At 37.4% G+C, this 69,427-nt stretch overlaps 1 protein-coding gene across 1 annotated transcript; it reads right to left on the reverse strand.

The window, feature by feature from the left end:
* Positions 1–22,489: 22,489 nt before the first annotated feature.
* TXNL1 (thioredoxin like 1) lies at positions 22,490–59,831 on the reverse strand. The gene is made up of 8 exons (XM_025365510.1): positions 59,472–59,831; positions 46,218–46,314; positions 44,161–44,334; positions 37,868–37,990; positions 36,117–36,186; positions 34,302–34,474; positions 30,909–31,013; positions 22,490–22,985 (listed from the first exon to the last, which is right to left on the reverse strand). The coding sequence occupies exons 1-8, from the start codon at positions 59,567–59,569 to the stop codon at positions 22,956–22,958; spliced, it is 870 nt and encodes a 289-aa protein (XP_025221295.1). The 5' UTR covers positions 59,570–59,831; the 3' UTR covers positions 22,490–22,955.
* Positions 59,832–69,427: the final 9,596 nt, after the last annotated feature.

Genomic DNA, 69,427 nt, shown 5'->3' on the forward strand with positions numbered 1-69,427 from the left:
TACACAAAATGCTCAATTAAAACCACAAAAGGAAGCAAAAGTGTGGAAGACAAAAATGAGAACAAAGAACAAGGCAACAAACAGAAAACAGTAACAAATATGGTAAGCATTAATCCAACTATACTAATAATCACTTTAAATATCAATGGTCTAAATCTATCAATTAAAAGACAGATATTACCAGAGTGGACATATTATATAAGCTGTATCCAGTCATTGAAGAATACACATTCTTTTCAAGTATACTTTCAAAAACCACATTTACAAAACATTTATGGAAATGTGTTATATAGGGCCATGAATCAAATTCCAACAGATTTCAACAGTTAAATCAGAGAAATGTTTTCTGACCTCAATGCAATTAATCTAGAAATTAAAGACAAACATATCTAGAAAATATCCATCTGTTTGGAAATTAATACATGTATTTCTGAATAGCTAATGGGACAAAGAAAAGACTAGAAAACATTTGGTCTTCTACACCACAGTAAACAGGCCTTGTGTATGGTAGTTAAGCCAGTTCCCCTAGAAGTAAATATGCCTTAAAGCATATATTTAAATGAGTAAGTCTCCACTACAAGTAGAAAAAAAGAATAAACTATTAATGCATGCAACAACATAGATGGATGGATTTAAAAATAATTAGATTGGCCGGGCGCGGTGGCTCAAGCCTGTAATCCCAGCACTTTGGGAGGCCGAGGCGGGTGGATCACGAGGTCAGGAGATCGAGACCATCCTGGCTAACATGGTGAAACCCCGTCTCTACTAAAAAAAAAAAATACAAAAACTAGCCAGGCGTGGTGGCGGGCGCCTGTAGTCCCAGCTACTCGGAGGCTGAGGCGGGAGAACGGCGTGAACCCGGGAGGCGGAGCTTGCGGTGAGCCGAGATCGCGCCACTACACTCCAGCCTTGGTGACACAGCGAGACTCCGTCTCAAAAAATAAAAATAAAAATAAAAAAATAAAAATAAAAATAATTAGATTGAATAAGTCAGAAAAAAGGAATTCATACTGTATAATTTTACTTATATAAAATTCTAAAACATATTTGGAAAATATCCTTTGGAAAAAAATTCCAAAAAATGCAAACTAATCCATAGTGACAGAAAGCTGATCAGTGGGTGCCTGAGAAGGAAGACAACAGGGCTTATGAAGGGCACAGGAAATACTGGGTGTGAGGGATATGTTCACTTTCCTCACTGTTGTCATGGTACCACAGATGAATACATAGCGTAAAATATATCAAATTGTACACTAATTTTGTATAATTAATTGTGTCAATTATATCTAAATTGTTTTTTAAAAGATGATTAAAAAGATCAAAAACATGAATAAAAATGAAAAGAAAAAACAGTCCATAGAAATAGACTCAAAAGGACTCAAATAATTGAATATTCAGACAAAAACTTTAAAATAGCTGTATTTAGACTGCTTTATCCAGCTATGACAAAGTAATTTCTGGCAAACCAATGTGCCCAAGAAGGTAAAAAACTAGATAAAATGTGATTGCATCCACATTGGAGCCCTCTTGAGGCAACCAAAATTTAATGGGCTGATTTCACAGAGGAAGGAACTGTTGAAAGTTAGTTAACCTTGTGCAGGTACATTTTTCTCTCATTGGATACAGCTGAAAGTCTGGACAAAGGATGCAGGCAAAAGGCCACTACTGGGAAGCAGAGAAACCAGAGAGCCTTTGGCCATCTCCCAGATCTAGACAGACAGAAGTCAGAGACTTGAGGATCCAAAATCTCAGCAAGAAGAGAGAAGTAGAGAACAAATCTTGACACATGGCTGATTTTTCCCTCAAGACATTTGCCAAATAATGAAACTGTATCAGATTAGAGGTAAGAAATCTAGAAAACTCTGAAAAATGAGTATTCCTCAGTCTCACAGCGTCAAGGAGAAACAATTGAAGTTCAGTCTTACAGGGAAGGGGCCTCAGTACCTATCAGGTTGGCACAAAAGTAATTTCAGTGTTTGCTATTACTTTTAAACTGAAATTCCTTTTTCACCAACCTGACACATTAGGCTGCCTGGACTCAGCTTAGTTACTCATTGGATAAGGTAACCTGCCCCACTATGCCCACCGTAAATCCATTCTGTAGGAAGATAATATTACCCAGACCCTTTACAATTGTTCATATGCAATGTCTGAAATGCAATAGATATTAAATAAATACTAATAAAATATATTAGGCATGACAAGAGATAGAACTAAATGACCAAAGTCCAAGAGAAAAAAAAACAGAAAGTAGAAACAATCCCAAAACTGATTCAGATATTGGAGTTAGCAGAAAAGGACTTTAAAATAAGTACAATTGCTATGTGGAAATGGACATGGGAAAATTTTTTAATTATATAAAAAGATGGAGAATATCATTAGAGAATTGGAATCTATTGAAAAGAATCCAATAAAAATTCTAGCAATGAAAAGTGTAAATACTGAAATTAAGAACTTGATAGATAAATTTAACAGATTAGAACACCAACAGATGATGATAAGAGAACTGAAAGATGTATCATTAGAAAATATGTAGACTGCAATGCAAAAAAGTAAAAGGATAGAAAACACAGAAGAAATGGTAAGACACAGTAAAAAGGATTGGTATACATTTAATTGGAATTAAGGAAAGAAGAGAGAAAATGGAACAGAAAATGGGCAAATGATTTTTCACACTGTTAAAAGACTTAAGTAAAAATTATAATACTATATTGTGGAGTTTATAACATTTAAATTATATGTGATAATATTAGCACAATTGATGAAGGCTAAGTAAAACCATAAAGTTACAAGTTTCCTATATTTTATGTAAAGTAGCCTAATATATTAAATCTAAGTGATACATTAAAGATACATGATGCATTCCCTTGAGCAATCATAAAAAAGAGAAATTTAAAGGGAATTATGATAAATTCTGATTAACACATAAGGACACAGGTGAAAAAGAACAGAAAAACTAAACACAGATGGGAAACTAGAAAACAAATAGCAAAATGGTTGACCTAAATAAATCATATCAATAAGTACTCTAAATGTAAATAGAATAATTCCAATTTTAAAAAGCAGAGATTTTTTACACTAGATTAACAAAGAAAGACCCATCTAATTGCTTTCCACAAGAGACATATTTGAAATACAGAGATACAGATACACGGAAAGTAAACAAATGGAAAAAGCAATGCCATGAAAACAATCGGAATAAAGATAGAAGGACTATATTAACTTCGGACAAAATAAACATCACGACAAGGAGTATTACCAGAGATACAGAGAGACATTTATGATTAGAAAGTCAATCCATCAGAAACACATAAGGTATATATGCTTAAGTCAAATGTACAATCATAGTTGGAGTTATTACACTGCTGTCTCAAAATTTAACAGAATAGGCTGGGCCAGTGGCTCACACCCATAATCCCAGCACTTTGGGAGGCCAGGGCAGCTGATAGTTTGAGCCCAGGAGTGCAAGACTAGCCTGGGCAACATGGCAAGACTCCATCTCTACAAAAAAATTAAAAATTAGCCAGGTGTGGTGGTGTGCACCTGTACTCCAGCTATTTGTGGGGGCTGAGGCAGGAGGATCACTTGAGCCTGAGGGATCGAGGATACAGTGAGCCGGGATCACATCACTGCACTCTAGCATGGGTGACAGAGTGAGACTCTGTCTCAGAAAAATGGAGGTGGGGCTGGGCGTGGTGGCCCACACCTGTAATCTCAGCACTTTGGGAGGCCGAGGCGGGCAGATCACGAGGTCAGGAGTTTGAGAGCAGCCTGGCCGACCTGGCAAAACCCCATCTCTATTAAAAATACAACAAGTAGCTGGGTGTGGTGGTGTGCGCCTGTAATCCCAGCTACTCGGGAGGCTGAGGCAGGAGAATCGCTTGAATCTTGGAGGTAGAGGTTGCAGGGAGCCGAGATCATGCCATTGCACTCCAGTCTGGGTGACAGAACAAGACTTCATCTCAAAAAAAAAAAAAAAAAAAAAAAGGAAAAAATAAAAAGAAAAAAAGGAGGTGGGAGGATTTCATAGAATAACAAATACTAAAGTAAGGACATCATCATCAACCATCTTGATCTCATTGATAATTTATAAAGTACTCAACAACTGCAGAATATACATTCTTTTGAAGTGCACATAGAACATTCATCAAGATAAACTGTTATGCTGGGACATAAAACGAGTCTCAAAAATTTCTAAAACATCAAAATTTTAGAGTATGTTCTCTTACAAAAATGGAATTAAATCAAAAATCAACAAAAAAGATATCTGGAAAATTCCAAAGTATTTGGAAATTAAACAATAGATTTCAAAATTACCCATGAATCAAAGAATAAATTATGAGAGAAATTAGAAAATATTTTCAATTAAGTAATGATTTAAAAACATCCAAAATTTTTATATGCAACTGAAGCTTAGCTCAGTAGCAAGCATAGCTTAGTAGGAAGTTTATCATTTTAAATGCTTATATTAGAAAAGAAGAAAAATTACTATTTATGATCAAAGTTTTTACATTAAGATAGAAAAAGAAAAGCAAATTTAAGTAGAAACAAGAAAATAATAAAGAGAAGTACGTATGTAAATCAATAAAATTTTAAAATGACAAAACAATTGAGAAGATTAATAAAATTGATAACTCCATTTACCAGCTTACTTTACAAAGAGAGAGAAAGAGAGAAAAAGATAAATTACCAAAAATGGGAATGAAAAGCCGGTCAGCACTATAGATCTTTCAGACATTCAAGGATAATAAGGGATTATTATTTAAAACCTTATGCTAATAAATTTGACAAATGAAAGACAAATCTCTTGGAAAATAAAATTTACAATTTTAATTACAACAAGAAAGTTAAACTCAAAGTCATATAGAAAATCTCAATAACCCTAATAGCTATCAAATATATAAAATAGGTATTTTTATATGTACACATATTTAAAGATGTACTTCTAAATATTTATATATTTAAAGATGTATTTTTAAATACATATATATTTTAAAAGCTTCTCACCAAAACCTGGTGAGTTCTATGTAACATTTAAAGTATAACCAGAAAAACCCTGATATCAAAACCCAGTAAAGAAATATAGTTAATAACCATAGACACAAAAGATCCCTATTATACTATTAGCTAATTTAATTGACCAATATATGAAAATAATATTTCATCAAGACCAAAAGTAGTTAATCCAAGGAATGCAAGGTTGGTCTAATATTTTAAAAATTGATTTACATTATTCACCATATTGACAAAACAAAGAAACACATAATCTCAATAGATGCAGAAAAAGTGCTCAGCAAAATTAATCACCAATTCATGATTCTTTTTTAACTTCAAGAAAATTTGAAATAGAAAGAAACTTCTTTAATTTGATAAAGGACTTTTTAAAAAAACTTATAATTAACAACTTCTAATAGTGAAACACTGAATGCTATCCCCCTAAGATCAAGAATAAAGCAGGATTATCTGCTTTGTCTACTTTTATTTAATATTGCACTGAAATTCCTAGGCATTGCAATAAGGCCAATAAAGGAAATCAAAGGTACAAACTTAGGCAAACTTAGGAAAGGAATATTTAAAACTATTTGCATATGACATGATTGTTTACATAGAAAATAATAAGAAGTGTATAAAAACCATTAAAACTAATAAAAGTGTTTATTAAGATGACAGACTAAAGGTCAATATATAAATATGAACAATATTAGTATATACCTGCAACAAACAATTGAAAAATGAAATGTTAAGTCTAATAAATGAAAGGCCTCCATGCTGAAAACTGTGAAACAATGCATTTAGAAATTAAAGATCTAAATAAATGGAAATAATTACACTAATATGTATTCATCTACATATAGATATATAGATATATCTTATAGATACCTATATTAATACACATATCTATATACTTATATCTACCTATGTATATGGGTAGATATAGATACATACCTAGTATATACATAGATTGGAAGACTCAATATAGTTAAGTTGTCATATTCAAGTTAATCCAACTAGAAAGCTTTTTTTAAAAGAACTTGATGAGCTGATTCTAAAATGAAATGCAAAGGGCCTAGAATAACTAAAACAATCTCAAGAAGAAAATTACAGTAAGTAGCCAGGAGTGGTGGTTCATACCTGTAAACCCAGAACTTTGAGAGCCGAAGCTGGTGTATCACTTGAGGTCAGGAGTTTGAGACCAGCCTGGCCAACATGGTGAAACCTCAGATCTACTAAAACTACAAAAATTAGCTGGGTGTGGTGGCAGGTACCTGTAATCCCAGCTAATTGGTAGGCTGAGGCAGAAGAATCACTTGAACCTGGGAGGCAGAGGTTGCAGTGAGCTGAGATGGTGCCATTGCATTCTAGCTTGGGCAACAAAGCGAGACTCAGTTTCGGAAAAAAAAAAAAGAAAGAAAAAAAAAGAAAAAAAATTACAGGAATTATATTACCTGATTTCAAGACACACTACAAAGCTACAGTAATCAAGACAGTGTGCTAGTCACATAATGGTGGACAAATAAATCTATGAAACAGAATAGAGAGTCCAGAAACACATTTATATAGTCAATTATTTTTTATTAAGTTGCAAAAGCAATTTAATGAAGAAAGGAAAGTTTTTCTAACATTCTACAAAACTTGATAGTCTTGTGGATAAAAAAATGAACCTTTACCTACTTGACACCACATACAAAAATTAATTTCAGATGGACCATAGACATTGAAACAGTTAGGCTTTCTGTCCCCACCCAAATCTCATTTTGAATCTAATCCCCATAATACTCATAATCCTCACATGTCAAGGAAGAGACCAGGTGGAGGTAATTAATCACGGGGATGTTTTCCCCAGCTGTTCTCATGATAGTGAATGAGTTCTCATAAGATCTGATGATTTTATAAGGGGCTCTTCCTCTTTCGCTGGGCACTTCTCCTTCCTAAGAAGATGCCTTGATTCCCCTTTGCCTTCCGTCATGATTGTAAGTTTCCTGAGTCCTCCCCAGCCATGCTGAACTGTGAGTCAATTAAACCTCTTTCCTTTATAAATTACCCAGTCTCAGGAAGTTCTTTACAGCGGTATGAAAATAGACTAATACAGGCATAAAAAATGAAAGTTCACAGCTTTCAGAAGAATACATACAAGAATATGTTTGTGAATTGTGAGTAACCAAAGATTTCCTAGACAGGATCTAGAAAGTTGTAACTATAAAAGAAAAATATGTATAAATTAAATGCCATCAAAATAAAAAATTCTGTCTATTCAAAATTTTTGTCTATTCATTAAGGAAATGAATAGGCAAGCCATTGGAAGAGGATATTCACAAAACTATCATCTAATACAGTATATGTATTCAGAATACAGATGGTCTCTGACTTACGGTAGTTTCACTTAATGATTTTCCAACTTGATGATGGGCTTATGGGGGTATTAAATGCATTTTCAACTTAGCTTTATCCGTATATACCCTCTTTATAGGTCAAGGAGCATCTGTACATAAAGAAATCCTATAATGTGATAATAAAAAGACAAACTACCCAATAAAAAAATCAATTTTACAAAAGTACAGCTAAGTAGAAGAAATAAGTTCTAGTGTTCTATAGCACTACTGGGTGACTATAATTAACTTTTTTTTTTTTTTTTTTTTTTGAGACAGAATTTCACTCTGTCACCCAGACTAGAGTGCAGTGGTTCAATCTTGGCTCACTGCAGCCTCGACACCTCAGCCTCACAATCAGTTAGGACTACAGGCATGTGCCACCATGCCCAGCTAATTTTTGAATTGTTTGTAGAGACAGGGTTTCACCATGTTGTCCAGACTGGTCTCAAACTCCTGGACTAAAGCGATCCTCAGGTCGCAGCCTCCCAAAGTGCTGGGATTACAGGTGTGAGCCACCACGCCCAGCCATATAATTAACAATTTATCATATATTTTCAAATATCTAGAACAAATCTTGAATGCTCCACACAATAAATGATAAATGTTTGAGATGATGAATATGCCAATTATGCATGGTATACACATGTATCAAAATATCACTGTGTCTCATAAATATGTACAATTATTATGACAATTAAAACTCACAATAAAAGCAAAAAAATCCAATCAACACATGAAGAGATACTTGGCATCATTAGTCATCAGAAAAATGCAGATTAAAACCATAATGAAACTCCTGCATATACCCCTTAGAATGGCTAAAGTTAAAAAGACTGAAACACCAAACACTGGCAAGGATATAAAGCAATTAAACCTCTCATACAATATTGGCTGGAGTGTAAAATGGGCCATTTACTCTTGGAAAAGATGTGGCAGTTTGTTTTTAAAGTTAAACATTCGCCTATCCTTTAATCCAGTAATTCTACAGATATTAGCCAAGAAAAACAAAAGCCTACATCCTCAAAAAGACTTGTAAAAGATAGTTCATAGAAGCGTTATTAGTAATAGACCAAAGCTGGAAACAACCTAAATGTCCTTCACTGGGTGAATGTATAAATAAATTGGCATGTTCATACATACAATGAAACACTACTAAGCAATAAAAAAAAAAAAAAAAAAACTACTGAAACACGCAACACCATGGATAATCTCACATACATTTGCTAAGGAAAGATGTTGGATACAGAAGAATACATGTTTTATGATTTCATTAATATGAAGTTCTAGAACAAGCAAAACAAATCTATGGTGAAAATATCAAAAAGAGTGGTTGGTTTTAAGGTTGGGAGGACTAATGGGGAAAGAATATAATTAACTGGACGTTTGATGCATATGATAATTTGTGCATTTCAAGGTACATAAATTTTACTTTTATAAAACACTACATAAATAAACTCTAGTTAGTAGGTTTCAATTTTCTGGGGTACATATTAGCAACTTTCAAACTATTTCCTGTATTCTTGGCTTGAGCAAATGTGTCAATATACTGAGGATAATGGTAGCCAGTTTTTCATATGAGAAATTGACTTGCAAATACAGACAGGAAGTCTAGAATGTTCTCTGTGCTGTTGGATTGGACTTGAAGGAAGGCATCAGTATGAAGTTGTTTTTTAAAAACAGGATATTGAAATAAATAAAAATGTGTTTGTTTACATATGTGTGTAGATATTTCACCCTATTCTATTCCATTTCCTATCTCTGCCCATTAAGAGGGCCTAGAAGCAAAGACATACAAGTGGGAATAAACACAGCTAACACTCAGATCTTGGTTTCTCAGCATCATTCTCCACTAAAAGGAACTGAATACATCATTGATTCCAGGCTTGGGTTAGGGGCAGGAGATGGGGGTGGCAGGGAGTAGAGAAAGAACTTGGAAAACTTCATGCCACAAAGTTTAAAAATTACTCAAAGGATCTTGGGGACGTGTCAAACCAACATGAGTGCCAACTGGCAGAGGCTCTCACAGAACAAATCTGGGACAATATAAGCATCAAAAAAAAAAATGATATAACCCATTAAAAAATTAGAATCCATAAGCCTGTGCTGATATAAATATTAAGTGAATAAATCAATAAACAGGGGAAAAGGAAAAGGTCTTCCATATGGTAAACTATCAGTGGAAAGATGGAAGAATGGAGTTAGAAAATCATTAATGGATGCTAAAATTAGCAAGTGAAATGTTGATAAGGAACAGGATATCCACTTATCTCAAAATAGCTTTCAAGATAAATACTTTTTTTTTTTTCTTTTAGATGGAGCCTCACTCTGTAGCCCAGGCTAGAGTGCAGTGGCATGATCTCAGCTCACTGCAGCCTCTGCCTGCCGGGTTCAAGCAATTCTCCTGCCTCAGCCTCCCAAATAGCTGAGATTACAGGTGCGTGCCATCACGCCCAGCTAATTTTTTGTATTTTTAGTAGAGTCAGGCTGGTCTCAAACTCCTGACCTCAGGTGATCTGCCCACCTCAGCCTCCCAAAGTACTTATTAATTACAAAGGGAAAACTGGCAGACTCCACTTTTACCAAGTCATCGAATCTAACATCACCAATATTGAAACAGACACCATGTGCGTCCTGAAAAGACGTGCAGAGAAAGGCACAACATCACTTTGGTAGTATTTCCGAAAACATGTATAACCCGGATCTTATCACAAGGAAGTATCAGAAAACCCCAAACTGCGGGTAATTCTCCAGAATCAGTGTCAGGTTAAAATGTGTAAGTACCTAGTTTTTTTTGGAAAACTTTTTTAAAAAATGCCTTTTTAAGTTACAGGCACATTATGGTGGATCAACAATATTTCCTTGCTTTGAGATTTTTAAATGTGAAAGGATATTTATAGGCAGATAACCCAAAGCTGAGAGGTAATATCATAGAAGAGTGAACATTTTTAAAAATAATAGGGCCAACAGCATGAGTTGAAGATAAAATTTTATAAGATATTATTTTACATTGGCATGGAAATAATATTCCTACTGCTCTCCCTGGTTAAACAACACTAATTGAGGTACACTTGGAAACTAGAAGGTATCTGGGGATATAGTTCAGTGTGCAGAGTGAGAGTTCTACTTCATCTCGAATGTCAGTTTTAATTCTATCATTTCAATATTCAGTGAAAGTATATGAAAAATTAAAGAAGGATTCAGCTTCAAGAAGTTTACACACAACTACATTTTTTCTCTTTATTTTTTTAAAAACAGAGTCTCACTCTATTGCCCAGGCTGGAGTGCAGTGGCACTATCTCAACTCACTGCAACCTCTCCGCCTTCCAGGTTCAAGTGATTCTCGTGCCTCAGCCCCTCGAGCAGCTGGGATTATAGACACACGCCACCACTCCCGGCTAATTCACAACTACATTTTGAAGGGGTAGCCAGGGGACAGCATAGAAAATTAGACTTCCATACCAGTCCAAGGAAGATCATAAGACCAGAAGTCCATTGAGGAGGCAATTTCATGCAGGGAGAAAATTATCAACACCACATATATTTACATAATATAAAAACTGTGATTACTGTTGCCTTTTTCTTAGGGGTATATGTGTGCATGTGTGACTGTCTAGATTCAGTGCTAGTTTATAACATTGACCAAAGACCAAAGACCATAGATAAAGCCTTTATCTAAAGCACTATCGAATGAAAAAAACTTTATTTAAAGTATTCAATCACTTAATTTTAAGTTATATAGATATTTAGAATCTCTTGTGATAAAGCTCCTGACAGATAATTTTCTTATGACATTAGATTGAAAACAAATTCAGATCTAGTTCAAGAAAGGAACTTAGATGTTGATTTGTAACATGCCCATGTTATGATTTGTAATTTTAAAAAACATTATTTGTAATGTAGTCTTGTACTTATCTTCAAAAATGCCATGTTAAAAACTGTATTAAATCATAAGTCTGTAGGTCAGGTTCTCAGACTCTTTTTGCCAACCTTTCTTCCTTTGAGCAAAGTCTTATTTAACAAATTCTGATTCTTGAAGTTCCTGTCTTGAAATCATTAGTTTTTGTTTTTTGTTTTTTGTTTTTGTTTTTGTTTGGTTTGTTTGTTTTTGGTTTTTGGTAAAATTTGGTGCCCAAAAATCCTTAAAAATGGGCAGCAGGAATTTGAACTACTTCAGCTCTGAAATTAAATTATGTGGATATAAGACTCTATTCTTAGGAGAATCAGCAATCTTTCTCACATCTGGCATGAGAAATATAGTATTTTAAGCCATTGGTGCTACATCTGTCAAAGCCATTTGCTTTTCCTAATTGTGGTAAGGAATAAGTAGTAATAATTGCATATAAATTCCACTCCCACCCCCCAGTTTTTGTTGCTTCTCGTTTCTTTACTTTTTAACTCTGAAGAAAATAATGTTTCTAATTTTAAGGTGTAGGAATCTTAAGGTATTGTTTTAGCTTTTGAAGTAGAGTTAGTAGGTGATTTCTAATGATGAATGAAAATCAATTAAGCAGTTAGACCAACTAGGGAGATTAAGAAAACTTACTTTTACTTGGTTAAGGTGGAGTCTGCCTATTTTTCACATGAAATTAAGTTATTTGGCGAGGTGTATTTTGAGATGTGTAAATATCATGTTTTTCCTCAAACTTTCATTCACTAGGTTTAGCATCCGTGAATGATTTTCTAACTACATCATTCCTTACACATTTACTGGCTGACAGCCCACTTTAAGGACTGAGGTCTTTATTCTCCAGAAGGCATGAGCTAATCTTTATTATTTTATAGGTAAGACCAGCCTATCGGGAGAATGGTGACTGCATTAAATAAGCTAAAGATTTTGGAAAACTAAGCATTGAAATAACTTCCTACCTGTAAATGTATTCTCCAAGTGAAAGATTAAAATATTCATTTGGCATGTGAAAGTTTTTAGTTCAAGAATTATAAATACTGAGCTGTGAAAATATTCTATGGATATGAACATTTATAAAAGTACAACTGAATCACAAATTTCCCTGGGTTCAAATTAATCTCTTTTTTTTCCCTAATATCCCTTTCTCTTCTTTAATGCCCTTTAAAAGCAAAAGGGGCAAGGAATCTCCTGTATTTCATTGATTCTGAGATTCTATAGACTGCAAGAAGTCTCTTTAGAAATAACAGTCAATTAACTGTGATGACAAAAAATTGAAAGATGCATATGAACTTTAAAAATGTTTTTAAAAAGGGGGAGAAGTTTCATCTTAAAACAGATGTCAATTTTAAATGGCTTCAGAGACTGAGCTAAAATGTAAACAGCAAAGTACTGCGATGTTCATTGATAAGCTAGTAACTAGTACTCCTTGAAAGGATAGAGAGAAAAAAAACCAAAGGGCAGAAAAGGCCCTAAACCCCTTTCTTTATCTAAATTATTATTTACAGAATTTATAAAACATTTAAAAGTTTTCATTGAATTAAAATTTTTCATGAAAAATCAAAGAGTCATAAAATAAAAGGGCAAATTAAACATGGCAGAATTTCAGATTTTGGTTTATAGATGATGCCTTTTATCCATGTGGGGTGTGTGTGTTTGTATATGTCATCACAAAAGTAAATTGCAAGTAGTTTGCCATTCATTCATGTAAGTTTTATTGCATAAACATTATACTTTAAACATTTCTTATATTTGCCTTATAATTAAAAAAAAACCTCAAGTATGTAAAAGTATAAATTCAGTGTACAATGTACAAGTGAACTTGTATAGGTTTTTTTCTTAGTTCAGATAACATTGCAAATATGAAGACCTCTGTATTATTCCATTCTCACAATGCTATAAAGAACTAACTCAGGCTGGGTAATTTACAAAGAAAAGAGGTTTAATTGACTCACAGTTCCACAGAAGTCATGGCTGAGGAGGCCTCAGGAAACTTACGATCATGGTGGAAGGGTGAAGGGGGAGAAGGTACGTCTTCATGTGGCAGCAGTGAAGAGAGAGTGGGCAAGGGGGAAAGTGCTACACACTTAAAAAAAAAAAGATCTCATGAGAGCTCTATCACAAGACAGCAAAGGGGAGGTTTGCCCTCATGATCTGATCACCTCCCGCCAGGCCCCTCCTCCAATTTGACATGAGATTTGGGTGGAGACACAAACCCAAACTATATCAATCTCTAAACTGAGGGTCACATTCAGATGAAATCTTTCTCTTCCTAATTTACTACTATGCTAATCATGTATATTTGCATTATTTTTATTTTTATTTCCTTTTTGATAGGCTTATTGAGGTATAATTCACATATCTTACAGTCCCTCCATTTAAAGTGTAGAATTCAATGGTTTTTAGTATATTCAGATATGCACACAATCACAAAAATTTTAAAACATTTCTACCACATTTAAAAGAAGTCCCAGGCCAGGCACAGTGGCTCACATCTGTAATTCCAGCACTTTGGAAGGCTGAGGCGGGCGGATCATCTGAGGTCAGGAGTTCGAGACCAGCCTGGCCAACATGGATGGATACACCATGTTGTGTTTATTCATTTGTCCATTGATGAACATTTGGGTTGTTTCCACTTTGGGGTTATTATGAATAACGCTGCTATAAACATTCAGGTACAGGTATTTGTGTGGACATATTTTTTTTTTCCTCTTAGGCATATAACTAGAAATGGAATGATTGGGTCATATGGTAAATCTATGTTTCATCATATAAAGAATTGTCAAACTGTTTTGCAAAGGAGCTAAACCATTTTACATCCCAACAGTAGTGTAGGAGGGTTGAGACTGCTCCACATCCTCACCAACACTTGTTGTTGTATGAATTTTCAATTCTAGCTTCCCTGTGGATATGATAGGGTCTCACTGTGTTGCCAGGCTAGAGTGCAGTGGCACGATCAGGTATATTTAGTAGTATGTGGATATGCAGTACTATCTCATTGTGGTTTTGAATTGCATTTTTTTCTGATGACTAAGGCTGTCTAGAATCTTTTCAATTCATATTGCCTGTTTTTAAAATTGGGTTGTTCTTGGCCAGGCATGGTGGCTCATGCCTGTAATCCCAGCACTTTGGGAGGCTGAGGAGGATGGATTGCCTGAGGTCAGGAGTTCAAGAACAGCTTGGCCAACATGGTGAAACCCCATCTCTACCAAAAGCAAAAAAATTAGCCAGGTGTGGTAGTGGGCATCTGGAATCCCAGTTACTCAGGAGGCTGAGGCAGGAGAATCCCTTGAACCCAGGGGACAGAATTTGCCGTGAGCCGAGACCACGCCATTGCACTTCAGCCTGGGCAACAAGAAAAAGACAACAAACCAAAAAGAAAATATTAAAAAAAAAAAAAAAAAAAAAAAGAACACTGGCTTGTTGTTATTATTGAGTTGTAAGAGTTCTTTACGTAGCCAAAATACCAGTCCTTTTTCAGAGATACGATGTCTAAATATTTTCTTACATTCTGTAGGTTGTCTTTTCACTTTCTTGATGGTGTCCTTTGAAGCACAAAAGGTTTCAATTTTTATGAAACTTCAATTTACCTACTTTTTGTTTGTTTGTTCATACTTTTGGTCGTACCTAAGAATCCTTTGCCAAATCCAAGGTCATGAAGATTTACCTCTATGTTTTCTTATAAGAGTTTAATAGTTCCAGTGTGACACTGTCTTGATTGTTAGTTTTTAACAAATTTTTAAATCAGGTAGTGTGAGTCCTCCTTTGTACTTCTTTTCAGGATTGTTCTGGATATTCTAGATTCTTTGAAATTTTATATTAGATTCAGTTTGTCAATTTCAATATAGAAGTCAGCTAGAATTCCAATAGAGATTGCATTGAATCTGTAGATCAGTTTGGGGAGGATTGCCATGTTAATAAAGTTTTCTGATTCGTGACCACAGGATGTTTTCATTTACTTATATCTTAATTTCTTTCAACAATGTTTTGTAATTTTCAGAGTATAAGTTTTACACATCTTTTTATTCCTAGTTTATTCTTTTGATACTATGATGAATTGTTTGCTTAATTTCATTTTCAGATTGTTCATTGTGTGTAGAAAAATGATTTATTATTTTTTTATATATAGGCCCTTTATCCTGAAACCTTGTTGAACTCATATTAGTGCTAGGTGGATTCCTTTAGTATTTTCTACATACAATATTACGTCTTCTGTGAATAGTTTTACTCCTTCTCTTCTGATCTGGATGCTTATTTCTTTTTCTTGACGTATTAACCTGACTAGAACCTCCAACACAATGTTGACTATAAGCAGTGACAGCAGACATCTTTTTTTAAAATCCTAATCTTAGCAGAAAGTACCCAGTCTCTTACCATAAAGTGTGATATTAGCCGTGGGCTTTTGGTAAATGCCGTTATCAAGTTAAGAATGTTCTATTCCTCGTTTGCTGAGTGTTTTATCATGAAAGGAGTTTGGATTTCTAGCGTGTGTGTGCACGTGTGTGTGTGTACACATGCACGTATATATGGCTTAAATAACTTTGGATTAATATTATACTAAGGTAATCAATAATCTATGTTTTATCTAAATATACCTGATCGTGCCACTGCACTCTAGCCTGGCAACACAGTGAGACCCTATCTCCAAAAATGAAATAAAATAGTAAAATTAATTTGAGATACTGTTCTGGGTGAGAACTGCTATACATAACAAATGGCTTGTAAATCTTCTAAAGAAGCTTATCTCATTCCATAAAATAAGTTACTAGCATTATGATAAAGTTATATGTACATAAAACAGCTAATTCCTGAAATGGCATACATTTATTAAAGAGAATCGTAGTAACAATTGCTTAGAGCACTCTGTAAAGCAAGTACATTGGACCAAAATGAGGAAGTAATGAAGCAATTCTATAAAATGCAGGTTAATATTTTTATACTAGGTTTTTTTTTTGTTTGTTTTTTAAGACAGAGTCCCACTCTGTAACCCAGGCTGGAGTGCAATGGCATGATCTCGGCTCACTGCAACCTCCACTTCCCAGGTTCAAGCGATTCTCCTGCCTCAGCCTCCTGACTAGCTGGGATTAAAGGCACCCACCACCGCGCCTGGCTAATTTTTGTATTTTTAGTAGAGATGAGGTTTTGCCAGGTTGGCCAGGCTGGTTTTGAATTCCTGACCTCAGGCGATCCACCCGCCACAGCCTCCCAAAGTGCTGGGATTACAAGCCTGAGCCACTGCACCACGCCGAAAATTTTTTAAAGGTAAAAATTGAAACCTAAATGTAAACACCCAAATATCTTTCCCTTACGGTTCCTGGATTCAAATAAAAAAATTTTTTTTTTTTTGAGACGGAGTTTGGCTCAGTCTGAAGTGTGATGGCACCATCTTGGCTCACTTTAACCTCCACCTCCCAGGTTCAAGCCATTCTCCTGCCTCAGCCTCCTGGGTAGCTGGGATTACAGGCACACACCACTACACCTGGCTAATTTTTGTATTTTTAGTAGAGACACGGTTTCACCATGTTGGCCTGGCTGGTCTCGAACTCCTGGCCTCAAGTGATCTGCCTGCCTTGGCCTCCCTAAATGCTGGGATTACAGGTGTGAGCTACCACGCCTGGCCAAGGAGGAATTTTTAATGGACATCTATTCACCTCTGTACAAGCCTATCCCAGTGGTTCCAGTTGACCTATGCATTTATGCCCAGGCTCCCTGCCGTTGTCTGTTTTGAGTTAAATATCCACTTTTAAAAGTAAAAGTCACCTGCAGTCAAGGCTAAACTCAAGCAGCAGCGTCCTTAATACTGTCAATGTGTCAATTCCTTTGAGATAATTAGGTGGCCACGGAAATGAAACTGTGATACTATTTCTACTATACTTTGTCACAGGGAGATTACAGGGATCTAATGAAGGAGTTCCTTTTTACTGGAAACCCCAGAAGAGCAGGTATTAACAATATATTTGATACTGCCCCCCAAAATTAGAACCCTTATTACTAAGGCATCTCAATGACCCATTCAGGACTCTGACAGGAATCATCTTTGTGAAATTAGAAACTTTTAAGAGAACAAAAGCAATCAAGAAAAACAGTACTAGGATGACAGATAGGACAAAAGCTATAAACAAAATACAAGAGAAAAAGCACCTGATTATAAGATCCTTTAATGACAACTTTAATGATCCTTTAATGACAAAGCAGTGTTTCATATTCTTTTACAAAATAGTGCTATCCATCTCCAAGCCTTGCTAAGTGTCATGTAAAACTGTGCAACGGTAGACTATAAAAGCGTCTACATTTCTTTGCCAGAAGGGTTTCAGAATAATTCTGTCTGCTGATGCTTCTTTCAACTGAAAAGTGTATTAATATAATCAATGATTCCTATAATTAAGCATGAGAAAGACTGTTTCTACAATTTAATGGATTAAACAACTGGACATCCCACCTAATTTCAGTATCACATTTGAAGACGATGACTGCTCCCTCTTGGATTCATTAACACTACTTTATTACCACTTCCTGTTTTTCCTCCCTTTCCTGTTTACTACTCTACCTTCCAAGTTCCTCTTCTGCAAATTCTTTAATATTTCTTAGGATTCCCTAACATTTGCTCCTCAGTTTCATTCTCTTCCTTTATGTTCTAAAAATTCCCATTCATATACCTATTTAAGTTTTCATCATCTAAACAACTCCTAGTTCCCTGCTTCTAGCTCTAAGCTCTAAAATCACATTCCTGGCTTTTTACTTACTAGACATCACCACCCAAATACCAAAAATGCATTTTAAGGCAATGTACCCCAAACCATATTCATCTTCCCCTCTGAATGTTCTGCTTCTATATTCAATTGTAGAACTGAATGTAAGAGCTACTTCTATATTCAATTGTAGAACTGAATGTAAGAGCTACTTCTATATTCAATTGTAGAACTGAATATAAGAGCTACTTCTATATTCAATTGTAAAAGTGAGAAACTTGTGAGACATCATGGACTTCTCTATGCTCGCTCCTCCCATAAATTAAGGATAAAGTTTGATCTCTCTCACATGATAAGAGGAGCTCCACGTTACGGTCTCTACTTGCTCTTCCAGCTTCTTCTCCTTCCTCACTTCCCTAGAATGTCTCTTACACTTAACTCCCGCTCTACGAACACACTATGCACTTTTCGTTTACTTCAGCTAAATTATCTTCCTTACCTTCCTCAACTGCAAATTCCTACTTTATCTCTGACTCAACCCAATCTCCCCTTGGGCCCTGAGAATTTGTTCAACATGTATTTAATGATGATAGAAACCAAATAAACTGGCTTAACACTAGAGACAAAATCCTTGTATTACGGCTCACAATCTAGTGTGAAATAAGACTACAAATAATTACAAGTAGCCTGATACGTATCTGGATGAAATAATGGCAAGGTGCTATGGCAGCCGAGGCGGCGTGCACAATTGTTATGATTATTCCCGGTATCAGTTTTGCTTGGACTCAGCCTTGTAGATTAGTAGGAATTTGTCAGATGGAAAAGTTAGGTCAGAGGAAGGCATAAGATATTAGGGGATGTTCTGGTACCTGGTAATATACTGCAATACACTGAAGGGCATGGGGAGGCTAGAGACCCCATAAAGAAAATCAGCAGCCACGCGGAGCATACATGAGGCGGGCCAGACCAGAAGCAAGGAGACAAAGGAGGCACTGCATTATGCCAAGTAAGTAATGATGGCCTAAAAAGCAGCGACAGACGAAAGCAGGATACAGAAGATACTTATCCTTGTTCCAGATACAAACTAAGGCACATCTTCAGAACAAGTCTAAGAGATAGATGTTCCTATTTTTACACAAGAAGAAATTCAAGCTCTGAAGGATGTTACTTGCTCAAGATGACACAGCTAACAAGTGGAGGAGCAGGGATTCAAACCTCCGATCTTGCTCCTAGGCAGTATGATGAGCCAATAACTCCAAATGCATGTCCAATTATAAACCAACAGATCATGTTTCCGCAATTCTGGTCTGTTCAACTTAGAAATAATTCCAAAATAAAATTCCTCTTCCATAGAGAAGCATAGCAAGCACAAAGGAAAAATACTCTAGCAGTTTTAACATTGCATATCCTTAAGATTTTAATATTATTCCAAGCTGTGTACAATTTTAGTACATTCAAATTCTAAAGGTTATCTCTTTATCTTATAGTTTTCTAATTACACATTCTCCAACTAAGAATTTTACATGGGCCACAAAGTTTGAAAGCAATCTTATTAGCCTACAAATCTTCACTGCCCTTATTCCTATAGTGCTAAGCATGTAAAAAAAAAAACCTTACTGATCTAAAAATAAAACCTGAATTTTAAAACATGCTTAAAATGACATCTGTAGTCTTCCTTAAGAAGTATAGGCTTAACTGGGTAATAGTCAGTATCTTAAAATTTATTTAACTACTATATGCATATGTACTTGCTTTATATTATAAAGCATAATCCATATTTAGAAAACTTTGCAAAATACACACCTCTAATAATGACTTTTAAAGCTAAATGAGCAAAATATTTCTCTAGTTTTTCTTTAGCAGTTCTGTGAATGGATTTTTTTTTTTTTTTTTAAAGACAGAATCTCACTCTGTCACCTGGGCTGGTGTGCAGTGGCACGATCTTGGTTCACTGCAACCTCCGCCTCCTGGGTCCAAGCGATTCTCCTGCCTCAGGCTCCGAAGTAGCTGGGTGTGGCACCTGCCACCACGTATTTTTAGCAGAGACAGGGTTTCTCCATGTTGGGTAGGCTGGTCTCAAACTCCTGACCTCAAGTGATCCACCCACCTCGGCCTCCCAAAATGCTGGGAATACAGGCGTGAGCCACTGTTTCCAGCTGGATTTCTAAGTTACTTATCTTAAAAGAAAAAAAAAAATGTCTAAGATCACAAATGATCAATTCCAGAAGAGATATACCTCACATAAAAATTAACCTACTAAATTGAACTAAATGAGTATCAATACAAGCAACATGAGTAAGCCTTACATTTCTTGTTTTTAAAGCTTACAAAGGAAGGGGTGTAACTAATTTATTCAACTCCAAAACTTTATTCTTGTTACAGAATCAAAGCTTTTAGATATTAAGAGGAACAAGGGAGGATCTGAACTATTTTAGGTTTAAAATCCCATGATCAGCGATATTAATTGCAGCCATAAATAAACTGCTGAGGCCAAATATATAACAGCATTCCTATAATCGCTGCCAAAAACACTGCATACATCCTCAAACATTGAGACAAAGGATGGCAGACAGGTTTCAACTCTAATTGTTAAGTGGCTGCCTCCAACAGAATATTGAGACTGGGGAACAATGTGGGGCAGGTTTCAACTCTAATTGTTAAGTCGCTGCCTCCAACAGAATATTGAGACTGGGGAACAATGTGGGACTTGATGTCAAAAAGAACTCAGAAGATTATAAAAGCCTGCCACGGGCACAAGAATGTGGTAGTACTACTCTTGGCTTCAGCATTAAGCTGACAAAGACTTCCTACTGCAATACTTTACTTTTGTTTCTATTATGAACACCGTATTTCAATGTTTCTCATCAAAAGCACCTGATGTCAATGTAACAAAATACACAATGAGATTCTTTTTTGCTATGTCTGACAAAATGAACAAGAAACCAAATACCAGTTTTCTAGATGCACTCATAAATGACTTCAGTTAAAATAACTAGAGTTACATTTTTTCAAATGCTCTTATTCATCTGGAAAATTCAGTGTTATATATAAATGTTATATATATATACACATACGTGTATATATATACTGTTTTAGGAGAAAACATTAGCATTTCAGCTTGATATTTTAAATGTCAATTATGCATATTTATTTGGAATAGTAAGATTTCCCATAAGTGAAACATGTTATAGTTACCTGTAAACATTCATTTTTCACCATTCTATTTACAATTTGAATTATGTAATGCTTGCATACCGCAACCAATTGTTATAGAAAAGTCACATAAACAATATAAATCTGATGCCCAATCCTTTACAAATACGAAATTTCTTTCACTGGGTTTTTCAAACTGTCAAGTATAAATAGGAAAAGGTCACCAATATTTAGGATGAGGCACTTTAACAATTACTCAAAAAGGTTAAGTATACAAAACTGTAAACCAAAACCTTGTGTATTAATCTTATCCTTAATTTCAGATGTGATTAATCTGAGATGGTCTAAGTAAGGAGTGTTAAAATACAGACATCATCACAGACCAGTTAACGTGCCCATATACAAATGAACTAAACCAATGACACTTGAGTTTCAGAAAGGGACTCTTTCAACACTAAAACTTCTGTAGAATTTTTTCATAAACAAGTATAAATATACTGCTCTCACAAAGGCAAATGGTATCTCTACCATATTCCTAGACAAGAACGCCCTCAAATGTTTACCTGAATCACAATTTTACAGTCTTATGTACTCTTAAAAAGTTTTTAAAATACTCAAATTTTAAAATTAAATCTACTAATACTTTTTCAATTACAATTTTAAGATAAAAAAGGTAATGAATAGATATTTTACCAGTCTTTTGTGAAAGACCTTTTAAACATTTCTATTTGGGCACCTCATTTTCAACCTTAAAACATGTTCTCTATATATTTACACTGCACGTTTTGATAGTTCACATAATACATACTTGATTAAAGGTAATAATTTTTTTTTTTGAGATGGAGTTTTGCTCTTTGTTGCTCAGGCTGGGGCGCAATCTCGCAATCTCAGCTCACTGCAACCTCTGCTTCCTGGGTTCAGCTGATTCTCCTGTCTCAGCCTCCCAAGTAGGCGGGATTACAGGCACCCGCCACTATGCCTGGCTAATTTTTGTATTTTTAGTAAAGACGAGGTTTCACCATGTTGGCCAGGCTGGTCTCGAACTCCTGACCTCAGGTGATTCGCCCGCCTCAGCCTCCCAAAGTACTGGGATTACAGGCATGAGCCACTGCGCCTGGCCAATTCCTACTGTTTTCTGAATTCCCTGTGCTGTATTTTTTCCCCAACTATCTGATTTCCACATTCTTCTATTAGTTTAAAAAAATTAAAAAAAGGGCTGACTCAAATTTTAAAGTTTACCAGAAGAGATTAAAATCTTGGTATATACCAAGCAAGAATTTGTGGACCCACTAGCTAAGTTTTAGGTAAGAGTAGCGAAATCTCATTAAACCTGTTTATTTCTTCTAATTTATAATTTGGGTCATTTCTATAGCTCAGATATACAAATGTCCTTTAACAGAAATGCAAGTTAGTGCTGATTTAACATGGTTAGCTGTTCCAAGTTAACTTATCAAAATCACTTGCTATGAATGTGTGCACATGTACTCCTTAATTCCCTAAACCAGTTTCTCCTTTTCTAAAGAAACTGGGTTTCAATCAATATACTACCAGACATTTAACTCTCCTCTAAAATCAGAAGTTGACCAATTTTCAAATACATGGAAAGAGAAAATACTGATTTAGAATGACAAAAATTAAGCTTGGCAAAAGTAGTGACTTTTATTTACAATTGCATGTGTCAAGATTACAATGGAAACACTAGTGATACTATCTGAACAAAAGCAATGATTTATTGGTAATGGCAATGAATGAAACATTGACAGTCTCTGGCGAGAATCAAGCAATTATCCAGGAGCTGTAGATCTGATTGCAATATGGTTGTCCAGTGTCTTTTGCACCTTAGTGGCTTTCTCCTTTTTTGCCAACTACCTAGAAAGAAAAAAATAAATTTATATGTACATCCTATTGATTTTAAATATGCGTTATTAAAAAAAACTAATATAGTACTCAGTTTAAAACCTTGGTATTAATTTTTATCCTTGGATTTTTTCTGGCATGCAATGTATTTTCACTGTTGAAGCAAACTGTGACCTCTCTTCCCACCCCAGCCACAGGAATTACACATAAAACACATGCAGGCTATTTTTGGTTTCACACAGTTTTTTTTTTTGTTTTTAAGTATAGCAATTTTTTAAAAACAAGGTTGAAAGTTTAAAGAAGTTAATTTTAAAAATGATGCTATATGAGTAAAACATATTTGACATACTATTTTTAGATAGTTAGAAATCAAATGTTGATCACAAAAGAATCTGGAATTAGAAGGGTATGCTGAACTCATGTCTTCATGCCCAACATAGCAAATTTCCAGACTTCCCCCCTCAAAACACTGACATGCAATGAAAACAGATTAAAAGTGACTAATTTTTTCTGGTTTAAGAAAAAAACCCTGGTGTAAGAGTACTACTAAAAATGAAACGAATAAACCTTGTTTCTGTCAATGATTAGAAAAATCCTCTACTGGAGGGTTATAAAAAACATTCTGGTTGCTATATATGTGGCAGCATAAAAATGTGAAGAATAAAAATTTGTTTTCCACCAACAAATCTAGAAAACAAATTCTGTGCAGGAGAGTTAGAAAATTATGTTCTAATTGAGAAATTTACCTAAAACTTAAACTTTATCATTAGATAATGTATTCTTAGAGCAAAAATGCCTCTAAAGAAACCCACTTGCAAAATACTGAATGTGTATTTGCGTAGAAAGATTTCTGTGTACGTTTATAAATGTAATTTTCGTATTTTAAATTGATTCTATTCTAAATGGCAGTATCTATAGCAGCAAAACACATAAAGGTCATCAGTACATGTCTGGTCTAAAATATAACATAGCTGGGTCAACATCATTTATGAGAGACCTGAAAGCTTTCCACTGAAATCCCAATCACACAATCCTAGAAATGTTTTTCCCACCCTGAGAAAAATCACTTCTAGTACCTTAAAAGAACTCCCCTTTGGTCCAAAGACACCATGTTAGAAAGCTCACAAGCTAGCAAGATGATAAAAAGGCAGTTTCATACAAGAGAATGTGGATAAGAGTAAGAAATTCCGGTTTTAAGAGCCACTAGAAGGGGAAGTGGCATTATCTCTATCACAAGTAAATTTTGTGCTGATAAACACTGAGAGCATTATTCATCATTATATTACTTGGGAAACACAAAACACAAAGCTATTAGATTAAGCAAAAGAAAACAAAAACAAATAATATTAAAAATTAAACTTCTAGCAGATGTGATACAGAAGACACAAATCTGCATACTGTTTCACAGGCTGATAACTCTCAACTTGCCAATGTGTATTTTCTGTAAAAAAGAAGAAATTCAACATTCCAACATGGATTGTCATCCCAAACGTAAAGCTCTTTTATTCATTCTGAAGTCTTTATATTACACCTCAGACAAACCAAAATCTACGTACATAAAAATTAGGTGTAAAAAATATTTATTCAAATATTTTTTATTTATATTTATTCAGAGAGTCCATTGATCTTCTATGTTAATATGTTAACCCAGCCTAATATTCAGTCCATAAGTCCTTCAACTGGTTTTGAGCTCACTTGGGCAAAAGCGGAGTACACGCCCCAAGCAATCATCAAAAGGACTTTGGGGCTAACGTTCCAACGAGGAAAAGAAAACTAACACCCCTCAACTGAAACGCAATCAACATATTAAACTAGCACAAATATAAAAGAACTTGATGCAACTGCTATATTTGATTTCCAAAAGAATTCTACAGTTCCTAGGAAATAAAATTTAAAGTTTAGAATGGATTAAAACATTATTCAACAACTAGTTAAATCTAAAACCACTTATAACAATTTAAGTTTATTGTGATTTTACCTCTCAAAATGTAGTACAAAATTAAATATAAAACGGTAGAAAGTATAAAAAGTAAAAAGGCTAGTGAGCAACACGGTATGGTAATAAAATTAAAGCACCTAGTTGCAAGCCCAAAACGAAAGCCAAAACAAAAGGCCAATTGAGAAACACAACTAGGATGAGATCTGAAGAAAGAGATGGTTGAGGAAACCTAGGTAACAAGGCTGATCCAGATGATAGAAGCTGTAGAAATCTTGCACCAACAATGGCGAGAACATGGGAAGGGTGAGAGCAGACAGGTGCTAGATGAGCAGAGAAGCAAGGAGGGGAGTAGAGTAAGACAAGGTCAATCTTTATATTACTTCATTTTAAAATATCTTCTGTTTTTAGTTCATTTGAGTTGGATTAAAAAAGCTGAAAAATAAACAGACAGAAATGTTACAAAAACAGCTGATACGGTGAATGGCCAGTTTAGAAAAGTCTATTTTTATTATAGTGATAAAAATATTTTCACATGCACCTCATTTCCTAAGAAGCAGAAGCCCCTATAATTTTCTCATTTTTTATTTTTATAAAATTTTAATTAAAAATTCTGTATTAAAATAAAGCAATCCATATAAACAGCGTATTTTAGCAAAAACATCTACTTCCAATTAAGATGGCAATGGCAAGTTTTTCATGCTGCAATACAAAAAATCTATTGACAACAACAAACAGCCAAAGTATAGATTATAATGTGTGCATGATGCCTATAAGAACCAAAAACAGACAAGTAGAAGGGGTATCTAGTCTGCCAAACCTTAAAAGTCTAACCTTAAAACCTGTAATAGCATGAAAGGTTGTCTAAGATTTCTATCAGCATTGGAGATTCAACAGCATTACCTTAGCTTCTGTCATCTTAGTGACATAAGGAACTCAGTGACATACTGAAAACTGAAATTATCCAGAAACAGCTCACATAAGATAAAAATATAAACTAAAAATGCTAAACATTCGATCTACTTTATCATTCATTAAGCCATTTTATTTAGCACCCTTCACTACACAGTGGTCATCATAATTTTCCTCCCTGTGCCTATAAAACATATGCCAAATCTATTTTGAAATTTTCAATTCTAGGCCGGGCACGGTGGCTCACGCCTGTAATTCCAGCACTTTGGGAGGCCAAGGTGGGCAGATCACAAGGTCAGGAGATCGAGACCATCCTGGCTAACACGGTGAAACCCTGTCTCTACTAAAAATACAAAAAAGTTAGCTGGGTGTGGTGGCAGGTGCCTGTAGTCCCAGCTGCTCTGGAGGCTGAGGCAGGAGAATGTCGTGAACCTGGGAGGCAGAGCTTGCAGTAAGCCCAGATTGCGCCACTGCACTCCAGCCTGGGCAACACAGCAAGACTCCGTCTCAAAAAAAAAAGAAATTTTCAATTCTAATTACTATGTATATACTAATTCAGACTGACCAAACGAGTAAAAGAAAAAGACGTGCCATATGTGACTTGTCCTTGAATGAATCCTCCACCTTCCTAAGTTCATGTCCAGGTCCCTACTTCTCCATTCTATCAAGGGTGCCCATAGCTGTCTGTTGAACTGTACAAATTCTACTCTCAAAACTTAGTTGAAGGCCCTCTTTCTTTACAAAGTATTCTCAGATTTTCCCAGTCATTGTAGGAGGAAAAGGAAAAGTCACTTAGCTGGTAACATCTGAGAATACTCTGTGGACAAAGAGACCCTTGAACTAAGCTTTGATTAATTTTTATTAACTTCCCCTATGTTTGTCCACCATCTACAAGAATATAGACTTGCTGTAGACCAGGGATCATGACTGAACAGTAGTCCCTCCTTATCCGTGCTTTCACCTTCTGCAGTTTCAACTGCCTATGGTGCAGTACAATAAAATATTTTGAGACAGTGAGAGAAGAGCAAGCATGGGAGAGACCATATCCATGTTAACTTTTAACCACAGTATATTGTTGTGATTGCTCTATTTTATTATTAGTTGTTGTTGTTAATCTTTTTTTTTTTTTTTGATATGGGGTTTTGCTCTGTCACCCAGGCTGGAGTAGAGTGGCATGATCCTAGCTCGCTGCAGCCTTGAACTCCAGGGTTCAAGTGATCTTCCCACCTAAGCCTCCCAAGTAGCTGGAACTACAGGTGTGCCCACCACCTTGCCTGGGTAATTGTGTGTGTGTGTATATTCTTACAGAGATGGAGTCTTACTATGTTTATCAGGCTGGTCCTGAACTCCTGGGCTCAAATGATCTTCCCACCTCGGCCTCCCAAGTAGCTGGGACTATAGGTGCGCCCACCGCCTTGCATGGGTAATTTTTTTTTTTTTTTTTTAAATAGAGATGGAGTCTTCCTATGTTTGCCAGCTGGTCCTGAACTCCCGGACTTAAGTCGTCTTCTTGCCTTGGCCTCCTGAAGTGATGGGATTACAGGCGTGAGCCACCATGCCCTGGCTTTGTTGTTAATCTCTTACTGTGCCTAATTTATACATTAAACATTATCAGCGGTATGTATATATGTACAGATGCTCTTCCACTTCCGATAGGGTAATATATCCTGACTACCCATTGTAAAGACCAGGCGCAGTGACTGATGCCTCTAATCCCAGTACTTTGGGAGACCGAGACAGGTGGTAAGGTCAGGAGTTGGAGACCAGCCTGACCAACATGGTGAAACCCCATCTCTACTAAAATTACAAAAATTAGCCAGGTGTGGTGGCAGGCACCTGTAATCCTAGCTACTCCGGAGGCTGAGGCAGGAGAATCACCTGAATCCGGGAGGCGGAGGTTGCAGTGAGCTGAGACCACACCACTGCACTACAGCCTGGGTGACAAGAATGAAACTCCATCTCAAAAAAATAAAAATAAGTAAACCCATTGTAAGTTGAAAATACTGTAAGTCAAAAACGCAAAACTGCCCCACACTTAAGAGAATGGTTTCTACTGAATGCGTATCAATTTTGCAGTACTGTAAACTTGAACCATCATAAGTTGGGAACCGTCTGTACGGAAAACACACAGTAGGGTTTGTTAATGTCTGTGGTTCCAGGCATTCACTGGGGGGTCTAAGAACATATTCCTCCCCACCGCCCCCCCAACGGGTAAGGAGAGACTACTGTACTAGCATCGTACCATAAGGACAAAACATACCATACCACACATCTATTATTTCCTTCAACCAGAACCAAACTCAATTATAATTTTTAATAAGCAACTCTGTACAAGGACTAAGCTGGCCAGTTTCAGTCACATGTAAACCCTCTTTTTTTTTTTTTTTAACTACATTGAAGTTGTTGCTTTGTAAAATATAAAAACAATGAAATACTAGCTCACTTTTAAAGAATAACCCTAAAAGACAATGAGTGACTACAGTACAAATGTCACTCAGAAATATTACAAGAAAATGTAATATTAATATACATAAGAAAATCACTTATCAATTAAAATTTATTAAACATTAAAAGCAAGGGGCTAAGAAGCCCAGAACACCAACAAGGGAGTAGATTATGGTATTCAAATTATTCTTGTAGCAGTTCTCAAAGTGTGGTCTCCAAGACCCTCTCAAGGAGTCTGGAAGGTCAACACTATTTTCATAATGCTAAATCGTTTTTTTGCCTTTTAGACTCTCATGCTCTTCACAAGTATCCAGGGGAGTTTTCCAGGGGCTATATGATGTGTGACAGGAAAGCTGACTGAATGCAGAAGCAGATATGAGAAGGAAAGGATGCTTTTAGGCTCGTAAACAGGGAAGCCTGGGTAACATAGTGAGACCCTGTCCCCACACACAAATAAAACATTAGCTGAGTGTGGTGGTGCTCGCCTGTAGTCCCAGCTACTCAGGAGGCTGAGGCTGGAGGATCATTTGAGCCCAGGAGTTTGAGGTTGCAGAAGCCATAACTGTGCTTCTGCACTGCAGCATGGGTGACAGAACAAAACTCTGTCTCAAAAAAAACAAAAAAAACCCCATGAAATTCTAAATTAATACTCTTCTTCTTACCAAATTGGTTTTTTAGAAAATATGCTTATTTTTTATTTAAAAATATTTGTTAACATGTGTTCATTATTTACAAGTATTTTTTATATTTCCCAGTTTTAACTTCTAAATGGCAAATATCAGATAAATATAGCCCACATAAACAAAAGTTCTTTTTGGTCTTTAATAGTATTAATATAAAGAGGTCTCAAGTCCAAAAAGCTTGAGAACTGCTACCGTATAATAATTTAAAGTTAAAAAAAAATTAAATGAATGGCTGTTATAAAACAAGCACAGATACTCTCAAGCAAAAAAAGTCTAACACCTTTGCTATCCTAAAGACAGCCCCCAGAAAGGTAGTCTGACAGTCAGAAAAGAGAAAACACTAGGCTAGAAGGGATGTAAGGGGGAAGTTAAACACGAAGTGGAGGCAGATAGTTAGATGAGTAATTATTCATGCAAATTAGAGAAACTTTAACCGAATGGCTAGCTGGTAAGAAGATGAACAAGATAGAATGGTGGTTATTTACAGAAAAAAATGAAAATCAAATAGCATAAACTGAGGTGAGAAACAGGAAACTAGAGCCAAATAAATGACATGAGAAAACAGTAAGATTTATAGTAATAGATCTTATAAAAAACTAAGCTAAGAACAAACCACACAAGGCACACGTAAAGCCAAGTCCAATGATATCTAATTCAAAAAGGCAAAGCAGGCAGCCAAGACGTCTTTGTTGCTCACGCATTTTCCCAATAAAACATATTTCATATCGTAAAAATGTAGATGCTTAATCTCTGCTTCCTCTGATACATAATACATATGTGAAACATCCAGACATGACAGCTCTAAGTACATAATTATTCCTGCGGTCCCCAAAACGTTATCACGCTGAGACAGGAAAACAGTAACTGGAAAACAACCAGTTAAAATACCTATTGTCCAGGTTTGCAATTTGGTAAGAACAGCATACAATTTTGTAAGATCATCCTCTGTTATGCAATCTAATACATTTTTCTACAAGTGAAATAAAGTCAGATTTGTAGATGCCACCAAAAAGAGTAAGAGTGTTCAAGATGTTCTCCATCTTCAATTCCACAACAGGGGTCTCTTGGGAGCCTCTTCATCTAGGAATTGCCAGGCCTAAGGAAACTCTTCCTCAAGCTCTAGACTGCCTGCCAGATGCAATCATCAGAGACAGTGGGATGCCTATGTATTCTGTGCTGCCACATTTAAACTGAATATATACCAACTAACGCTCTGTACTGATACAGCTCTCAGTAGCACTTTGATGATCTGTGGTTGTATATTTAAGAGTGACCTTAGGGAACTGTTGCCCATTAGAAGTTGTTCCAGTGACGTACAAAAGGAATTAATCTGGATTAACAAAGGTCCCACGTACCCTATTAATTCTTTACAAACCTTGTAATTGTGTCTTTTCAAAAGAAAATTATATGCACACACATAAAGATATATAAAAGTACTTCAGAAAACTTGCCTGTTTATCATTATTTCATGAAATGTGCTATTTCAGCATACAAACATGGTTTGGAAAGTTAACATGTCAGTATATTAAAACTCAGTCTATTATTTTTTAAATAAAATTATTCAAGTAATTTAAAACTTCATCAGAAATAATCACCAGAATCTTAGTATCAACTAAGTTCTTTAATTCTCACAATTGCTTTCAAATAATTTTACTTTCATTTTTCCATTATTACTAACCACTTTCTATAACCCAACTATTATTTTTACCCTTATGTTGATGTCATTCATTAAAAGACTCTTTATCAGTCACGACATCATTTTTTATTAATGATTACTTTGCTGGATATCTAAAAATATAGTTAGGAGAACTTTCTATCCTAGTTCAGCCTTGTAAAATTTTATGACATGATGTGATTTTGAATTATTTGGTTAAAGAAAGTATGACAGTTGAGATACATGAAATTATTCCATTAAAATTATATTTTTACTATCCCTAAGTATCGTTTAAGCAAACTTACTCGTTTGAAGTCATTCATATTTGTTGCCTGGACTGGAGTACCAATAAAAGTAAAATATGAAATTCGTGTTGTTTCCTCTTCACCTTGATTCGATTGAACAAATATCTACCAAAAAAGTTTACATTTTTAATTACAATCCTTCTTCACAAACATGCTTTAAGTTTAATCAATTTCCTTAAATTACTAATAAAAATATTCTCCATTCTTTGTAAAAATTAATCTAGGCTGGGTGTGGTGGCTCATGCCTGTAATCCCAGCATTTTGGGAGGCTGAGGCGGACGGATCACCTGAGGTCAGGAGTTCGAGAATAGCCTGGCCACCATGGCAAAACCCCATTTCTACTAAAAATACACACAAAAAAATAACCGGGCGTGGTGATTGGCACCTGTAATCCCAGCTACTCGGGAAGGTGGGGCAGGAGAATCACTTGAGGTGGAGGTTGCGGTGAGCCGAGATCATGCCACTGCACTGCAGTCTGGGCAACAAGAGCAAAACTCTGGCTTAAAAAAAAAAATTAATCTAAATTATATAATACTAAGACTAGTACTCCTATAGGACTATTAATCATAAGGCTGTTTGCCCTGCTATTCTTTCTCCAGAGATGTCATGGCAAGACACCAATATATACAAGTTCATGATAATTTGGTGTGATAGTATGGCGGAGTCATAATTAAATACTTTTTTTTCCTTTTCTTTTTTTTTTTGAGATGGAGTCTCACTCTGTTGCCCAGGCTGGAATGCAATGGCACGATCTCGACTCAATGCAACCTCTACCTCCCAGGTTCAAACGACTCTCCAGCCTCAGCCTCCCGAGTAGCCAACCACCACGCCCGGCAAATCATTTTTTTTTTTTAAGAGACGGAGTCTTGCTCTGTTGCCCAGGCTGGGGTGCAGTGGCAACGTCTCGGCTCGCTGCAACCTCCGCCTCTCAGGTTCAAGCAAGTCTCCTGCCTCAGCTTCCTGAGGAGCTGGGACTACAGGCACACGCTGCCACGCCTGGGTTTTTTTTTTTTTTTTTTTTTTTTTGTATTTTAGTAGAGACAGGGTTTCACTGTGTTGCCCAGGGTGGTCTTGAACTTCTGAGCTCAGGCAATCTGCCTGCCTCAGCCTCCCAAAGTGCTGGGATTACAGGCGTTAGCCACCGCGCCCAGCAATTAAATTCTTTACAGAGAATGCTGAAAGGGTATTAAGATTTAACAATTACAATGGGACAGACTAACATTGGAAATTTTATTAAAATTATAGTTTTTCACTGAGAATAAAACTGAAGTTATATTCTTTCCGATACTCCTGTATCCATTCTATTTCCTAGAACATTAAAAGAAAAAATAGTATTGGGAATCAGCTCCTAAAATAATACTATGCGCCTCACATTTTTGTTTTAAGCTTGACTCTGTATTTAAAAACTCCCCTCAGCACGTTAAAAACTAAAAGCTTTACTCATTGATCCTTTGTCATACATTGGATTTTTAAAATTTGCTCCATGTCTAAAAACACAATATTCTAGGTGCTGTCTACTTTAAAATATGGCACCTATCTCTTTTATGAGACAAGGTCTCATTGTTACCTAGGCTGGTCTTGAACTCTTCAGTGCAAGTGATGCCCCTGCCTCAGCATCCCAAGAAGCTGGGACTACCAGCGTACCACCATGCCCAATTAAAAATTGCCTCTCGTGATTGAAACAACATACTTCTTTCATTCTGAGATGCCACTCATTGGTCAGTTTTCATTGTTTTCAAAGGCAGCCATGTATTATTTCAAGAAAATATTTGATAACGAGTATACTAAGTTTAATATAACCATTTTCTTTGATTTCATTTGAATAGGATATTTCTAATACTTAGAACTCAACTTGATTATAATTCTTTTTTTTTTTTTGGTCGCCCAGGCTGGAGTGTAACAACACAATTGTGGCTCACTGAAGCCTCAATCTCCCAGGCTCAAGTGATCCTCCAGAGTAGCTGGGACTACAGGCGCACCACCATGCCCAGCTACTTTTTGTATTTTTTGTAGAGATCGGGTTTCACCATGTTGCCCAGGCTGGTCTCAAAATCATGGACTCAAGCAATCTGCCCATCTTAGCCTCTCAAAATGCTGGGATTACAGGAGTGAGCCACTACATCCAGCCAATTATAATTCTTCATACTACTACTACGTATATTCTGTGAAACTCTCAAAAACATTCTTAAATGAACACATACTTTAGCATTCTTCTAATTTACAAAAATAGGATTATTCCATCACAACAAACAAATTGTAACAGTTTGGCATGACATTCTCAGTGGCTCTGTGCTGGTTCCTACTTTCTTTTTCTAAATATTCTACTATTCTTTTCTCACTGTCCTACCCATTCCTCTAAATGACTGTAGGTGAGAAGCGTGAGCTGGGTTTCAATGCTAAATTTTTTAAAAGCAATTAATAACTGCTAAAAAGTAGGTGACTCTTATGAGTGGCACTTTAATAATGACATCTAATATACATCACTTAAAATCATCTCAAGCACTAGTCAATCTTCACAAAGGCTGGGTGTAGTGGCTGAAGCTTATAAATCCAGCACTTTGGGAGGCCGAGGTGGGAGGACTGCTTGAGCCCAGGAGTTTGAGACCAGCCTGGGCCACACAGGGAGACTTCAACTCTACAAAAATAAAAAATTAGCTGGGTGTGGTGGCACGTGCCTGCGGTTGCAACTGCTTGGGAGGCTGAGGGAGGATCACCTGAGCCCAGCAGGTCAGGGCTATACTGAACCAAGGTCGTGCCACTGTACTCCAGCCTGGGCAACAAAGCAAGAACCTGCCTCAAAGGAAGAAAAAAATCAGATATACTTCAGGTCATCTTATAAAATGTAATATTATCTTTTTAAAAAGTCGTTTTTAAGGCAGGTGCAGTGGTGCATGCCTGTAATCCCAGCAACTCAGGAGGCTGAGGTGGGAAGATTATTTGAGCCCAAGAGTTCAAGTCAGCCTGGGCAACACAGCGAGACTCCATCTCAAAAAAATACATAAAAAGTCATTTTTACTAAGATCATGACCACTACACTTTCAATAAAAGTAAACAGGATTTTACAAATGCATCACTACTTATTACCAGGTATAAAGAATAAAGCACAAATATCTTCAGTTTTAGTATCAAGTTATAGAATAAACTTCTAGCAAAAGTTACCATATACATATAAAATAACTGACAAAAACCCACAAATATTCAAAAATCAATCTGTCCTTCCTCTTTAGGGTACATAAATTAAAAGAAGAAAATTTATTCTATTATACATTTTACTCATTTCAAATTGAGTGGATAAATACCACTTTAAAGAATCACTTAGACTCACCTAGGATACTGAAAATAGTGTTGTTACTCACAAACCTACTAAATACATATGGATGAAATACTACTTACAGTTACACTGTTAACATTCTGAAACTTAACATAACGAAGTGGAACAATGCCATCTTCTTTAATATCATCCTCTGTCAGTTCCAGAGCTTGAGTTGGTTCACTTCGTTCTGCCTCTTCAAAATCCATAGATCGGGGTAGGTTGATAAAAATTTTTACATATTTAGGGCCTTGACCTATAAAATCGTAGAATAAAATGAAATGTTTAAAAACCTCAAATATACTACACTCCCTTTACCACAACACTCACACTACACACAGACACACACAAATCAATATACATATACTTCAAATAACTCCATTATTAGAACTTGTACAAAAGTCTGAGTATTCAGGCAGCCAATCCTTTATTTTCCAATACACGTTTACTGTTCCTTCTCGGCCTAGCTAACACTGGTAAATATTAGGAATATAAGATTAAAACAAACACATACACACAGAGCAAGTCCCTGCCCCCAACTACAAAAGACATGCTATGATAAACAAAATACCACAGGAGAGGAGGTACAAGGAAGGTGACAACAGATTCTGACAATATATGCAGGTTAACAAAAAGCTTCATAAAATAGCATTTGAACTAGATCTTATAGTTGCCAATAGTTGGTACATTTAGTTATTTAGGAGGAGAGCCTTATCAGTGACAACATTTAGCCAAAAGAAAATTAATAAAAATTGCCAAATTTCATTTTAGGGATTAGATTAAGATGTTCTAAGTGGTAAAGTCCCACGTATAGAATGCCTTAATCCCTTTAACTTCAAGGAACAATTTAACACTCATATTTTGTGGCTGAAGAAGGAAAAGTAAGACTCATTTCTGCAGCATTTGCTTATAGAAATACTTCGTAATTTCAGAGTAAAAGTACAATTTTACTAATAAAAAATTATTAACATAAAAATTTAACACAACAAATAAGAAAATGCTATCTTCTAAATAAGGCCTTGGCTATTTCTTCCAATCAATCAAAAAAATATCGAACTCTAGTCTCCATTCCCCTATTACCCCTCAGAAAAAGCTTAACAGAAAAAGAAAAAATGGGGGGGTAAAAAAGGAAAATTCTTTATTTTAGAAGAGAAATCCTAAGTCTGCGCAATCATATTTACATGCATCGATATAAAAAAGATGATACTATTAATAGGGCACAAACAGGAATATCTGGAGCCTCAGTTTTCTCACTTAAAACAAAAGGGGTTTGAAATAAATCTTTCAGTTTTGGTTCTAAAATATGGCTGCTCAGAATCTACAGTTTTAGAACAGTTGGAAAAACGCATTTAGCACTTCTCAGATTAAAAGGAAACAAATGTTAAAATAAAAAAGTATAAAAATAACTAAGTTCTCTTTCTTTCACACTTTTAGTACCTAATAATCTCACATTATTTACCCATTCATTTATATCTTACTTTGTTCCAAAACAAGCCAGGCGCAGTGCTCACACCTGTAATCTTAGCACTCTGTGAGGCCGAGGTGGGTGGATCACCTGAGGTCAGGAGTTCAAGAACAGCCTGGCCAACAGTGGTGAAATCCTGTACTAAAAATACAAAAATTAGCCAGGCGTGGTAGTGCCTGCCGGTAGTCCCAGTTCCAGCTACTTGGGAGGCACAGGTGGGAAAATTGCTTGAACCCAGGAGGCAGAGATTACAGCGAGCTAAGATTACACCACCATACTCCAGCCTGGGCAATAGGACAAGACTCTGTCTCCAAAAAAAAAAAAAAAAAAAACAACCAAAAAACCTACCTCTACTTAATAAAAAGTTTTAATTTTATGCTAACAGTTCTACAAAGCAGGAAGTTAGTTTAAAGAAAAGCTATCCTTTACTCACCATTATCTGGTCCTTGAAATTTCATGGAATAAAGCTTAACAGGTTGATTGAATGACACAGTAATAAGTAGCTGTGGAGACACGAGTTTCATTTTAAAAGGGCTCTTGTACACCCTGAGTACACAAACTACCGCAGTAGGATGAAAATACCAGGCAAGAAAAAAAAAAACCTAATTCATCAAACAAAACTAACTTAACATGAAAAATCAGCAAGTTGAAAGTCACTTGATCAGATAACATTTGAGAAATACCACCATCAGTTATTTATATAAGGGAATACAAGACAAAAATTCATCAAGTAAATACTAAAACTATGCATAGGAATGTAAGGTCTTGTGAGCTATAAACTGGCAAGCAACCTGCTTTCTAACAAATCAAACAAAAATCGCAAATTAAAATTTAAACTGTTCATTTTAGCATACAGCTCTAGGATGGTTTATTGGTCAAGTATCTATTCACATAACTTGACGATTTAGAGGCAATACACAGGTTACGCAGAGACTAGCCCTGAAATGGACTCTGATCCCAAACTTAAGAGAATAGGGCTCTTACAGCTCTGAGGTAACCTCCAAACTTCCATCCTACATTTACTTGACTGACTGAATCTGGAAGGCCACATAAGGGAAGAGGAATATGAAACACTGTCAGTATGCTTGTCTCTCTGAAACTCTTCTGGATCATTTGCACAATCTTCTTTCCAGCCAAAAGTGCGTTTGATGTAAGTACCTATGCTTCTACCCTGGAAAGATTTCCTGGGTAGGAAAATCTCAGGAAGCCTGAGCCAGTCCTGCTGATTAGTATTATCACATTATTTTTAGGGCACCATTTTACAAGAAACACAATGTGAATGACACTCTCAAAGTTGTAAAATATGGTGGCTCTGGGGTTACAGCATAGAAAAGATGGGGTTTGGATTTATGATTTCAGAATCATGTTGTGGTTTATCTGCCTGAGAAAATAACTAGGCTATTTCCTTTAGTTACACCAATACTTTTTATACTCAACCCATAATAGGGTATCAAAAAATAATAAGCATGACATGATTAGGGAACTGAACTGTAGGTGAAGAGCAGAAGAGATGAGAAAGCTAAAAGCAGATCAAAAGAGTCATTTCACTCTTCTAAGGAAGGGAAACATGCAGATTTATATTTTAGAAAAATAACTTTTGTTATCATATAGAAGATGAACCAGAATGGGCCAAATCAGAGACAACGGAAGAGAAAGTAAACTGAGGAAAATAACAGCCAAAAATTTAAAAACCTTGATCAAGGAGGTAACACCCAACTTACTCTGTGGTAAGGGCAAAGCAGGGAAGCACAGGGAATATAATACAGGTTTCTATCTAGGAGAAAGGAGATAGCCACATGGGGAGGGCTCATCTCATTAATCTCTATTTCTCAGATACAAATTCATCTGGGTGGGAAGAAGGTATGGAAGTCAGGTCAAGGATGAACAAAAGGACCAAACAGCGGTAAGAGCTCAATTCTGCAGTGGGTCTCACCCAAGAGTTCAGCAATTTTTCTTAGTGCACCTAAGTTCTTTTATGTGGCAGCCCACATACAAGAACAGAGAAAGGAGATGGGTATGTATGGTCAAAAAACAAAAGTCAAAGATACTAAAAGCTATAGAAATGAAAGGAAGTGATCATCCGGGAAGGAGAGACAAAAGCCACAAGATGGGAACAAGATAAAGAAACAAGAGCAGGCATAAATAGTGATAATCCCCACAAGCTTAACTTCAGCCCTTAATTACCTGTTCATCACAGTCAGATTCCAAGAAGGTCGTGTCTTTTCGTAAACAGTTGTCAAATCCATGCTCATCACTTTCATTAAGACATTCACAACCAGCTTTGTTAATAAAAGGCATTAAATCCATCTGAAAAAAAATTTAAATCAAGATTTTAGGCAACATATTTGGATTAGGTATAAAAATGTTAATAAAAAAATTTAAATCTGTGATTCTCTTTAGGCAATTTTAAAGAAAACACTTTTAAAACAGTTCATAAAACTTTTACAGTAGTCCTTTTATTTGCATTTCTGACTGAGATCTACCATTAATTATTAAAGCCAAATCTATGCTTAGCCTACTTGTTAATGTATCAGAAATTATGTCTTTAACATAATTTTAAAATGTTGACTTATACTTTAAAAAATACACTTATTTTTTACAGAAGAAAATACACAAATTAAAATATCTGTAAGATCCAAACAAAAGCCTATTTCCCTCCTAGTGGCCAAGGACTCTCTCTATCTATGAAGATGTCTGATTTAAGATGAGTAGCAAATAAGGACTTAAAGTTTTTATCATGAAAAATTTCAAACAGACAAAAATATAATAACATAGTGAATCCCATGTATCCACCACCTCCAGCTACAATAATCATCAACTCAAGGCCACTCTTGCCTCATCTTTAACCCCCAACTACATCCTAACTCTCCCCTGATTAGTTTGAAAAAAAAAAAAAATCTTTTCATTTCATTCATGAACATTTCAGCGTGAATTTCTAAGCAATAAGAAGTTAAAAAACACACACACACATTCTCAATATCATTATCACAATCAATAATTCCTTAACACCATCAAATCGGTGGTCAAATTTCCTCAACTGTCTCATAAATATTTTACAGTTGAATTGTTACACTAAGAATAAAGATTAAAAAAAAGCATATGCCAAAGAAAAAGGTGTGGTATGACGGCTCATGCCTCTAATCCCAGCACTTTGGGAGGCCGAGGTGGGTGGACACCTTGAGCTTAGGAGTTCAAGACCAACCCGGGCAACACAGTGAGACCTTGTCTCTAAAAAATTAGCTGCGTGCTTTGGCATGTGCCTTTAGTCCCAGCTAATTAGGAGACTGAACTGGGAGGATGGCTTGAGATCAGGAAATCAAGGCTGCAGAGAGCTGAAATTGCGCCACTGTACTCCAGCCCAGGCGGCACAGCGAGACCCTGTCTCAAAAAACAAACAAACAAAAAGTATAAACATTATATTTGGAGGCCAGGTGGGGGTGGCTCACCCCTGTAATCCCAGCATTTTAGGAGGTCGAGGCGGGCAAATCGCCTGAGGTCAGGAGTTTGAGACCAGCTTGGCCAACACGGTAAAACTCTGTCTCTACTAAAAAGACAAAAATTAGCCAGGCATGGTGGCAGGCACCGGTAATCCCAGCTACTTGGGAAGCTGAGGCAGGAGAACTTCTTCAACCTGGGAGGCGGAGGTTGCAGTGAGCCGAGATTGCACCACTGCACTCCAGCCTGGGCAACAGAGCACGACTCAGTCTCCAAAAAAAAATATATATATATACACACACACATATATATATAAAATAAATTATATTTGGTTCATATGTCTCTGAAATCTCTTTTAATCTAGTCATTTAGCTTATAGATTTCTCAATACTTTGGATTTTACTGTTTGCTTCCCTGTGATGTCAGTCAGCACATGTCCATCTCTGTATACTGTATTAACTAACACTTCCATACCTCCCACACAACGTCAGAGTTGCGTTAACAGCGGTTGGTCATGCTTGTCTTGTTTCTGACTTTAGTAGGAATGCTTCCAGTGTTTCCTTATTAAGATTTTACTGAATGCTTTAGGAATAAAGGGGTATTTAAATTTTGTCAAATGCCTTTTCTGCATATTTGGAGATCATGATTTTTCTCCATAGGTCTACTAATGTCACAGATTAAGTAAACTTCCTAATATAAACATCTTTTACATGCTTTAAAAAAACTCAATTTTGTTATTAATTTTTTTTTTTTTTGAGACACTCTCACTGTCGCCCAGGCTGGAATACAGTGGTGCAATCTTGGCTCACTGAAACCTCCACCTCCTGGGTTCAAGTGATTCTCCTGCTTCAGTCTCCTGAGTAGCTGGGATTATGGGCGTGTGCCACCACGTCTAGCTAATTTCTGCATTTTTAGTAGAGTTGGGGTTTCACGTTGGCCAGGCTGGTCTCCAACTCCTGGCCTCAAGTGATCTGCCCACCTTAGCCTCCCAAAGTGCTAGGATTACAGGTGTGAGCCACCACACCCAGCCCATGATGATATTATTGAATTTTGTTTACTAACACTTTATTTAAAAGTTTTACACCAATATTCATAATTGAAACTGGCCTGTGGCTTTCTTTTTTGGTGCATACTTTGTCAAATTATCAGATCAATGTCATAGTTCAGAAATAAATTTAGAAGTTTTCTTTTTACTTAAGATCTGAAGTAGTTACAGTAACACTAGATTACCTGATCTTTATAAGGATTTGGCAACATTTACCTGTAAAGTCATAGAAGTCTTTATGGAAGAAATCTTTACGACTACTTCTTCTATTTCTCTATGGTGCTGGTCTATTCAGGTGTTCTGCTTCTAGTAGAGTTGATTTTGGTAAAAGTGTATTTTTCTAGAAAAGTATCCATTTCATCTAAACAAGGATTACTTTTCAAGTCTACCAAGTATTATAGATGAGTCACATGTTCACCTCTCTATCTCAAAGGGCTTTCATTACGTTTTTTAAAGAGAAGATACTAATACATACATACATAATTCTGAAAGACTGAAGAAAACTTTGTATGTCAAGTAAATATGAAAATGGTAATAATCATTAGTATAGACCTCTAGTTATACATAAAACAGCCTAAATGCTTTCAAGGCTAAAATGTTATAGTAAATGTATTACTCAGAGTAACGTATAGCCAATTTAAAAGATGGGAGGGAAGAAAGAAGGGCCACAGAGCAAAGTTTTACTATAGCAGAATTATTCGGAGCATTATGAACATTTGCCTTAAAAGGGCAGTTTTGACAAAATCTTTTAAATGTTTTTGTCTTCCGTCCTATCTATATGTCACTTCAATATGCTATCTAGGATTAAGACAACATTACAGTCGGACTTGCAATACCGAAATGATAAAAATACTAAGTGGGTAAATTCTTCTCAATAGTTTTTATTTTTATTTATTGTGGGGCACACAAAACATATATGTGTGTGTGTGTGTGTGTGTGTGTGTTTTTAACGAAGTCTCCCTCTGCTGCCCAGGCTGGAGTTGCAGTGGCTCAATCTCGGCTCAATGCAACCTCCGCCTCCTGCGATTCTCCTGCTTCAGCCTCCGAGTTGCTGGGACTACAGCAGTGCGCCACCACACCTGGCTAATTTTTGTGTTTTTGGTAGAGACGGGGTTTCTGACGTTGGCCAGGCTGGTCTTGAACTCCTGATCTCAGGTTATCCGCCCACCTCGGCCTCCCAAAGTGCTGGGATTACAGGTGTGAGCCACTGCATGCCCAGCTCACAAAACATATTTAAAGGGCTGCATTAAAGTATTTTGTTATACAATATACAACACTGTCTGGGACAAACTAGCATTATTACACTGCATATTTGACATAACTGGAAACTGACATATTCTGAAAACCTGCAATGAGAAATAAATGTCGTTACCTTTATAATCAACATGCCAATCATAGGAAAATAATCAGGTAAATCCAGAATATGCAACTGTCTCTAAAACAGATATCCTAGCTGGGCACGGTGGCTCACACATGTAATCCTAGCACTTTGGGAGGCTGAGGCAGGTGGATTACCTGAGGTCAGGAGTTTCAGACCAGCCTGGACAACATGGTGAAACCCCCCTCTACTAAAAATACAAAAATTAGCGGGCTGCGGTGGCGCGTGCCTGTAATCCCAGCTACTTGGGAGCCTGAGGCAGGAGAACTGCTTCAACCGGATGGCGGTGGCCGGGGCCAAAGGGGCAGTAGAGGTTGCAGATCGTGCCACTTCACTCCAGCCTGGGCAAAAGTGTGAAATTCTATCTCAAAAAATAAATAAATAAATAAATAAAACAGATAGCCTAGACCCATGCTATTCAACATGATACCCATTAGCCACAAGTGGCAATTTAAAATTAAATTAATTAAAATTAGATAAAATTAAAAATTCAGTCCCTCAGTTGCACTAGTCATATAAGAAAATGTTCAATAGACAAGTGCGCCTACTGGCCACCCTGACTAGACTGGCACTGGTTTAGAATTCCAAAACGGGAAACCATGACAAAAAAAGGCAGAGAAAAGTTTCTAGACCAAAGAATATTAATTAGGACAACTTAAATGCAATGCATCATCCTTGATTTGACCCTAAATGGTAGAAAGCAGCCATAAAGAATATTTTGGGGATAATTAAGAAAATCTGAATGTATGATAATTAGAAATACTGTATCAATATTAAATTTCTTGGAGATATAATGGTATCATGGTTATATAAGATTACCAATTTTAAATACTGAATAACACTGTAAGACCTAAATAAATAGTTCAAACCTTTGATGTCTTGATTGACACCTGACAGAAAAAAAGGGACATTTAAAAATAACAGCTTTTCATATTTTATCCATAACATTTGCACAAAAACTGAGTTTTTATTTCTTAAAACTTCATTTTTTTCTGTCTATTTCCTATCTGAGGCCAAAACACTCATACCACAGCTGATGTGTAAAGGAGTAAGCCTGCAGCTAGGCAACAAGACTGTTGTGCTCCTAAGACTTTTTAATGCAAACACCCTTAGTAATAAAGGGAAAAAATACAAAGATATAAACACAATGGTTTACAAGTTAAATGATTTCCAAAAATCATTAATCAGGTAACAACCCTGACATAAACGATATGTTCATACTTCCTAATTGGACATTACAATTTCAAATTACAGGTCTATTTTAAATAAACAGTAATTGAACTTGCCTAAATTAATGCTGGTATCACATTACTGATGCTTTCTGACACCCCTCCAATCTCCCACTACACACACATATACAAAGAACCTCTCATTTTTATTGGACTATAGCATCTCTTCATTCGGCATGATATAGAGAGGACTTGTAGCTCCATGACACAGATCTGTTTTAATATGCCAGTTATACCTTGTTTAAGATATTAGCTTTGTCTGGGCACAGTGGCTTATGCCTGTAATCCCAACACTTTGGGAGGCCGAGGCGGATGGATCACCTCAGGTCAAGAGTTCGAGACCAGCCTGGCCAACATAGTGAAACCTTGTCTCTACTAAAAATACAAAAATTAGCCGGGCATGGTGGCGGGTGCCTGTAATCTCAGCTACTGGGGAGGCTGAGGCAGGAGAATGGCTTGAACCCTGGAGGCGGAGGTTGCAGTGAGCCGAGATCGTGCCACTGCACTCCAGCCTGAGTGACTCTGCCTCAAAACAAAATAAAAAAAAAATTAGCTTTAACTTGAGGTAACTTTTTAAAAAATTCATTCCTTGATATGCCAGTGCAGTAACTTTATAAACAGAGAAATTAAAAACTATATGTATCTCTTAGTATGTAGGATTTACCTATTTGCATAAAAAAATCTAATACCACGAAGTGCTGTTTCCAAAGTTTGCTTCCTTCTTGAATAGCTCTCAAATTAAAAATGCTGCATTCTAACTATTCATACTCTGTAGTTTCCACACACCATCCTTTAGATTCTTAGTCTTTATGTTGCTATTTGGAATAAGTTACTCTTAAAACCTAGAATACCACATGTGATACTAAAGTCAAATTTGATTCTAAAACAAAATCAGTAACTAGACTTTTTTAAAAAAAAGAGTGCCAGAAAAGAGGGCCTACATTTAAAATGTAAAACCACAGAAAGTGAGTGGCAGCAAAAGGAGTTCAATATATAATGGCAATAATTAAAACTTGTAAGTCATTTTACATAACTGTCAAAAAGTGAAAAAGAAATTTCCAATGCATACTTCACTTTTGGGGAAAAAAGTATAAAGCTAGTATTTTTAAATGGCTATTAAAATAGTTCAGAAAGCAGATTAAGAAAACGTGGCAAAGAAAATTAGGAGAAATTCAGGAAAAATGGCTTATGATAGAGGCTTAACACACAGATGTACACATACAGACAAAACTCAATAGTCAGCTAATAAATTTAATTTGAAAGCTCTTATTTAAAAGCATTCTAAACCAATAAGAGATAGAACATGAAAACATAGTTATATTTCATTTTAACCAAATAATGACATGTACAAGATATTATATATTATGATTTCACTTTTCAGTCTACATACATAGCCTTTTGGAATATCTGTGTCTTCACCGCTTCCAGGGTCATTTTCTAAGTGCTGCTTGATTTTTTCTTCTAATCCCACAGCATCTGCTCCTTGATATTGATCAATTCTCACTTTGTTTCGAAAAAACAAAAATGTAGGTGTTGCTGATATATTGTTGGTGGCAGCTGTTCCCTAGAATTGGCAAGTTGGACAGTGTTATGAATTAAATCTTAAACCACTTTTAATATTCATTCTACACCTTTATGGAAGTTAAATATCATAAGTATAAACTAAAAACATGTAAAATACTGCATTTTTGTTATTTAAGGACAAAACAGACCTATCCTAAGAGAGTTCCCCTTTGGGCATAGCTACATCACCTTTACACACACAATAAAGAACATTCCCTACACTTTTATCATTTTTACTGTTAAATACATCATCTAGTAGAAAAATTAGCTTCCAATGCAGAAATTCTGCTTTACTCCAGACAGGTCTTTTATAATTACCTTACTTCTCAAAAAGAATAACCAAGAAGGGTACTGATAAAGTCAACACAAACCACTGCTACTAGAAAAAAGTGCATGTCTGAAAACCGGTAGCCAATCTGCCTATGAAAAAGAGGTAACGTATTTTGCACTGCCACCATCACCCAATTTTCACTCTTACAGAAATGACTTCGGTCACCCATCGAACACATTCTAACAGCTATCTTTTTAAATTCTGTGCTAGCTTCACAATCGTATAAGACTATAACTACTGAATGGAAATTACCTAATACCCACTGAGTATCCCAGTTTAAACTTTTCATGACAAATATAAAGGAAACAGTAAAGCAAATATGGCACCTTACATATTCAAATATTATGAAAATCATTACTACACTTTTTAAAGAAAAAGAACATAAAGATAACATAGGAATGTCTTCTCAAAGCCTCTAGGTGAAAAAACTATGACCTTTCAGGAAAGTGCTGCCCAAAACAATGGATATGTAGTGCATGTGAGCTACACATGCAATTTTAAATTTTCTATTAACTATAATAAAAAAGTAAAATAAGTAAAATCAAGTTTAATATTACAGCAAACCTAATACATGCATTTTCAATCTAATCAACATAAAAGGCAATGCAGTATTTTACATTTTTAAAATACTAAGTCTTTAAAATCTGATCTGTATTTTATACATTCAGTACATCTCAATGTGAATTTGCCACAGTTAAAGTGCTCAGTAACCACATGTAGCCAGTGGTTACAATACCTGACAGAACAGCTCCAGGAGAAAGCACTTTCATTTCAGAAATAGTGATTAAATCAGGGACCAAAGATAAAGTGCAATTACACGCAACTAAGTGCTGAAACATAAATGTGTATAACGTAGGGTTTTCATCAAATTCCCAAAGTAACTACACACTACGTAATATTCTAAAATTTTTTCCACACTCAGAAATTTAACAAAGATAAAGCTGCAGAGCTATAGAGTTGTTCCTTAGAACTAAAGACTCTATTTTTTAGTGTTGGAAGGAGCCTTCCATTTTTTTTTCTCCTTAACAATTCCCCACATTTCTGCATATACAAATACAGAACTGTCACATACAACTAAGTAATCAGGGCAATTCACCTACAACACTGTGGCTCAATCAACAGTAATCATCCATTTTAAAAAGTTTCTGCTCAGTGTGTCGATTTGGGGATAAGATTACAAACTGATCAATTCAAACTAGAACTCCTTGCCACTGTTATATAATGCCAATGCCTTGGGGGTAGAAGATACAATTCTAGGTTTGCAAAACATAAGGAAATGTACTACACAGAACTGCTGGGTGACCTATTAACAACATCGAATTAATTTTATATCAGAAGGTGATTAATACAAACCTGAAGCAATTAATAATGTGCTACTCTTCTTAACTAACGCAGCCATAATGACATCTGTAATAATGACATCAACATAACATCTTCCTATCTTCAAAGGAATAAGTACTATGTGCATCAAGAGATAAATGAAGAATATTAATGTTGGATTTCAAATTTATTCAAAAGTAAATTAAAAAGAAAAAAAGATTCCTTTCCCTTACCTGACACTGATGTACATCGACTTCCAAGAAAACAGCCTGTGGATATTTATTACTCATGGAACTGAATGCTGGCGCAATCCTCAAACATGGCCCGCACCTGTTAGAAAAGGAAAAGGAACACTAAGTAAAATACCAGTGAAGATTGTAATTCTAAATCACTTGTCAATTAAACATAACATAGAACAAACACTGATACTGCTGGCTTTTGACTATCTGGTTTTTTGTTTGTTTTTAGATGGAGTCTCACTCTGTCGCCCAGCCTCGAGTGGAATAGAGCTATCTCTGCTCACTGTAACCTCCTCCTCCCAGGTTGATTATCCTGCCTCAATCTCACCAGTAGCTGGGATTACAGGTGCCCACCACCATGCCCAGCTAATTTTTGTATTTTTAATAGAGACAGGGTTTCACTGGATTGGCCAGGCTGGTCTCGAACTCCTGACCTCAGGTGATCCACCTGCCTCGGCCTCCCAAAGTGATGGGAGGATTACAGGCGTGAGCCACCGCACCTGTTTTTTTTTTGGAGACAGGGTCTCATTCTGTAACCAAGCCAGAGTACAGTGGCATGATCATGGCTCAGTGCAGTCTGTCTCAATCTTTCAAGCTCAAGTAATCCTCCCACCTCAGCCTTCCAGGTAGTTGCAACTACAGGTGCATACCACCACACACAGCTACCAGGCTAATTTTTTTTTTTTTCTTTTTTGAGAAGTAGGGTCTCACTATATTGCCCAGGCTGGTCTCAAACTCCTGGGTTCAAGTGATCCTCCTGCCTTGGGCCTCCCAAAGCGCAGACATTACAGGTACAAACCACAACCCTAGGCCTGTTTCTCTGGTCTATTTGAATAAGTTATTTATATATACTTGCATCAATACTATACTGTCTTAATGAGCCTAGATGTTATATTTAGTCTTCATATCTAATAGTGTTAAGTCTTCCAGCTTTGTTCTCACCGAAAGAAATTAAAGAAAACCTAAATAAATGGAGGAATTTACTCTGCTTATGAATTTGCAAACTCAATATTGCCAAGATACCAATTTGATCTTTACAACTGATGTAAGATCTCAGCAGGTTTTTTTGTAGAAATTAACAAATTTCAATTCTAAAAATTATAGAGAAATACCAAGGACAGCCCAAGTTGTTTTGAGATTCTAATCTGAAAAAAAAATTACCTTAAGAACTATCATAAACCTTTATTAAGAGAATACAGTACTTGTACAAGAACAAGCAAACTGATCAAATCAGTTTTCTTTTTAAAGAAGAGTCTGGAAACAGACCCATCTCACATACAGTACTCTGATGTCTGAAAACCTTGACGCAGCATTGCAGTGGGAAAAGGATGGTTTTTTCAATAAATACTGCTAGATCAACTATATACTCATACAGGAAAAGCAATGAATTTCAACACACCATACACAAAAACGAATTCCAGATGAGTTGTAGATCTAAATGTAAAAGGTGAAACAATGAGGGTTTTAGGAAAAAATACAGGAAAATACTTTCAAAACCTCAAACTAAGCAATGATTTCTTATACAGAAGTACTTTAACAAAAAAAAAAGGATTGACAGATTGGACTATATTTGATAAACTGGAAGATTAAAACCTTTTATTCATCAAAAAATGCCTTTAAGAGACTAGGAAAAAGTATTTGCAAAACATATCAAACAAAGGACTTACACTTCTAACATGTGAAGAACTCCTACAAAACAAGGACAAGACGGAACCCCAAAAGAAAAAGAATGAACTCTTGAATAGGTACTTGACAAATGAGATTATCCAAACAGTCAATAAATAAAGTCAAAAACTTTCTATAAATCAGGAAAGATGTTCTACTTCATTAGTCACCAGGGATACCCGGGAAATGCAGATTAAAACCAACTCCACAAAAATAGCTACAACAAGAATGAAGTATTGTCAAGAATGCAGAGCAACTAAACTTTTATATACTGCGACAGTGCAAGGTGGTATTAACCATTTTGGAGGGAAAAAAACAAACTGCTAGAAATACACTAACCCATCAACATTCCTGGGGAATGCATCTAAGAGACATGTTTACCTTACAGCATTTGAAAAAGTATTATTAGTAACAGTTCTAAGAGTCAAAAATTAGAAACAATGAAATTCTTATCAACAAAAGAATGGGTAAGCTAATTATAGTTATACAATGAAATACTACACAGTAATGAAAATAACTGGTGTAAAACCTCTTGCAAAAACATGGATGAACCTCACAAATAACGTGGAGGAAAGAAAGCAACTACTAGCATATACTATATGACTATTTATATATAGTTCAAATACATGCAAAACCAATCAATGGTATCAGAAATCAGGACAATGGTTACCTTAGTGAGTTACTGATAGAATAAGACTTCTGGAGGTTAGCAATGTTTTGTTTGTCTGGAAGCTGATTAAATAGGTGTGTTCAGTTCGTGAAAATTAATTGAACTATACATTTCTACTTGTGTGCCATGTATGTCTCAATAAAAGTTTGTAGAAATAAGAAAAATGTTGGATTTTTCATATAGAAATGTAAGAAAAAGCAAATTCTAAAGCACAAAATAAAAATAAATGTTAAAACTCAAGTTGTGATCAATTCCACATTCTTAACATTTCAATCAGCATTTCACATGTGTTATCCTGAAGCCATACACCAAAAATCTAAGAAAATAATATTTACAGTGAACTAAAATTAGTCTTAAACTTTATAGATGGGAATATAAATCACTACACCATGTTTCAAAGGCCACTGATTGGGTCATATCTATTTTAAATGAACACAAGCCAAGACCCAATAATCTCCCTTCTAAAAGTCTATTCCATTTTAACAACACTTACTCTATTTCACAATAACATGTAGTATAAAGAAGTTCAATGTAACATGCTTGTAATAGTGAAAGCTTAGAAAACAATTTAAACGGCAATCAATGGAAAACTAGTTTAAAAAGTTATGACAGGGGCCAGCTCACAACTATAATCCCAGCACTTTGGGAAGCCAAGATGGGCGGATCACTTGAGTCCAGCAGTTAGAGATCAGCCTGGCCAACGTGGTGCAACCCCATCTCTACTAAAAATACAAAAATTAGCCAGGCATGGTGGCACATGCCTGTAATCCCAGCTACTCAGAAGGCTGAGGCAGGATAATCACTTGCACCTGGGGAAGTGGAGGTTGCAGTGAGCCAAGATCACACCACTGCACGCCAGCCTGATACTTTGTAGTGTTTGGGGGGCAAGAAATTCTCATTATAAAACATTCTCTAGGATCACATTTCAAACCTATTTATATATGTAAATGCATATTAAAAAGACAGAGACAGGCACAATGAACAGTTAGTATCCATAATTCTGTATCCTTTGCTTTTCTGTGATGAACAGGCATTTTCATTTTAAAATATTAAATGAGTTGAGAATAAAGAATTTAGCGTTAACTGCATTTACACAGGCATCACAAATTACAGAGGTATCCATGCTATAGTACAATATATCCATTCATGAAAACCACCCTCCTGCAGAAACACACACCAAAAAGAGAATTTATGGGAAAAATAAGTTTGTGGCAAACTACTTGAAACCCATGCAATTTTGTAACAAGATCACTAAGAAAGACAGTAACTAGACTGGGCGAGATGACGGCTCATGCCTGTAATCTCAGCACTTTGGGAGGCCAAGGCAGGCGGATCACTTTGGGTTGGGAGTTCAAGACCAGCCTGGCCAACATGGTGAAACCCCGTCTCGACTAAAACTACAAAAATTAGCCGGGTGTGGTAGCGGGCACCTGTAGTCCCAGCTATTCGGGAGGCTGAGGCAGGAGAATCACTTGAACCCAGAAGGTTGTAGTTGAGCCAAGGTCACCAAGATCGTGCACGCCAGCCTGGGCAACAGAGAGAGACTCCATCTCGGGAGAAAAAAAAAAAAAAAAGACAGTAACTAGGATTCAGGAAAAAGATGGACATCCCAGCATGTGGCTCAGAGCTGGAAGCTACCCTGGGGAATATTTGAAATGAACAAAATCAACTGGAAATGATGCTTACAGGTGTTGTGACAAATCAGACTGAAGTGCAGCTCTGGGCCAGTGGGGCTGCCATTAAGGAAAGAACAAGAGAAAATGCAACACTGAAAATAAACCCTTCTGGGGAACAAGCGCTAGGTGTAGGCACTCTTATTTAACTTCATTAAGTTTCTTAAAATAAACAAGAAAGGGAATTTGCCTGTGTGGCTGACAGCTTTCTGCTTCCAAATGAAGGTTTTATTTCTATGTCTATTTTTCACTACCTAGGAATAAATCACATAGGAACCAATACAACTTCCATATTACACTGACATCTCTCTATTCATCAATTATTGATGAGTTAACGGGTGTTACAGACATACATCTTGCAGTTGAACAGACTATTAAAGTTATGGTTACTGTGCAAAAAACTGTTTCAAGACTTTATCTAGATTCTTTAATTTTAGTTAGCCATCACAGGCTGGAACTTTAGTCTAAAATCAAAATACATCAGCAGAAAAGCATAAATATATACAAAGGCACAAATACATACAGCAGCGCAATTTCACAAAACAATCATTCAAATAAATCGATTATTTTCTTTTGTCTTTTTTTTGTTTAAGGGTTTCACTCTGTCACCCAGGTTGAGTGCAGTGGCATAACCATGGCTCACTGCAGCCTCAATCCCTCAGGCTCAAGTGATCCTTCCACCTCAGCCTCCCAAGCAGCTGAGACTACACGCATGTGCCACCATACCCTGCTAATTTTTGATGTTTTGTAGACACAAGGTCTGTCTATGCTGCCCAGGCTGATCTTGAACTCCTAGACTCAAGTGATTCTCCCACCTCAGCACCCCAAAGTACTGGGATTACAAGTGTGAGCCACTGTGCCCAGCCAATTGATCATTTTACCTAAGATGTTTGTCTCCTCAACATGAGCAGTTGAGAGTAAACAAATTTCCATTAGCTGAGATCATGAACAAGTCACCTGATTTCTCTGTATAAGATAAAAGGACTCTCCAAGAACTTTTCCCAGCTCTAAAATATTATGCACCCAGTATGCCTGAGTTTCAGAATTACACCTTTTTCTCTTGCACACACCTTAATCTGACTAGCAGCCCTCTGCACAATCTAGGATTTCTTATTTCGTTGCAAAAGGTTCAAGAGATCACCTAGTCCAGACATTTAAAATGAAGAAAAAAAAAGTTATTTTTCTACTCTAAACTTTCTCTTTGAAAACTTATCTGCTTAATCCAATATATAAAATGTATATGTTAGAAGGATTCTGAGTTATGCTGTTTGAGAAAAAGAATACAGTAAGCTGCTTTCTACAATGTATAAAGAAATAAACCTAGCCAGGCGCAGTGGCTCATGCCTGTAATCCCAGCATTGTGGGGAGGCCAAGGCTGTTGGATCACCTGAGGTCAGGAGTTCAAGACCAGCCTGACCAACATGATGAAACCCCATCTCTACTAAAAATACAAAATTAGCTGGGCCTAGTAACGCATGCCTGTAATCTCAGCCACTTGGGAGGCTGAGGCAGGAGAATCATTTGAACCTGGGAGGCAGAGGTCACAGTGAGACGAGACTGAGCCACTGAACTCTAGCCTAGGCAATAAGAGTGAAACTCTGTCTAAAAAAAAAAAAAAAAAAAAAAGAAAAAAGAAACCCACAGAACTAAAACTTTAAAACAGACATAACCTAATATAATTAACCAATAAGTAAGAACTGAAGATCAGAAGATGACCTGCCCAACACCAAACATACTAGCTGGCGGCAGGGCCATCACTAAAACAGGCAATTCCTAAATACAATCCAAGACCAGCTTTCTTTGAAAGAACATTAGCTTCTTTTAAATACACTTTTTTCTATAGTCATAATATAATATAAATTCCATTTCATGAATCAGATGTCCTTCCCTATTTGCTACAGTAGCCAGTGTCTTATCTTGAGCAACAACTTGTGTCAACACACACAACTGGTAAGTGGATAATAAAAATATGCTTTCTAAAGCCACAGTTAAAGGTTTTTTTTTTTTCTTTTTCTTTTTTCCTGCAGGGTAAAACTTTAAGCAATTTATACATGTGCTATATTTACTAATGGGCAGGCTTAATCACAACTGGTATTATTAATTACATAAAACAGCTAGCATTCATTGGGCAGTTACTATATGTTATGCATTCACAAACTCATGTCACCTCATTTAAGCTTTATGACTCCCAAGAACAACAAATTACGAAGCTAGAATTAGATCCCAGAACCCAACTCTTAACTGCTATGCTAAAAAGTCCAAAACAGTGTCCTAAACAGTGCCTTTCGTTGTTACTTCCAAATCAATTGCCAAGATTAAACTCTTGAAAGGTAGCCAAACTACGTAACTGTATGATTCTATTTCTATAAAGTTCAAATACGGGCAAAACTGATCTGTAGTGTTAGAATTCAAGAATAGTAGGAAAGAAGCCTGGGACGGTGCGGGGAGTCTGGGGTGTTGGTAATGATCTATTTCTTGCACGTTTTTGTATACTTGCACTTTAATAAAAAGTTAACATTTTAAAGCAACTCTGTTCTCCACGGCTTCGATATGCCCTCGTCTTACAGCTACTTACTTCACTTGCTAACGTTTTCTGCCTGGTTCCTACGGACTACTGGACCTGCTAACTCTGCACTTCAATAAACTACCTTCGGTCATCAGTAATTCTGTGGTATGTAATTAACATATGTTTAATATATATTTAATTATTTGGTCAAGCTATCGTAACTATTAGAATTCAACATCCTAACATACACTGACATCCTTCTTAGATTGTAACAAACCCTAACCAACTACAAAGGCAGATCTGCTTTAAGAAAATTCAATGTATCTCCAGCCTGGGCAACGTGACAAAACCTCATCTCTACAAAAAATTTAAAAATTAGCCAGGCACGGTGGTGCATGTCTGTAGTTCCGGCTACTGCTGCGGCTGAGTTGGGAGGATTGCTTGAGCCCAGAAGGTCGAGGCTGCAAGTGAGCCATGATCATATCACTGCAGCAACAGAGAAAGACTCTGTCTCAAAAAAAAAAAAAAAAAAAAAATGCAGTGCATGGTAAACATTATCTACAAAACTGATATATTCATCAATTCAAGATAAAAATCACTGGCTGGGCGTGGTGGCTCACGCCTGTAATCCTAGCACTTTTAAAAAATTATTATTATTATTATACTTTAAGTTTGAGGGTACATGTGCATAACATGCAGGTTTGTTACATATGTATACTTGTGCCATGTTGGTGTGCTGCACCCATCAACTCGTCAGCACTCATCAACTCGTCATTTACATCAGGTATAACTCCCAATGCAATCCCTCCCCCCTCCCCATGATAGGCCCCGGTGTGTGATGTTCCCCTTCCCGAGTCCAAGTGACCTCATTGTTCAGTTCCCACCTATGAGTGAGAACATGCGGTGTTTGGTTTTCTGTTCTTGCGATAGTTTGCTGAGAATGATGGTTTCCAGCTGCATCCATGTCCCTACAAAGGACACAAACTCATCCTTTTTTATGGCTGCATAGTATTCCATGGTGTATATGTGCCACATTTTCTTAATCCAGTCTGTCACTGATGGACATTTGGGTTGATTCCAAGTCTTTGCTATTGTGAATAGTGCCGCAATAAACATACGTGTGCATGTGTCTTTATAGCAGCATGATTTATAATCCTTTGGGTATATACCCAGTAATGGGATGGCTGGGTCATATGGTACTTAACTCAAAAGAGCAAAGCTGGAGGCATCACGCTACCTGACTTCAAACTATACTACAAGGCTACAGTAACCAAAACAGCATGGTACTGGTACCAAAACAGAGATTAGACCAATGGAACAGAACAGAGTCCTCAGAAATAATACCACACATCTACAATTATCTGATCTTTGATAAACCTGAGAAAAACAAGAAATTGGGAAACGATTCCCTATTTAATAAATGGTGCTGGGAAAATTGGCTAGCCATAAGTAGAAAGCTGAAACTGGATCCTTTCCTTACTCCTTATACAAAAATTAATTCAAGATGGATTAGAGACTTAAATGTTAGACCTAATACCATAAAAACCCTAGAAGAAAACCCAGGTAATACCATTCAGGACATAGGCATGGGCAAGGACTTCATGTCTAAAACACCAAAAGCAACGGCAACAAAAGCCAACATTGACAAATGGGATCTCATTAAACTAAAGAGCTTCTGCACAGCAAAAGAAACTACCATCAGAGTGAACAGGCAACCTACAGAATGGGAGAAAATTTTTGCAATCTACTCATCTGACAAAGGGCTAATATCCAGAACCTACAAAGAACTCAAACAAATTTACAAGAAAAGAACAAACAACCCCATCAAAAAGTGAGCAAAGGATATGAACAGACATTTCTCAAAAGAAGACATTCATACAGCCAACAGACACATGAAAAAATGCTCATCATCACTGGCCATCAGAGAAATGCAAATCAAAACCACAATGAGATACCATCTCACGCCAGTTAGAATGGCGATCATTAAAAAGTCAGGAAACAACAGGTGCTGGAGAGGATGTGGAGAAATAGGAACACTTTTACACTGTTGGTGAGATTGTAAACTAGTTCAACCATTATGGAAAACAGTATGGCGATTCCTCAAGGATCTAGAACTAGAAGTACCATATAATCCTGGCACTTTGAGAGGTCGAGGCGGGCCGATCACAAGGTCAGGAGTTTGAGACCAGCCTGACCAACATGGTGAAACCCTATCTCTACTAAAAAGACAAAAATTAGCCGGGTGTGGTGGTGCGCACCTGTAATCCCAGCTCCTCAGGAGGCGGAGGCAGGAGAATTGCTTTAACCTGGGAGGCGGAGGTTGCAGTGAGCTGAGATCATGCCACTGCACTCTAGCCTGGACGACAGAGCAAGACTCCATCTCAAAAAAACACAAAAAAACAAAAAACATTCACACTGTTTAATGGGGTGGGGGTGGGGAGACTGGGACGACAGATGACACAATGTATATTCTTTCAACTGTTTAGTAACAACAAAACTGGTACTACTTATAACCACTAAAATGTATCTGGGCATAAGTAACAATTTGGAGACACCTGCTTAAAAATGTTACCAAAAAGAGTATCAGAGAGTGAACTGAATTGCAGGCAGAGGTGTAAATTATTCAAGGAAAGGCATATCAAAAATTGTCAGGCTCTGTGCGGATACACAGAGATGAACGTGCATTTCTTTTCTCCTTAGGCTGGAAAGATCAAGAACAGCACTTTATAATTCAAACAATGCATTTATTAATGGGACCTCAAACAAGTTATTTAACTTCTCTGTGACTCAATGTCCTCAACTGTAAAACAGGGACAGTTGTTAGGGTTATTCTGAGGAACGAATGAGTCAATATAAGAGCTTAAACAAGTTCCTTACACAGACTAAGGAATACGTAAGCATTGACTGTTTTAATCCTTAAAAACTACTCTGGGAAAAGGGTGCTAACCATTCAATGAGGAAAAGACAGTGTTTTTGATAAACGGTGTTGGAAAACTTGGATATCCATATGCCAAAAAATGAACTGGACCCTAACTTTATGACATATACCAAAATTAACTCAAAATGGATCAAGGACCTAAACTTAAGAGCTGAAACTATAAAACTCTTAGATGAAAAGACAGGGAGACAGCTTCATGACTTTGAACCTTGCAATGATTTCTTGAATATGACACCAAAAGCACAGGCAACAAAAATATAGATAAATTGTACTTCATCAAAATTTAAAACTCATGCATCAAAGGATACCATCAAGAAAAAGAGAACCCACAGAATGTGACAAAGTATTTGCAAATTAAATATTAACATCCAGAATATACAAAGAACTCCTGCAACTCAACCCAGAAACAAACCACTCAATTCAAAAATGAGCACAGAAGGCCTGGTGCAGTGACTCACACCTGTAACACCAGCACTTTGGGACGCTGAAGTGGGAGGGTCGCTTGGAGCCAGGATTAAGACCAGCCTGGGCAACAAAGTGAGACCTAGTCTCTAAAACAAAAAATAAACTAGCGGGCATGGTGGCATGTGTCTGTAGTCCCATTTACTTGAGAGGCTGATGCGGAAGGATTGCTCAAGGCCAGGAATTCAATGCTGCAGTGAGTCATCATCTCAAAACTGCACTCCAGTCTGGGCAACAGAGCAAGACCCTGTCTCTAACAAATGAGAAAAAAGAAAAGCAAGCAGGCAAGCAAGCAGAGATCCATGTATAGTAATGTCCCATAGCAGCATTATCCACAACAGCCAAAGGAAGACACAACTGGAATGTCCACCAAAAAATGAATGGGTAAACAAAATTTGCCATATACATAAATGGATTATGTCATGCAGTTATAAAGAAGAATGAAATTCTGAGACATACTAAGACATGGATGAACCCTGAAAACACTATGCTACGTGAAGTCAAAAAACAAAAGGACAAATGTTATGATTTCATTTATATTAGGTGCCCCAAATCGACAAATTCATAGAGACAGAAAGCAGAATAGAAGTTACCAAGGAGGTACATAGGGAGAGGCAAATTACTGCTTAATGGGTACAGTTTTGTCCCTTTGGAGAGTAAGGATGGGGAGTTACCCTTTAATGGATGTAGAATTTCTGTCTAAAGTTCTAGGAAATAGTGGTGATGGTGGCACAACATTGTGAATGTATAGTCAAGTCTGGGTATCCAGGGGATTAGTTTCAGGACCTCCAGCAAGACACTAAATCACAGATGCTCAATGGCCTGATAGAAAATGGCATAGTATCTGCACATAACCTACGTCCATTCTTCCATATACTTTAAATCATCTCCAGGTTACTTATAATACCTAATGTAAATGCTATGTAAATAGTTTTTATACTGTATTTAGAAAATAATGACAAGAAAAAAAGTATGTACAAGATCAGCACAAATGTAATTTTTTTCCCTAGTATTTTCTATCCCCATTTGGTTCAATCCATGGACAGAGGGCTGATTGTCCTTAATGCCAATGAGTTATACGCTTACAAATGGCTAAATGGTCAATTTTATGTTATATATATTTTATCATAAGGCACTAAAGATTCTTATGCAGGAAAACAATCTATGTATCATTTTAGTAAAATTTAGACTGAGAGTGGATAAAGCATAGAAGTTAAAAAAAGAAAAAAAAGAAAAAAGGTTTAAAAGAGGGCTGGAAAGGAAATGAAATAGATGCTGGAGAAACTATGCCCTCAGTCTAAACTGGGACGTATTAACTTTGATCTAAGAGGTTTCTTACAAGATTTTACTGAATACAGTTCTTTCTGAGTCTAATACTGATCCCTCATATACATAAATCTGGGGTCCTATTGACAATGAATTTAGACAGGATGTATTAATGGCCAATAAGTTCGAGGAATATTAAAGGTAAATACAATACTCTTACCAGATTTGTAAACGTAATATAAATATGCTTTTGAACTTACTCCAATTCAAACATTAATTTTCCCTCAGTTTTTACAAATAAAAATAATTTTAATTCCACTAAAATACCTTTTCAAAAGTAATAGACCTTTACCAATCAATTTCTGCAGTTATGCTTATGCTTAAATGACACCACATTGATAGAAAAAACCTTCCTTCGCAGCAATGTTTCCCCACTTTTCTCACTTCAATCAATCTTTATTATTCTATTATCTCTCCCACTGCTATAGTAAGTGGGAAAAACAATATATCACTGAGGAATAAAAGTATAAAAGCTTCGACTGGTCAGAATTAGAAAAGTGAACTAAAAGTGAGGTGAAGTTCCTTACTGAAATCATATCTTCCCTTTTCCACTGTGGCCTAGATACTTAATGTACTACAGGTATTCCCCTATTATTAAGAATACAGACGTTACAAAATTGCTAAAAATGAGAAGACACATTTATAGAATTCTAACATTCCTTTTAGGTATTTTAATATATATGACATCACTTATCCTTTTAAATTTAGTAAAAGCAAAATTCCGTATATCATATGGGTACTCTAGTCCACCATATGAAATGTAAGGTACTATCCTTTTTCAATTCAGTGTAAGAGACTGGTCCAAAAACAAGTCTTGTTTTCATATGTATCTGCATCCATTCCCTAAAACGATGTAATCCTAACGTCACCATTTACATACTCAACATTTAGTAAACCACGTACTAGAAACTTTTGTATTTTTGCTCTGAAATTCAAAATGGAATTTTGTGTTTATATAATTATTTGGACAGGAAAGTGTGTTACATAAACAGTGATACCAGTAGTAGGCTGCTCCAAGTTAGATGTATAAATAACGCCAAGGGGTCAAGGAAAATAAAGCGGAGACCTCTAATACTTCTAACTAAATACTATCAACATGCACAAGGAGAGATCTGTGAAACACACACACACACGCTGAAATCTTGGTTCTCAACGCTGAGTTCCAACACGTCATTCTTACATAGGAACGTTATTACACACACATCCACTATAAAAGGTCCACCTGTTCTGCGACCTATAATTTTGTCAATATTTACCAAAGACAGTTAACATTTTTCAAGATCTCTGTCCTCTTAGTGAAAAAACACAGCCTGGTCAAACTAAGACACCCGGCCAACTGGCCACCTGAAATATATTATACATGTACTATCGTGTGTGACCAGTTGCAATCGCATACATAGGGAAGCCTAAGCTACAGCTTAGTGGCCGAACGAGGAAGAAAAAATTTTAACTAATTTAAAAAGCACCCTAACCCAACGTTAACTTAGTTCAAAATGCATTAGCAGAAATTTAGGACTAAGAGCTACGCATATTAGTTGGATCGCCCCAACTGAATCTTCAAAGGCTTTAGAGATGTAGGTGGTGAAGAGAAGCAAAGTGTTCGGTAAATTAAGCTTTTGGAGCTCTGGAGATGCAAATGACAGCTGGCTCCGCAGAAAGAAGGGCTCAGGCTCAGGCAAGGGTGGCTGCGGAGACTCCCACAGGCTGAAAGGAATAGGGGCGGGCCACCCCAAGTGCAGAGTTTGTAAGAGGATTGAAAAGGAGCAGATGAGGAATCTATTGAGCTGCAGAAGCCGGGCAGTCAGGCCTCCGAGCCTGTCTAGGACACCCTGTGCATAAATGGGGGTTCACACGCAAGAAATGAGGCCTAATTCCGGCAGCCCCTGGGGCTGCGGCCACTGCCGGACATTCCGGGGCAGCAGACGGCTAGGAAACCAGGACCAACAAAGAGTGAAAGGAAAGCAAGAAAGGACAGACGGGGACCCACAGGGCTCGAGCCTGGCCTCACCCTCTCATGGTGAACTTGACCACGGCGAGTCTGGAGCCCGCGCCGCTCAGCTCTGGCTGGAAATCCGGGTCGCTCCCGACGGGCTTCACCCCCACCATCCTCACAGAGAGCCCGGCAGGGTGGCCGCGACGCCACTGGCTTCGAAACTGAAGGAGAAGACGATCTGGGAGAGGAAGAAGAGACGCTCAGGAAGGCCGAGGCCTGGACAGAAGAGGCGGCGACCGCGGCGTCTTCTCCCGGGACTCTCAGTGCCGAGTCACGCCAGGGAGCGGAGCGGCCCAGGGGGCGGGGAGGGATGGGGGAGGGGAGAGGAGAAGGAAGGGAAGCCTTGCGGCACCCAGCAGCCACCGCGCGGTAGGGCCGCCGGCGTGACGCCATTTCCGCGCCGTCCGCTTTGGCCTTCACCGCCCAATCCCAAAACGCGAAGCGTAGTCCCACCCTCGACTGAGTAGCCGCGCGCTACCTTGAGCGGCGCAGGCGCAGAGGCAGACGCGTAGAGGTCACGTGCGCAGGCGCAGACTGAGACTTAAAACTTCGCATATTCCTCCGCGTGTCCCAGATCTGAGACTTTCACCGAGGAAGTGTGTGAGTTGTAACAGTGAAGAGGAAACTCGTTTTACTCCGGGGTTCTTAGCTGCTGTCCAAGGCACCCACTGGAAGTACTTTGAAGATACTGCTGTATTGTATTCGGGGCAGGTCTACACAGAAGACAAAATAAGATTTAGGAATATTTATTAACAGACTTCATTACATATGGGGCGCTTTCTGTGCAATCATTCAGAAAGTATCGTGTACCTGTCTTTAGGTTTTGACCAAAAAGATGAAGACACTACTCCTCCTTTAGGAAGTTCACGGTCTAGTGACTGACGCTAACAATAATTTGAATAGGAAGCGGAGGAGACTAACGAGATGGAAGGGTGGGGCAGCGTAAACTTACTAGGAATCTGACTCCTGGATTGAATCTTGAAAGAGAAGCAAGGGTTAGATGGATGGTGAGAGATAATATTCCAGGCAAGGGGACCACCAGGTGCAAATTCTTGGGTTGAGAGGGTGAATAAGAAGAATAGCTAATATTTACCACATGATGTACCAGGCAAGAGATAAACTCTTTATATGTGTACTAGCTCATTTAATCCCTGTGAAGTAGGTTCTGTGATTTCAAGTCAAGGCAGGCTAACGCCAGTGTTCTCTTTTAAATATTAGGCTAGGTGGCAAATTATTTATCTTTGGATTTAGCTGGGGAGATGAAATTGGAGGGAAGGCCGAGGTCAGATAATGACTAGCTAAGGAATTTGGATTTTGACGGGATGAGAATGGCAAAAAAAATTTGAGGGCAATTTTGCGATTACCAGTGTCGTGAAACTCCCGTCTCTACCAAAAATACAAAAAATTAGCCGGGCGTTGTGGCGCGCACCTGTGGTCCCAGCTACTCGGAAGGCTGAGGTAGGAGAATTCCTTGAGCTGGGGAGGTCAAGGCTGCAGGGAATCATGATTGAGCCACCGCACTCCAGCCTGGGCGACAGAGCCAGACCCTATCTCAGAAAAAGAAAAGAAAAAAGAAGAAAAATATGTCTTTAGAAAAGCCCTCAGGTAGCAGCAAGGAGGATGGAAGGCAGTGAGATCCATTTAGGAGGATACTGTGGTGATCCAGGAACTAAATTATGAAAGTATCTGCAGTAGAAATGAAGAGGAAAGGACATGTTTGAGAAACAATTCTTGGGCCAATTTAGTGAGATGACAGAGGAGTTTAAGAAACTCAAACATTTCAATCGTGTAGCTTTTTAAAAATGAGTTAAAATGCCTGTAGGACATCCAAGTGAGAGATACAGTAGATCGTGAGAAGGATGAGCCTGGAACTAAAGAAAAAGGACTAGGATGACGTTACAGATTTGAGAGTCATCAGATTGGGTGATAGTTGAAGCCCAGGAAATGTGAAAAGAGAAAGCTAAAGGTGTTGCAGAAACATACTAAAATAATTAATTCTTAACCCAGCCACACCAGAGGCACAGTAATTATATTTCTTTTTCATGTGATATCAGCACATTGTAATGGTTTTAATAGATAGAAGTCCCCATAATAAACATTTGTGTTTTTTTTGTTTTGTTTTGTTTTTTTTGAGACGGAGTCTTACTCTGTCACTCAGACTGGAGTGCAGTGGCACGATCTCGGCCCACCACAACCTCCGCCTCCTGGGTTCAAGCGATTCTCCTATCTCAGCCCGCCCTGGGTAGCTGGGATTACAGGCACACACCACCATGCCTGGTTACTTTTTTGTATTTTTAGTAGAGACAGGGTTTCACCATGTTAGCCAGGGTGTTCTCAAACTCCTGACCTAAGGTCATCCGCGCGCCTCGGCCTCCCATAGAGCTTGGATTACAGGCGTGAGCCACCATGACCGGCCTTGCTACTTCAATTTTATGGCCATGCATAAACTAACCTCTCAGAACCTCAGCTTCCTTGTCTATGAGCCTTGGATTAATAACACCTGCTTTCTAGGATTGTGATGGTAAAAGGTTATATTGGATGATGTTTATAAAGAACCAAATCATAAGATACTTGATAAATGTTTATAAACAATGGTGTATATTCAGCTCGTCAGCTAGGGTTGCTGTAACAACTCAGTCTTTGGCTATAACAATACCAAAGACTGAGTGACTTTAACAGAAGAAATGTATTTCTCACAGTTCTGGAGACTGGGAATCCAAGATCCAAGTGCTGCTGGTATTGGTTTCTTCTAAGGCCTCCTTCACTTTTAAATGGCTGCCTTCTCACTGTGTCTTCACATGGCCTTTTCTCTGTGCACACATGCACATGCACATACAGTACTAATCTGTTTCTCTTCCTTACAAGGACACCAGTCCTATTAGATTAAGGATCCACTCTGATGACATCACTTAACTTTAATTACCTCCTTAAAGGTCCTGTCTCCACATAGAGTCATGTTGGGGGTTGGGGCTTCAACCTATGAATTTGAGTGGGGTGAAGGAGCATAGTTTATCCAGAACAGATGGATTATTATTATTTCCAACTGTCCTTGCGGTTTTGCCTAAGAAGCAAGTAGAAGTGGTCTCGACCACTACAGCAGCTATAGTAGATATGAAGGGAGGAACAGGGCTTATGAAAGCAAGATAGATTATAGATTCTTGAGAAGCAACATGAAAAGAGGCATTGTAAAAGTTAGCTCTGATAGGGACACCATGTGTCCCTCTAGATCTACTCTCTACCTTTCTTCATTCTGTTCTCAGCCCTAGGAACCTGCCTACATGGACTGTATCAATAGGATCCTCTGTTGGAGCTTATTGAAGAGATTGGAGGGTAGAAGACAATGAGATCTAGTTAGTAATTCCCTTAGCTCCCTTCCTGCTGTGTTGCCACAGGTTGTCTGTGTCTCCACCAAATGCCACAGCTCTTGTCATACCGTTACCCTCTTTGGGTTCCTGCAAACACTGTCTTCTATTGTCTCTTTAGACATGGAAGTAGAAATCACTCCTAGCTGTTGGTAGCACCCGGATACCAACAGAGAAACTCTGGGCCAGTCACCTAGTGTAAGGAAAATGGATGTGACTTGGTCAAGAATAGGCCGAGGTAAACGTACTGTGTGACTCAGTGAGTTTGGAGCACAGGCGCATAACTCCACTTGTTATGTAATCACAGCTATGTAGCTATAACATGGGAAGGCTCATCACCTGGTTTGGAGCCACTATTGTTTGTAAAAGATATAACTGCCCTGCTGACACTGTACATATAGCAAGGCATGACTTGGCTCATGCCCAAAGAGAATTAAGCTGCTGACCCTGTAAGGGAGAGCTGGCCTTGCAGACCAGGAAATGCAGCTGTGGGTGTGGGAGTGGCAGAGCTGGAGCAGGCAGCTGAGACAGAGACACACAGTTTAAAAGAGCTGCTGAGTAAAACCATCTTTCACCTGCCTAGGGCCTCCCCAGTGTTCTTTCAGCTATCTGCCACCCATCCACCCACTCCCTTCAGACCTCAGCATGGGCTGGAACCGGACACTGGGTGTGACAGCCTGTTGATGCTACCTAGACCTGACTAGACAAGATAGTACTGAATTGGATACTTCACATTAAGAGCAGAGACACTTGCCACTGTAATGTCAAGGCAGGCACCCATAGGAAACAGGTACCTGGAAGTCATAATTCCTAGATGGACTTCCCAGGCTTAGAGCATGAACTATCTCTAGCCACCTAGCACTAGCCTAATTGGTAAGCCCAGATACCACTAGCTAATGGACAACATCCAGAAACTTCACTCTCCTAATACCAATAAGGACCCTTTGGTTTAAAAAGAACCACCCTTCCCACCCAGAGCATAATTGTGTGATGAATCTAGTCCCCTTCTTTACAGTTAAACTTTTCTACTCACTGCTCAATCCTTGATGTCATTATCTTTATTTTCTCTTTAGCAACACCATTGCTTTTTTTGTTTGTTTGTTTTTTGCGACAGAGCCTCTCTCCTTTTGTCACCCAGGCTGGAGTGCAGTGGTATGATATTGGCCCACTGCAACCTCTGCCTCAGCCTCGTGAGTAGCTGGGATTACAGGCGCCCACCAGCACACCTGGCTAATTTTTATATTTTTAGTAGAGATGGGGTTTTATCATGTTGGCCAGGCTGGTCTTCAGCTCCTGACCTCAACTGATGAGCCCGCCATGGCTTCCCAAAATGCTGGGATTACAGGCATGAGCCACTGTGCCCAGCCCACCATTGCTTTTTTGATTTTCCTAAACCCTATCTACATGTTTGTTAATACTCTCCTTACCAAATTTATCCTCAATTACCCATTTTGAATATGCTTTTTCCTGTTGTGACTCTGCCTGATATAAAAATTTAAGAATTGTTTAACACCAGGGAAATTGGAGGTTAGAGGATTAACATAGCAGGCTAGAGATAAATATATGAGAGTTTCCAGCATAGCGGTCATAGATGATACCGCTAAAGTAGATCATAAGGAAGTATACAGAAAAGCAAAGAGTTATAACAGAAATTTAAAGACAACTGCAAATAGGGAGTAAAATGAGAAAAGTTAGCAGAGAAGCAGAGAATCAGGAGGACTGTTACAAAAGTAAAGTGTCAAAGACCAGAAGGATGAAGGCTGTGACATGCCTTTGAATGTAGCAAGGGAGTCATTGGTTTTTATCTGAACAGCCAGCACAGTTCAATGAATTAAGACTGGAATAAACCACAACAAATTCTTTAGGACCTCCGTGTGGCAGGCACTGTGCCATAGCCTCAGAAGTTAAAGATGATTATTACATGTTCTTGTCCTTCGGAGTATACACTTTTGTGATAGCTCCATGTCCGGGGTATGGGCTAAAATGAAAGGCATAGACATGTGATCAACCCATAGTTGTTATATATATATGTGTATATATATTTACTCACCATGTATATATATGATTGAATGATGTGTGTGCAATTTTCAAAATCTAAGCATACAACTAGACAAGAGTTTGGAAATTATGAAGCAGGCTTTCCTCATATATATGTATATACATATATATTGAGTAAATATACTTACATAAAATTTAGCATTTTAACTTTTTCTTTTTTGAGACAGGGCTTCACTTCATCACCCAGGCTGGAGTGCAGTGGCGTGCTCATGGCTCTTTGCAGCTTCAACCTCCTGAGCTCAAGTGGTCCACTTGCCTCAGCCCCTCATGTAGTTGGCCTGACAGGTTCATCCCACTACGCTGAGCAAATTTTTTATTTTTTTTGTGGAGACGAGATCTCACTTTGTTGCCCAGGCTGGTCTTGAGCTCAACTAATTCTCCTGCCTCAGCCCTGCAAAGTCCTGGGATTACAGATACGAATCATCGCACCTGGCCCATTTTAACCAGTTTTAAAGTGCACAGGTCAGTAGCATTAAGTGCACTCACTGCTATCCATTTCCAGAACCTTGTCATCATCCCAAACAGAAACTCTGTACACACTAAATAACTCCCCATTTTCCCATCCCTGCTAGCCTCTATTCTACTTTCCATCTCTATGAATTTGCTTATTTTAGGCACCTCATATAAGTGGAATCATACGGTTATTTTTTGTGACTGGCTTCTTTTTCTTTTTTCCTTTTTTTTTTTTTTTTTTTTTTTTGAGACAGTCTTGCTCTGTCACCCAGGCTGCAACCTCTGCCTCCCAGGTTCAAGCAATTCTCCTGCCTCAGCCTCCCAAATAGCTGGGATAGTTACAGCATGCGCCTGTAACTAATTTTTGTATTTTGTACAAAAATTACCATGCCCAGCTAATTTTTGTATTTTTAGTAGAGACAGGATTTCACCATGTTGACCAGGCTGGTCTCAAACTCCTGACCTCAAGTGATCTGCCTGCCTGAGACTCCCAAAGTGCTGGGATTACAGGTGTGAGCCACCGCACCTGGCCTGGCTTATTTCACTTAGCGCTGTATTTTCAAATTTCTTCCATATTATAGCATATATCAAAATTTATTTCATTCCTTTTTAAGGCTCAATAATATTCCATTATATGGGCATATCACATTTTATTTACTTATTCATTTGTTGATGGACACTCAGATTGTTGCCACCTTTTGGCTATTGTTCACAATGCTGCTGTGAACATTGGTGTACGAGGATTTCTTCAAGTCCCTGCTTTTCAGTTCTTTTTGGTATATACCTAGAAGTGGAATTGCTGGATCATATGGTGATTCTGTTTAACTATTTGAGAAACTGCCAAACTGTTTTCCACAGTGCCTGCACCATTCTACATTCTTACTAGGAGTGTATGAAGGTTCCAATTTCTCCACATCCTAGCAACAATTGCTAATTTTAATTTTTTTGATAATAGTCATCTTTGTGGGTGAGGTGATATCTCACATTTCCCTAATGACTTAAGATGTTAAACATCTTTTCATGTGCATAACGCTTATTTCTTTATTTTCTTTGGAGAAGTGTCTGTTGAAGTCCTTTGCCCATTTTTGAATCAGGTTGTTTGTTTTTGCTGTTGGGTTGTAGGAGTTCTTTATATATTCTGGGTATCGATCCCTTATAGAGTAAATTTCTTTCAGATATTCCATTCTATGGGTTGTCTTTTCACTTTCTTTGTGGTGTCATTTGATGCATAAATGTTTTAAATTTCAATGAAATCCAATTTACCTATTCTTTCCTTTTGCTGTCTGTGCTTTTGCTGTCATATCCAAGAATTCAAGCTAGGCATAATGTCATACACCTGTAGTTCCAGATACTTGGAGGGGCTAAAGTGGGAGGATTTATCCTAGCTCACTGTGGCCTTAACGCAGGAGTTTAAGGCCACAGTGAGCTAGGATTGAGCCACTGCACTCCAGCCTGGTGTAATTTGTGCAATATTTATGTAATATAAATATTAAATAAAAAGGAAATCCTGCTTCATAATTTCCAAACCCTTTCTAGTTGTATGCTTTGAATTTGAAAATTGAATATATTATTTTCCCAGGTGTCCCTAGGTGGCGCAATATATTTTTAGTCAAAAGGATGTCATTTCCCTTTGATAGCAAATGTCTCTTTAGATGTCATCAAGTCTCCAGATGCACCATTTATCCCGCTAACATTATATTCTTTAGTTTTGGACACTAGGCTGTGCCTTGGGGGAGAGGGTTTCCCAGGAAGCTGTAGAGTGTTTTATCACTGTCACAAATCTCCTGGAGCATACTAAAGAAACTCACTGGCAACTCTCAGAGTCAGTTCAGGTGTTTGCCAAATCTGTACAATAGTTTTTTCTTCTGACATTTATATCTGATGTCATTAAACTGGTCATTAAACTGCTTAGAGTTTCTATTAAGAAGCCCAGATATTTAGAAAAATATTTCTAACACCTCATCCTCTGCAATAAAAACTGCATTTTAAATTTTATTTTAATTTTTTTAAAAAGTACATTGAGGGTTTTGTCTTGGTTCACGCTACTCTAATAGAGTACCATGGAGTTGGTGGTTTAAACAAACATTTATTTCTCACAGTTCTGGGAGCTGAGAAGTCCAAGATCAAGGTGCTGGCCCAAATCCAGTGTCTGGTGAGGGCTCTCTTGCTGGTTTCAGAGGGCAGTCTTTTTTATGTATCCTTATACGGTGGGGAAGAAGTGGGTGAGAGAGAGAAAGAGTGGAGAGGAAGAGGGCAGGCAGGAGAACAAGTATTCTCTCTTGTCTCTTCTTTCATAAGGGCTCTACTCTCATGACCTAGTGACCTCCCAAAGTTCCCCAACTCCAAATCCATCACATTGGTGTTTCAATATATGAATATTGGGGTAAATGAACATTTAGTCTCTAGCATTATTGGAATTAACTCTTCGGAACTGAAAAACTACACAAAACAATCTGTGTTTTTATTTAATCACTAGCTATAAAAGAGCTCTTCTTTCTTTTCTTTTCTTTTCTTTTCTTTCTTTTTTTTTTTTTTTTTGAGACATGCTCACGCTGTTGTCCAGGCTGGAGTGCAGCAGCGTGATCTCGACTTACTGCAACCACTGGCTCCTGGGTTCAAGTGACTCTCCTACCTCAGCCTCCCAAGTACCTGGGATTATAGGTGCATGTCACCACACCTGGCTAATTTTTGTATTTTTAGTAGAAATGGGGTTTCACCATGTTGGTCAGGCTGGTCTCAAACTCCTGACCTCAAGTGATCCACCCGCCTCGGCCTCCCAAAATGCTGGGATTACAGGGAGGAGCCACTATGTCCAGCTGGTAAAATTCTTAACAGAAGCTTCACTGTATTCAAAGCCCTCTCCTAGGCATGCCCTTGAGCAAACACACGCATAACACATACACACCCTCATCATTCAGTCCATTCTTAAGTAGCAGATATCTGAATATCTGAGTACATCTGAGGGCCAGATACTGAAGAAATCCAATAAAAGTCAAATGTATGTTAGTGGTTTCTGTGCAATAAGGAAGTGGCTTTTCACACAACGTTGAAAACAATATTTCCCACCAAAATTCAGAACATTAGTATTACGAGCTCAGTAGGAGGATCAGCCGCACAGCAACTGGTGGAAAGCACCAGGTACATCACTCCTCACAGTAGTGGATCTGCCTGTCTCCCGGCCTCCCTGCCAGACTGAGTAACTTGACCACAAGAACCAAGTCTCTGCATTTTCTGCATGCATAGCTCAGCATAGTGCCTAAAACCACTGGATGGTGAATAAGTGACTTTTTTCACCTTGATGAATTAGAATTAGAAGTAAAATAATGTACTATTTCATGAAGACGGAAGTAAAGTCAAGGTAGTCATTGCCACTGTCTTCCTTACCTCAGATTATCATGGAGCAAATGCTAGGCACCTAACAGTTTCATCCGTAAATATTTCAGCCTGCATATCTGGAAGATGAGGGATCCTTTAAAAAATAACCAAAATATCATTATTATATTCTAATATGTTAACAAGGCTTCTTTAATATCATTAAATATCCAGTCAGTTAAAATTTCCCGATTTTCTCCTAATTTATTCTATAGCTTACTTGAATCAATATCAAAATAAGACACATGCATTGCATGGGTTGATAAGTCTTACGTCTCTCTTTTATTAAAAATCTATTTAATCTGTATTTCTTTTTTTCCAACTTTTTATTCGGAAAAAATAAAAAAAAAAAAGCGAGAGAAAAGTTGCAAAAGTACAATGATGGCTCCTGATTGTCAGTTGTTAAAAAGGGTGTCGTGGTGCAGGCTGGGTTCTCTGGGAAGCTGATGCCGAGGTGGAGTGAGGAGTCCAAAAGGTTTATTTATCTCACATCTGTGAGAGGAAAAGGGAGGAAGCAGGATTGGGCGGAGGAAGGGAAAAAGCAGATCTGACAAAATCTCTACTAACCCGAGAGGGAGCTCTAGTATAAAGATTGCCTGTTAAAAGAGTCCCCCACGGGAGCAGAAATTCCTATGCCTCAATACCACCCCCTAGACCCGGGGCCTCCCTAGGAAGACTGTGCCCTGGACTTTCCTCACCTTGCTCAGTCAGTCATCAGAGGCTACC

The sequence above is a fragment of the Theropithecus gelada genome, chromosome 18, assembly GCF_003255815.1.
Source record: "Theropithecus gelada isolate Dixy chromosome 18, Tgel_1.0, whole genome shotgun sequence".
Classification (NCBI taxonomy): Eukaryota; Metazoa; Chordata; class Mammalia; order Primates; family Cercopithecidae; genus Theropithecus; species Theropithecus gelada.

Coding starts and splice junctions, on each gene's coding strand:
- TXNL1 (XM_025365510.1), bottom strand. CDS start 59,569: ATGGTGGGGGTGAAGCCCGTCGGGAGCGACCCGGATTTCCAGCCAGAG. Junction 34,475..36,116: donor ATTTCAAGGACCAGATAATG/GTGAGTAAAGGA, acceptor ACGATTTTATAG/GTCAAGGCCCTAAATATGTA. Junction 22,986..30,908: donor ATATGAATGACTTCAAACGA/GTAAGTTTGCTT, acceptor TTTTCTTTCTAG/GTAGTTGGCAAAAAAGGAGA.